This window comes from Nicotiana sylvestris, chromosome 12 (assembly GCF_000393655.2).
Source record: "Nicotiana sylvestris chromosome 12, ASM39365v2, whole genome shotgun sequence".
NCBI lineage: Eukaryota > Viridiplantae > Streptophyta > Magnoliopsida > Solanales > Solanaceae > Nicotiana > Nicotiana sylvestris.
Window position 1 is genome coordinate 86,334,374 of NC_091068.1, and position 72,089 is coordinate 86,406,462.

The 72,089-nt window shown below is 41.6% G+C and overlaps 3 protein-coding genes across 3 annotated transcripts; 2 read left to right on the plus strand and 1 right to left on the minus strand.

The window, feature by feature from the left end:
* The first annotated feature begins 25,863 nt into the window (after window positions 1-25,863).
* Window positions 25,864-27,785, plus strand: LOC104227175 (zeatin O-glucosyltransferase-like). The gene has a single exon (XM_009779351.2). The coding sequence runs from the start codon at window positions 26,074-26,076 to the stop codon at window positions 27,526-27,528; it is 1,455 nt and encodes a 484-aa protein (XP_009777653.1). The 5' UTR covers window positions 25,864-26,073; the 3' UTR covers window positions 27,529-27,785.
* Window positions 27,786-30,104: 2,319 nt separating this feature from the next.
* On the plus strand, window positions 30,105-31,125 carry LOC138883316 (uncharacterized). Its single transcript, XM_070163997.1, has 3 exons — window positions 30,105-30,269; window positions 30,343-30,606; window positions 30,691-31,125. The coding sequence occupies exons 1-3, from the start codon at window positions 30,105-30,107 to the stop codon at window positions 31,123-31,125; spliced, it is 864 nt and encodes a 287-aa protein (XP_070020098.1).
* A 4,474-nt stretch (window positions 31,126-35,599) lies between these two features.
* LOC138883317 (uncharacterized) lies at window positions 35,600-36,439 on the minus strand. Its single transcript, XM_070163998.1, has one exon. It carries the CDS (start codon window positions 36,437-36,439, stop codon window positions 35,600-35,602), a length of 840 nt encoding a protein of 279 aa, XP_070020099.1.
* Between the last annotated feature and the right edge of the window lie 35,650 nt (window positions 36,440-72,089).

A 72,089-nucleotide genomic window follows, 5' to 3' on the forward strand; every position in this document is an offset into this window, starting at 1 on the left:
CTCGATGCCTTGAACACCACTCCTGTCTCAATTAGAGCTTTACCCCTCGATTCTACCACCAATCCACTCGAATCTAGTCACAAGTTACTTAATTACATCAATAAGTGCTAAATGAATCAACCCCAATGCATGAAAATGAGTTTTCTAAAGTTTTACCCAAAAGTTAAAAATCACCCTCGGGCCCACGTGGTCGAAACCCGAGGTTCGGACCAAAACCCGATTACCCATTCCCCCAAGAATCCAAATATATATTTTGTTTTAAAACCGGACCTCAAATTGAGGTCCAAATCCCCAATTTTAGAAAAACCTAGGTTCTACCCAAAACACCCAATTTCCCCCATGAAAAGCTTTGATTTGAAGTTCAAATCATGTTAAAAGATGTCAAGGAGTGAAGAAAATGAGTTAGAAATCACTTACCTACATTTTGGAGAAGAAAGGTTATTTGAAAAATCGCCTCTTATGTTTTTGGGGTTTTGAAAAGTGAAAAATAATTGAAATTCCCGTTTATTTATACCCCTCTCAGACCCCCTGTGTGGACCGCATCAAATGGACCGCGGCCGCACAAGCCTCCCTGAAGACCTGCAGTTCATCACCCTGTGCGGACCGCATAAAGGCGATTGCGGCCGCACAGCCTCCACCGCGGACCGCACAAAGGCGACCGCGGCCGCGCTGGCCCCTCCGCAGTCGCACGCGATTTCTCGCGGACCGCACTAGCGGGTTCAAAGACCTGCAACTTCCTGAACCTGCAACATCTGACTTTCTAAGCCTAAGGCATCCCGGAACCTAGTTGAAACTCACCCGAACCCTCGAAACTCCAACCCAAGTATACACACAACCTCAAAAACATCTACGGACATATTTGTGTAATTAAATCACCAAAATAACATCATGAACATCGAATTAAACCTCAAGATCAATGAAATTTCTCAAAACTCTTTTAAACATCAAATTTCCCAATTAAGGTTCGGATCACGTCAAACGACATTCGTTTTTAACCAAATTTCACAGGAATGACTAAAGTCATATATATAAGACCTGTACCGGGCGCCAAAACCAAAATACGGGCCCGATATCATTGCTTTCTAATCAGTTTTCATTTCAAATTTCCTTAAAGAAATTTCTGAAAACAATTTCACTTAAAAAATTTATTTCTCGTGCTTGGGACCTCGGAGTTCAATTTCGGGCATACGCCCAAGTCCCATATTTTCCTACGGACCCTCCAGGATTGTCAAATCACGGGTCCGGGTCTGTTTACCCAAAATGTTGACCAAAGTCAAATTAGCTCATTCTATAATCAAAACTTATCGTTTTTCACAGATTAACATATTTAAGCTTTCCGGCTACGCGCTCGGACTGCGCACCCAAATCGAGGTGAATCTAAATGAGGTTTTCAAGGCCTCGTAGACACAGAAATCAACTGAAAGCAAGTGAAGACCATTATCCACCTTTAAAACAACCTTTCATCCTCAAACGGATAGAAAAAGGAAGTACCTGAGTCGGGGAAAAGATGAGGATAACGGCTACGCATATTGGACTCGGACTCCCAGGTCGATGCCTCAGGAGGCTGACCTCACCACTGAACACGAACAGAAGGAAAACTCTTCGACCTCAACTGTCGAACTTGCTGTTCTAGAATAGCTTCTGGCTCCTCCTCATAAGACAAGTCCTTGTCCAACTGGACAGTACTGAAATCTAACACGTGGGATGGATCGCCGTGATATTTCCGAAGCATAGACACATGAAACACTGGATGCACGGCTGATAAGCTCGGCGGAAACGCAAGTCTATAAGCCACCTCTCCCACTCGATCAAGAATGTCAAACGGGCCAATGAACCTAGGGCTAATCTTGGCCTTCTTCCCAAATCTCATCACGCCCTTTATAGGCGACACTCGGAGCAATACCCGCTTAGCAACCATAAAAGCCACATCTCGAACCTTGCGATCTGCATAACTCTTCTGCCTAGATTGAGCTGTACAAAGCCTATCCTGAATGATCTTGACCTAGTCCAAGGCCTCCTGAACCATGTCCGTACCCAACAACCGAGCCTCCCCAGGCTCAAACCATCCAACCGGAGATCGACATCGCCTACCATACAAAGCCTCATAAGGAGCTATCTGGATACTCGATTGGTAGCTGTTGTTTTAGGCAAACTCTGTCAAAGGCAAAAACTGATCCTACGAACCTCCAAAGTCAATAACACAAGCTCGGAGCATATCCTCCAATATCTGAAAAGTCCACTCAGATTGCCCGTTCGTCTGAGGATAAAATGATGTACTCAACTCAACCTGGGTGCCCAACTCTCGCTGAATTGCTTTCCAAAAGCGCGAGGTAAACTACATACCTCGGTCCGAAATGATAGATACCGGCACACCATGAAGACAAACAATCTCCCGAATATAAATCTCAGCTAACCTCTCGGATGAAAATGAGACTGCCACAGGAATGAAATGCACTGACTTGGTGAGCCTATTAACAATGACCCAAACTACGTCGAACTTCTTCCGAGTCTACGGGAGTCCAACAACAAAGTCCATAGTAATAAGCTCCCACTTCCACTCTGGAATCTCAATCCTCTGAAATAGTCCACCAGGCCTCTGATGCTCGTACTTAACCTGTTAACAATTCAGACATCGAGCCACATATGCAACGATATCCTTCTTCATTCTATGCCACCAATAATGCTTCCACAAATCCTGATACATCTTCGTGGTGCCCGGAAGAATAGAGTATCGGGAGCTATGGGCCTCCTCTAAAATCAACTCTCGAAGACCATCCACATTAGGCACACAGACTCGACCCTGTAATCTCAAAACTCCATCGTCACCTAAGGTAACCTCCTTAGCACCTCCACACTGCACCGTGTCTCTAAGGACGCACAAATGGGGATCATCATACTGCCGATCACGGATACACTCCAATAAAGAAGAACGAGCGACTGTGCAAGCTAATACCCGACTAGGCTCAGAAATATCCAATCTCACAAATCGATTGGCCAAAGCCTGAACATCCAACGTAAGCAGCCTCTCACCGACCAGAATATAAGCAAGACTGCCCATGCTGGCTGAATTTCTACTTAGAGCATCGGCCACCACATTGGCCTTTCCCGGGTGATATAAGATGGTGATTTCATAATCCTTCAACAACTCCAACCACCTTCTTTGCCTCAAATTCAACTCCTTTTGCTTGAACAAATACTGTAGACTCTTATGATCCGTGAACACCTCACACGCCACGCCATACAAATAGTGCCTCCAAATCTTCAATGCGTGAACAATGACTGCCAACTCAAAATCATGAACCGGATAGTTCTTCTCGTGAATCTTCAACTGCCTTGAAGCGTAGGCAATGACCTTGCCATCCTGCATCAACACTGTGCCAAGCCCAATACGGGAAGCATCACAATAAACTATGTAAAGCCCTAAACCTGTGGGCATAACTAACACTGGTGCGGTAGTCAGAGTTGTCTTGAGCTTCTGAAATCTCGCCTCACACTCGTCCGACCATCTAAACTGGGCACCCTTCTAGGTCAACCTGGTTATTAAGGCTGCAATATATGAGAACACCTCCATGAACCGATGGTAGTAGCCTGCCAATCCCAAGAAACTCTGAATCTCTGAAGCTGATGCTGGTCTAGGCCAGTTCTTGACTGCCTCAAATCTTCTTCGGATCAACCTGAATACCCTCTCCTGATACGACATGACCCAGGAATGAAACTGAACTCAACCAGAACTCACACTTCGAGAACGTAGCATATAACTGACTATCCTTCAGAGTCTGAAGAAACACCCTGAGATGCTACTCGTGCTCCTCCTGGCTGCGGGAATATATCAAGACATCATCAATGAAGACTATCACGAACGAGTCCAAATAAGGCCTGAACACTCGATTCATCAAATCCATAAAAGTTGCTGGGGAATTTGTCAACCCGAATGACATAACCAAGAACTCATAATGCCCGTACCGAGTGCGGAAAGCTGTCTTAAGGACATCAGATGCCCTAATCCTCAACTGATGGTATCCAGATCTCAAGTCAATCTTTGAAAATACCTTGGCACCCTGAAGCTGATCGAACAAATCATCAATCCTCGGCAGTGGATACTTATTCTTGATGATGACTTTGGTCAACTACCAGTAATCAATGCACATTCTCATCGAACTATCCTTTTTCTTAACAAACAAAACTGGCGCACCCCAAGGCGAAATGCTGGGTCTAATGAAACCCTTCTCAAGCAAGTCCTACAACTGCTCCTTCAACTCTTTCAACTCTAGTGGGGCAATGGGATACGACGGAATGGAAATGGGCTGAGTGCCCGGAGCCAAATCAATGCAAAAGGCAATATCCCTGTCGGGCGGCATACCCGGAAGGTCTGAAAGGAATACCTTAGGAAACTCATGAACAACCGGCATAGAATCAATAGATGAAACTTCCGCACTAGAATCACAAACATAAGCTAAATAGGCCAAGCACCCCTTCTCGACCATACGTCAAGCCTTCACATAAGAAATAACACTACGGGTAGAATGACCAGGAGTTCCTCTCCACTCTAAACGAGGCATACCCGGTAAATCTAAGGTCACAGTCTAAGCACGACAATCCAAGATAGCATGGTAAGGTGATAACCAGTCCATCCCCAATATAACATCGAAGTCGACCATGTCTAGAAGCAACAAATCCACACGAGTCTCAAGACACCCAATCACAACTACACAAGAGCGATGGACTCGATCTACCACAATAGAATCACCCACCGGTGTAGACACATAAACAGGAATACTCAACGAATCACTAGACATGACCAGATACGATACAAAATAAGATGACACATACGAGTATGTAGACCCTGGATCAAATAACACTAAAGCATCTCTATCACAAACCAGAATTGTACCTGTAATAACTACATCTAAAGCCTCAGCCTCGGGCCTGGCTGGGAGACAATAACATCGGGGCTGGGCCCCACGACCCTGAACTACCTCTCTAGGACGGCCTGCAGCTGGCTGGCCTCTACCTCTGGCGGCCTAAGCTCCACCTCTAGGACCTCTACCTCCACCTCTAGCACCTCTACCCCCACCTCTAGCTGGCTGGGCGAGCTGTGGAACATCTGGTGCCTGAACTATAGCACGAAAACCCTGATACGGAGAACTACTCGAAGCTCGAGGGCAATACCTAGCAATGTGCCTCATGTCGCCACAAGTAAAACAAGGCCTCGGCTGCTAGGGCTGAAGACCCTAAAAACTCTGAAGCGGTGGTGCACTGATAGGTGCTGGTGGTGCACTGAAGGACTGCTGATCAGAATACTGCATCGGAGGACCACGACCACCTAAAGCACCGTGAGAAACCTGAAGAGCTGACTGAAAGGGCCTAGGAGGATGGCCTCTACCATATGAATCTCTACCTCCAGACGAGGTACTACTGAATTTGCCTGAATTGCGGGGCCTCTTATCCGACCCATGACTCCCTCCCTACGACAGAACCATCTCAACTCTGCGGACCACATTGGTCGTTTCCTGAAAAGTGATCTATCTCCCAGCCTCCTTGGCCATCTGAAGACGAATCGGCTAAATAAGACCGTCGATAAACCTCCTCACCCTCTCTCTCTTGGTAGTAACTATGACAAGAGCATTGTGAGCCAAGTCGATGAACCTGGTCTCATACTAGGTAACCGTCATGGAACCCTACTGGAGGCGCTCAAACTGCCTCCGATAGGCCTCTCTCTGAGTAACGGGGAGAAACGTCTCCAGAAACAACACTGTAAAATGCTTCCAAGTCAAAGATGACGATCCGGCTGGCCTAGCTAAGCAATAATCCCTCCACCAAGTCCTGCCAGCTATATAGGAAATCTTGGGGATCCTCATAAGAAGCACCGCTGAAAGTAGTAACGAAGAGCTTGGTGAACCTATCCAGCCTCCCCAAAGCATCGGCAGACATCGCCATTCCATCGCCAGTCTGAGCTGCGACACTCGGCTGAACTGCTCCAACTTGCTAAACCATTGAAGTCTGAATCTGGGGAGCTACCTGCTCCGGAGTGCGTGTAGCAGGAGTCTTAGCCCCTCCTCCAGCCTGAGAGACGACTGGTGCTACAGGAAGCAAGCCTGCCCGGGTGACACTCTCCATGAGGCCCACTAATCGGACCAAAGCATCCTGAAATACTAGGGTAGCAATAAACTCCTCTAGGACCTGAGCAGGGCCCACAGGAACTGCTGGGGCCAGAACCTCATCCTCAAAATCAGCATGAGGCTCTGCCACTAGTGCTGCTGCTCGGGGATAAACTCTGCCCCAACATCGGCCTCGGCCTTGCCCTTTGCCCCTAGTGGAAGCTGATGCTGCGGGCTCAGGCTGCTGAGCGGTAGATGAGGAAGCGTGTGTTCTCACCATCTGCGAAAGAACGGAGTAGGAATTCAATCAGTATTGGGAAACAGAACTGCACGATAAGAAAGAACAAATGTGAAGTTTCCTAACTCTGTTGCCTCTGGGGATAAATACACACATCTCTGTACCGATCCCTCAGACTCTACTAAGTTTGTCTGTGAACTGTGAGACCCATGTAACCTAGAGCTCTGATACCAATTTGTCACGACCCGGATTTCCCACCCTCGGGAGTCGTGATGGCGCCTACTAATGAGAGCTAGGCAAGCCAACCCTTAACTATCTAATTCCTTACCAAATTACTTCCTTTTTACAATTACGAGCAATAACATAAAAACAACAGAACTTTAAACAAATAAGCGGAAGATAACCATGAAATGTCTGAAGGCTACGTCTATTACAACTCTTAAAACCTCAAATACCCCAAAACCTGGTGTCATAGTGTCACAGACTATCTACGAGTTTCTACATACAAGGTCTGAACAAATGCAACATACTGTTTCTGAACAAAGGAAATGAAATAGGACGTAGAGATAGAGGGAGACGTCAGGGCCTGCGGACGCCTACAGGTCTACCTTAGGTCTCCGAGTGGACTGAAAGAAGCCCTCCAACTACTGTCCGAAAGCTGCTCCGGGATCTGCACACAGTGTAGAGTGTAGTATCAGCACCACTGACCCCATGTGCTGGTAAGTGCCTGGCCTAACCCCGACGACGTAGTGACGAGGCTAGGACCAAACTCCAGATAAACCTGTGCAGTTACATAACATATGGCGGAAAGTAACAAGTAATAAGAAATTAAAGCTAGGGAAGGGAAACATGCTTCGGGGGTAGCTGACAAAACAAAATAACAAGGAAGCTATCAATATAACTTCTAACACAGATAAAGAGAAGCAAAGACAGCTTTCACTTTCAGTTTGCATCTTGTTGCAGGCATGCAACCCGATCCCATTTCTCATATCTTGTGGTAGGCATACCACCCGCTCCCATTTCATTATATCTTGTGGCAGGCGTACCACCCGCTCCCATTTTATAATATCTTGTGGTAGGCGTACCACCCGCTCCCATTTTATCATATCTTGTGGTAGGAGTACCACCCGCTCCCATTTCATCATATCTTGTGGTAGGCGTACCACCCGCTCCTATTTCATTATCTTGTGCTAGGCGTACCACCCGCTCCCATTTCACCATATCTTGTGGTAGGCGTACCACCAGCTCCTATTTTATCATATCTTGTGGTTAGCGTACCACCCACTCCCATTTCATTATCTTGTGGTAGGCGTACCACCCGCTCCCATTTCATTATCTTGTGGTAGGCATACCACCTGCTCCCTTTTACATTTCATCACACAATCACAAGAAATCTCGGCAAGGGAACATAAGTGATATAATAACTTCCCGGCAAGGGAACAAAAGCAATATAAAAATTTCCCGACAAGGGAACAACAATATCAAAATAGTCATCCCGGCAAGGGAGAATCAGCTATAACCAATCTCACTTAGCTGGTACTCAGTTCAATTAATGAAAATGCACAATCATAGAAGATTATTAATTAAAGCATACAAAGTGTCATTCAAGAACACAACAACTTTCAATTTAAGACCCACGGTCATGCCTGACACCAACGTATAGATACTCGTCACCATGCCTATACGTCGTACTCAACAAGAAGCAAGTAGCAAGTATGACTCAAATCCTAATCCCTCAAGCTAGGGTTAGACCAAACACTTACCTCGATGCCTTGATCACCACTCAAGTCTCAATTATAGCTTTACCCCTCGATTCCACCACCAATCCGCTCGAATCTAGTCACAAGTTACTTAATTACATCAATAAGTGCTAAATGAATCAACCACAATGCATGAAAATGAGTTAGAAATCAATTATCAACGTTTTGGAGAAGAAAGGTTGTTTGAAAATCGCCTCTTATGTTTATGGGGTTTCAAAAGTAAAAAATAACTAAAATTCCTGTTTATTTATACCCATCTCACACCCCCTGTGCGGACCGCACAAATGGACCGCGGCCGCATAGGCCTCCCTGAAGACCTACATATCAGCGCCTTGTGTGGACCGCACAAAGGCAACTGCGGCTGCACAGCCTCCACCGCGGACCGCACAAAGGCGCCCGCGCCCGCGCTGGCCCCTCAGCGGTCACACGCAATTTCTCGCGGATCGCAATAGCGGGTTCAGGGACCTGTAACTTCCTAAACCTGCAACATCTGACTTTTTAAGCCTAAGGCATACCGGAACCTACTCGAAACTCACCCGAGCCCTCGAAACTCCAACCCAAGTATACACACAACCTCAAAAACATCCTACAGACATATTCGTGTAATCAAATCACCAAAATAACATCATGAACATCGAATTAAACCTCAAGATCAATGAAATTTCTCAAAACTCTTTTAAATATCAAATTTCCCAATTAAGGTTCGGATCGCGTCAAACGACGTCTGTTTTTAACCAAATTTCACAGGAATGACTCAAGTCATATATAAGACCTGTATCGGGCGCCAAAACAAAATACGGGCTCGATACCATTTCTTTATAATCAGTTTTCATTTCAAATTTCTTTAAACAAAATTCTGAAAACAATTTCATTTTAAAAATTCATTTTTCGAGATTGGGACCTCGGAATTTGATTTCGGGCATACGCCCAAGTCCCATATTTTCCTACGGACCCTCCGGGACCGTCAAATCATGGGTCCGGGTCCGTTTACCCAAAACGTTGTCCGAAGTCAAATTAGCTCATTCTATAATCAAAACTTATCATTTTTCACAGATTATCATATTTAAGCTTTCCGGCTACGCGCCCGGACTGCGCACGTAAATTGAGGTAACTCTAAATGAGGTTTTCAAGGCCTCAGAGACACAGAAATCAACTGAAAGTAACCCTTCGTGCTTTAACACTCTCTCACCAAAACAATACACGACATCACCCTTCGTGCTTTAACATTCTTCCTTACTCAAACAACAATCACAAATAATAGGGCAAGGGAATAAATGAAATTACAATAAGAATCTCGACAAGGGAAAAATAGTTCAACAATCAAGTCCCGGCAAGGGAATAACATCAAAAGAAGAATCAACATCCCGGCTAGGGAGATAACATCAAAAACAACAAATTGCCAGCAAGAGAGATAATATAATGATTCTCTTCTCTTTTTCACTTTTACTTCTCAACTCACTTCACAACTTGATCCATTGCTCTAAAAGGTTCAATTTCCACTTATACTTTCACATTTCTTTGTACCACTTGAGCTAACGCTCCTCAATGTTCAAATGTCACAATACTTCCACAAACTTTACCCAACAATAGAAATCATCATCAAAGCATGAATAAAACAACGAAGTCATAATAATCATAATGTAAAACTCATGGGCATGCTTGACACCAATGTATAGATACTTGTCACCATGCCTATACGTCGTACTCAACAAATACCACATAGCAAATAGGACACGAATCTTAATCCCTCAAGCTAAGGTTAGACCAAACACTTACCTCGATGCCACGAGCACAATTCAAATCTCTACTATCGCTTTACCTCTTGATTCCACCACCAATTTGCTCGTATCTAATCACAAGTTACTTAATTATATCAATAAATGCTAAAGGAATCAATTCTAATGCATGAAAATGAGTTTTCTAAAGTTTTACCCAAAAAGTCAAAAAATGCCCCCGGGCCCACATGGTAAAAACCCGAGGTTCGAACCAAAACCTAATTACACATTCCCCCACGAATCCAAATAGATAATTTGTTTTGAAATCGGACCTCAAATCGAGGTCCAAATCCCCAATTTTTGAAAAAACTAGGTTCTACCCAAAACACCCAATTTCCCCCATGAAAATCATTGATTTTGAGTTGAAATCATATGAAAAGATATTAATGATTGAAGAAAATGAGTTAAAATTAACTTAAAATCGATTTGGAAGAAGAGTTGTCTTTGAAAAATTGCCCAAGATTGTTTTGGTTTTGAAAGAGTTTGAAAAATAAAAGATTTTCGGCTAAGTAATAAAATTGCAGGTTACAGGTATAGGAATTGCGACCGACCTCTGATATCTTCGCATTTGTGAAGGGGTCTTCGCATTTGCAAAGTGGGAAATGCGAAGGATGCGTCGCATTTGCGACGACTGGCTAAAAGGGAGAGTATCGCATTCGCGATGGAATCCTCGCAATTGCCAGGTAGGCTGGCCTGGGCTTCTTTCGCATTTGCGACATGCCCCTCGCATTTGCCAGCCAGGCTTCGCAAATGCAAAGCCTGCAGGCCTACAATGCAACAGCTGAAAGTCTGCAATTCCTCAAGTCCAAAATCCCCCCCTTGGCTTATCCAAAACTCACCCGAGCCCCCGGGGCTCCAAACCAAACATGCCCACCAACCTAAAAACATCATGTGGACTCGCTCGTGCATTCAAATCACTAAAATAACATTAACAACTATGAATTTAGCATCAAAATCATGAAATTTTCATAAGAACTTCAAATTTCCAATTTTCTCAAAAACAATCTTATTCACGTCGTTTCAAGTCCGTTTTTTACCGAATTTCACAGACTTATCTTAATAAACATATAAGACCTGTATCGGGCGCCGAAACCAAAATACGGGCCCGATACCATCGAGTTTTAAACTCATTTCATTTCCAAAACTCAGAAATATTTTTAGAAAATAATTTTCTTTAAAAATTCGTTTCTCGGGCTTGGGACCTCGGAATTCGATTCCGAGCATAAGCTGAAGTCCCATATTTTCCTACGGACCCTAGGGGACCGTCAAATCACGGGTCTGGGTCCGTTTACCCAAAATATTGACCGAAGTCAACTTAAATCCATTTTAAAGGCAAATTTTATCATTTTTAACAGATTTTCACATAATAGTTTTCTGGCTACGCGCCCGGACTGTGCATGAAAAATCGAGGTGATACTGAAAGAGGTTTTTAAGGCCTCGGAATGTAGAATTTACTTTTAACACAAGTGATGACCTTTTGGGTCGTCACATCCTCCACCTCTAAAACAATCATTCGTCCTCGAACAGACAGAAGAAGGAAGTACCTGAGTCGGGGAAAAGATGGGGTAACGGCTTTGCATATCGGACTAGGACTCCCAGGTTGATGCCTCAGCGGGCTGACCTTTCCACTGAACACGAACAGAAGGAAAACTCTTTGATCTCAACTGACAAACCTGCCGGTCTAGAATAGCTACCAGCTCTCCTCATAAGAGAAGTCCTTGTCCAACTGGACAATGCTGAAATCGAACACGTGGGATGGATCGTCGTGATATTTCCGAAGCATGGACACGCAAAACACTGGATGCACGACTGATAAGCTCGGCGGCAACGCAAGTCTTTAAGCCACCTCTCCTACTTGACCAAGAATCTCAAACAGGCCAATGAACCTAGGGCTAAGCTTGCCCTTCTTCCCAAATCTCATCACGCCCTTCATAGGCAACACTCGAAGCAATACCCGCTCACCGACCATGAAAGCCAAATCTCAAACCTTGCGGTCGACATAGCTCTTTTGCCTGGACTGAGTTGTACGAAGCCTATCCTGAATAATCCTAACCTTGTCTAAGGCATCCTGAACCAGATCTGTACCCAACAACCGAGCCACTCCCGGCTCAAACTATCCAACTGGCGACCGACACTGCCTACCATACAAAGCCTCATAAGGAGACATCCAGATACTCGACTGGCAGCTGTTGTTGTAGGAAAACTATACTAAAGGAAAAAATTGATCCCACGAGCCTCCAAAGTCAATGACACAGGCTAGGAGCATATCCTCCAAAATCTGAATGGTCTTCTCGGACTGCCCGTCCATCTGAGGATGAAACATTGTGCTCAACTCAACCCATGTGCCTATTCTTGCTGAACTGCTCTCCAAAAATAGGAGGTAAACTGCATACCTCGATCCGAAATGATAGACTCAGGCACACCATGAAAACGAATAATCTCTTGAATATAGATCTCAGCTAACCTCTCGGAAGAATAGGAGACTGCCACAAGAATGAAATGTGCTGACTTGGTCAGCCTATCAACAATAACCCACACTGCATCGAACTTCATCTGAGTCTGTGGGAGTACAAAAATGAAGTCCATAGTGATCCACTCCCACTTCTACTTGGGAAGCTCAATCCTCTGAAATAAACCACCAGGCCTCTGATGCTCGTACTTAACCTGCTGACAGTTCAAACACCGAGCCACATATGCGATGATATCCTTCTTCATTCTTCTCCACTAATAATGTTGCCTTAAATCCTGATACATCTTCACGGCGCCTGGATGAATAGAGTACCGGGAACTATGGGCCTCCTCTAAAATCAACTCTCGAAGCCCATCCACATTAGGCACACAAATTCGACCCTAAAATCTCAAAACCCCATCATCACCTAAAGTAACCAGCTTGGCACCTCCGTGATATATCGTGTCTCTAAGGACACACAAATGGGGATCATCATACTGCCGATCACGGATACGCTCAAATAAAGAGGAACGAGCGACCGTGCAAGCTAACACACGACTGGGTTCAGAAACATCCAACCTCACGAACTGATTGGCCAAAGCCTGAACATCCAAAGCAAGCAGTCTCTCACCGACCGGAATATAAGCAAGACTGACCATACTGGCTGACTTCCTAATCAAGGCATCGGCCACCACATTAGCCTTTTCCGAATGATATAAGATGGTGATATCATAATCCTTTAATAGCTCCAACCACCTTCTCTGCCTCAAATTTAGCTCCTTCTGCTTGAACAAATACTGCAGACTCTTGCGATCCGTGAATACCTCACATGCCACGCCATATAGATAATACCTCCAAATCTTCAATGCGTGAACGATGGATGCTAAATCCAAATCATGAACCGGATATTTCTTCTCATGAATCTTCAACTGCCATGAAGCATAAGCAATGACCTTGCCATCCTGCATTAACATCACACCAAGTCCAATACGAGATGCATCACAATAAACTGTATAAGGCCCTGAACCTGTGGGCAAAACCAACACAGGTGCCATAGTCAGAGCTATCTTGAGCTTTTGAAAGCTCGCCTCACACTCGTCCGACCATCTGAACTGGGCACCCTTCTGGGTCAACCTGGTCATCGGGGCTGCGATAGATGAAAACCCCTCCACAAACCGACGATAGTAGCCTGCCAATCCCAAAAAAACTCCAGATCTCTGTAGCTGATACTGGTCTAGGCCAGTTCTTGACTGCCTCAATCTTCTTCGGATCAACTTGAATACCCTCTACTGATACAACATGACCTAGCAATGCAACTGAACTTAGCCAAAACTCACACTTCGAAAACTTGTCATACAATTGACTATCCCTCAAAGTCTGAAGAACCACTCTAAGATGTTGCTAGTGTTCCTCCCGGCTACGGGAATAGATCAAAATATCATCAACGAAGACTATCACGAACGAATCCAAGTAAGGCCTGAACACTCGGTTCATCAAATCCATAAAAGTCGCTGGGGCATTTGTCAACCCAAATGACATCACCAAGAACTCATAATGCCTATACCGAGTGTGGAAAGTTGTCTTAGGGACATCGGATGCCCTAATCCTCAACTGATGGTAGCCAGATCTCAAGTCAATCTTCGAAAATACCTTGGCACCCTGAAGCTGATCAAACAAATCATTAATTCTCGGCAATGGGTACTTATTCTTCATTGTAATCTTGTTCAACTGCCGATAATCAATACACATTCTCATCGATCAGTCCTTCTTCTTAACAAACAACACTGACGCACCCCAAGGCGAAACACTAGGTCTAATAAAACCCTTTTCAAGCAAGTCTTGCAACTGCTCCTTCAACTCTTTCAACTCAGGCAGGGCCATACGGTACGGTGGGATAGAAATGGGCTGGGTTCTCGGAGCCAAATCAATGCAAAAGTCAATATCTCTGTCGGGTGGCATACCCGGCATGTCTGAAGGGAATACCTCAGGAAACTCACGAACAACGGGCACAGAACCAATAGAAGAGACCTCAGCACTAGAATCACGAACATAGGCCAAATAGGCCAAACACCCCTTCCCGACCATACGCCGAGCCTTCATGTAAGAAATAACAATGCGGGTGTAATGACCAGAAGTCCCTCTCCACTCTAAACAAGGCAAACCTGGCAATGCTAAGGTCACAGTCTTGGCATGACAGTCCAAGATATCGTGGTAAGGTGATAACCAATCCATCCCCAATATGACATCAAAATAAACTACGTCCAGAAGAAGCAAATCTACACGAGTCTCAAGACTCCCAATCACAACTATACATGAACGATGGACTCGATCTACCACAATAGAATCACCCACCAGTGTAGACGCATAAACAGGAGCACTCAAAGAATCACTAGGCATGACCAGATACGGTGCAAAATAAGATGACACATAGGAGTACGTAGATCTCGGATCAAATAAAACTAAAGCATCTCTACTATAAACCATAACAGTACCTGTGATAACTGCATCGAACGCCTCAACCTCGGGCCTGCTGGAAGAGCTTAACATCGGGGCTAGGCCCCACCACCCTGAACTACGTCTCTGGGACAGCCTACTATTGGCTGGCCTCCACCTCTAGCGGCCTAAGCTCCACCTCTAATACCTCTACCTCCACCTTTAGCACCTCTACCCCCACTTCTAGCTGGCTGGGCGGGCTGTGGGACACTCGGTGCCTGAACCATGGTATGGGAACCCTGATGCTGAGAGCTACTTGGTGCTTGAGGGCAAAACCTAGCAATGTGACCCATATCACCACAAGTGTAACAAGCCCTCGGCTGTTGAGACTACTGACCCTGACGACCTAAATGAACACCCCAAAAACTCTGAAGCGGCGGTGCATTGACATAAACTGGTGGTGCACTGTAGGACTGCTGATCAAAATACTGCATATGGGGACTATGGCCACCTGAAGCACCGTGAGAAACCTGAAGTGCTGACTGAAAAGGCCTAGGAGGATGGCCTCTACCATAAGAATCCCTACCTCCAGACGAGGTACCACTGAATCGGCCTGAATGACGAGGCCTCTTGTCAGACCCCTGACCACCTCCCTGCGATAGAACCATATCAACTCTCCAAGCCACATTGGCCACTTCCTGGAAAGAAATCTCACTCCCCGTCTCCTTGGCCATCTGATGTCGAATAGGTTGGATAAGTCCCTCAATGAACCTCCCCACCCTCTCTTTCTCGGTGGGAAGTATGATAAGAGCATGACGGGCCAAGTTGATAAATCTGGTCTCACGCTGAGTAACAGTCATAGAACCCTGCTGGAGACGCTCAAACTACCTCCGATAGGCCTCTCTCTAAGTAATAGGGAGAAACTTCTCCAGAAATAGTTGAGTAAACTGCTCCCAAGTCAAAGCTGGTGATCCGGCTGGTCTAGCCAAGCAATAATCTCTCCACCAAGTCTTGGCGGATCCAGATAAGCAAAAAGTAGCAAAATCGACCCCATTGGTCTCCATGATCCCCATGTTCCTGAGAACCTCATGATAGCTGTCTAGATAATCCTGGGGATCCTCAGAAGATGCACCACTGAAAGTAGTAGTGAAGAGCTTGGTGAACCTGTCCAACCTCCACAAAGCATCGGCAGACATAGCTGCTCCATCACCGGTCTGGGCTACCACACCCGGCTAAACCGCTGGAGTCTGGAACTGGGGAGCTACCTGCTCTGGAGTGCGAGTAGCAAGAGTCTGGGCTCCTCCTCCAGCCTGAGAAACGGTTGGTGCTACAGGAAGCAAGCCTGCTTGGGTGACACTCTCCGTAAGGCCCACTAGGCGGACCAGAATATCCTGGAGTACGGGGGTACAATAAACCCCTCTAGGACCTGAGCTAGACCCACCGGAACTGTCTAGGTCAGAACCTCATCATCAAAGTCAACCCGAGGCTCCGCTGCTGGTGCTGCTACTCTAGGCTAAGCTCTGGCCCTACCTTGGCCTCTAGCACGGCCCCGGCCTCGCCCTTTGCCCCTCCTAGGAGCTGCTGTTGGGGGCTCGGGTTGTTGGTCAGTGGATGAGAAAGCTCGTGTTCTCGCCATCTGCGAAAGAACATAGTGGAAATTCAATTAGCATTGAGAAACCAAACCGCACGACAGGAAAGAATAAATGTGAAGTTTTTCCTAACTGTGTAGCCTCTGAGGGATAAATAAAGACGTCTCTGTACCGATCCCTCAGACTCTACTAAGATTGTCTGTAAACTATGAGATCCATGTAACCTAGAGCTCTGATACCAACTTGTCACGACCCGGATTTCCCACCCTCGGGAGTCGTGATGGCGCCTACTAATGTGAGCTAGGCAAGCCGGCAATTGAACAATTTACCTTTTAACCCATTTTATATTCTTTAACAATTATGAAGCAATAACATTTAAACAGCAGAAATTACCATAAGCGGAAGGAAAGCAATAAACTATCTGAGCATGAATCCAATGCAATTATTTAAACCTCTACTACCCAGAACTTGTGTCACAATACCACAGACGATCTAAGAATGCTACATACAAAGTCTGAAAATAAACAACACACTATTTCTGAATTAAGGAAATGAAACAGGAATAAAGGGATAGCGAGAGATGCCAGGGCCTGCGGAAGCCTGCAGGTCTACTTTGGATCTCCATGTGGACTGAAGGCAGCCACCCAATCTGCGGTCTGAATGTTGCTGCTCCGGGATGTGTACATAGTGCAGAGTGTAGTATCAGCACAACCGACTCCATGTGCTGGTAAGTACCTAGCCTAACCTCGGCGAAGTAGTGACGAGGCTAGGACCAGACTACCAAATAAATCTGTGAAATTCAACTATATACAGCGGAAAAGAAGAACAGTAATATACAGTCAAGTATGGGAGGGGTAACATGTTGCGGGGGAGCTATCAATTTAGAATAGAAAGACAACAGGTAATTGAAAGAAACAACATATTCAGATATCAGCAAAAAATCAGAAATCAATAAGTGTATGGCATCACCCTTTGTGCTTTTACTCTCGTCCTCACCAAAGTAATCAAGTAATGAAAATGTGCACGGCATCACCCTTCGTGCTTTTACTCTCATCCTCACCAAACAATCAATATAATCGGCACGGAATGGTATATCGTGCGGTACAGCATCACCCTTCGTGCTTTACACTCTTTCCTCACAAATCATACACGGCATCACCCTTCGTGCTTTAACACTCTCTCACCAAAACAATACACGGCATCACCCTTCGTGCTTTAACACTCTTCCTCGCTCAAACAATAATCACAAATAATAAGGCAAGGGAATAAATGAAATTACAATAAGAATCCCAGGAAGGGAACAATAGTTCAACAATCAAGTCCCGGCAAGGGAATAACATCAAAAATAACAAATTCCCGGCAAGGGAGATAATATAATGATTTTCTTCTCTTTTTCACTTTTACTTCTCAGCTCACTTCACAACTTGAGTCATTGCTCTACAAGGTTCAATTTCCACAAGGGAGATAATATAATGATTTTCTTCTCTTTTTCACATTTACTTCTCAGCTCACTTCACAACTTGAGCCATTGCTCTACAAGGTTCAATTTCCACTTATACTTTCACATTTCATTGTACAACTTGAGTCAACGCTCCTCAATCTTCAAATGTTACAATACTTCCACAAACTTTACCCAACAATAGAAATCATCATCAAAGCATGAATAAAACAACGAAGTCATAATAATCACAATGTAAGACTCACGGACATGCTTGACACCAATGTATAGATATTTGTCACCATGCCTATACGTCGTACTTGACAAATACCACATAGCAAATAGGACTCGACTCCTAATCCCTCAAGCTAAGGTTAGACTAGACACTTACCTCGATGCCACGAGCACAATTCAAATCTCTATTATCGTTTTACCTCTTGATTCCACCACCAATTTGCTCGTATCTAGTCACAAGTTACTTAATTACATCAATAAATGCTAAAGGAATCAATTCTAATGCATGAAAATGAGTTTTCTAAAGTTTTACCTAGAAGTCAAAAATTGCCCCCCGGCCCACATGGTCAAAACCCGAGGTTCGAACTAAAACCCGATTACCCATTCCCCCACGAATCCAAATAGATAATTTGTTTTGAAATCGGACCTCAAATCGAGGTCCAAATCCCCAATTTATAAAAAACCTAGGTTCTACCTAAAACACCCAATTTTCCCCATGAAAATCATTGATTTTGAATTGAAATCATGTGAAAAGATGTTAATGATTGAAAAAAAATGAGTTAAAATTGACTTACAATCGATTTGGAAGAAGAGTTGTCTTTGAAAAATCGCCCAAGAGTGTTTTGGTTTTGAAAAAGTTTGAAAAATAAAAGATTTTCGGCTAAGCTATAAAATTGCAGGTTGCAGGTATGGGAATTGCGACCAGGGTTCGCAATTGCGACCAGGGTTCACAATTGCGAACCCTAACCTCTGTTATCTTCGCATTTGCAAAGGGGTCTTCGCATTTGCGAAGTGGGAAATGCGAAGGATGCGTCGCATTTGCGACGACTAGCTAAAAGGGAGAGTATCGCATTTGCGATAGAATCCTCGCAATTGCGAGGTAGGATGGCCGGGGCTTCTTTCGCATTTGCGACATGCACCTCGCATTTGCGAGCCAGGCTTCGCAAATGCGAAGCCTGCAGGCCTACAATGCAACAGCTGAAAGTCTGCAATTCCTCAAGTCCAAAATCCACCCTGTGGCCTATCCAAAACTCACCCGAGCCCCCGAGGCTCCAAACCAAACATGTCCACCAACCTAAAAACACCATACGGACTCGCTCGTGCATTCAAATCACTAAAATAACATTAACAACTAAGAATTTAGCATCAAAATCATGAAATTTTCTTAAGAACTTCAAATTTCCAATTTTCTCAAAAATGATCCGATTCACGTCGTTTCAAGTCCGTTTCTTACCGAATTTTACAGACTTATCTTAAATCATATATAAGACCTGTACCGGGTGCCAGAACCAAAATACGGGCCCAATACCATCAAGTTTTAAACTCATTTCATTTCCAAAACTCAGAAATATTTTCAGAAAATAATTTTCTTTAAAAATTCGTTTCTCGGGCTTTGGACCTCGGAATTCGATTCCGGGCATAAGCCGAAGTCCCATATTTTCCTACGGACCCTAGGGGACCGTCAAATCACGGGTCTGGGTCCGTTTACCCAAAATATTGACCGAAGTCAACTTAAATCCATTTTAAAGGCAAAATTTATCATTTTTCACAGATTTTCACATAATAGTTTTTTGGCTACGTGTCTGGACTGCACACGCAAATCGAGGTGATGCTGAAAGAGGGTTTTAAGGCCTCAGAACGCAGAATTTACTTTTAACACAAGTGATGACCTTTTGGGTCGTCACAATATATATATATATATATATATATATATATATATATATATATATAAAAAAATAGCAAAAGTTCCTAACATGACTGCATATGATCATTAACTGAATTAAGTATGATAATATGACAAAAAAAAGATAAATTTTATTTTTAATTTAAATTCGAATTTTAGAACTTTATCTATAAATTCAAAATTATATTTTAATTCAAATTCCGTGTGTGTGTATATATATATATATATATGTATGTATTTAACTAAAATAGTCAAATATAGAATAAAGTTACCATATATTATTGACATTTATTAGCTTGACACTTGGCTTAACCATAATGTCAATTATATATGGTAACTTTTATTTCGCTTTGTGAATTCTTTTTTGTTATTTAGATAAACATAGACGTGTACCCTATATATTACATTTATTTTAAAATAAATTCGTTTTATTCAAATCTAGCTATAGTGTTTCAAAGAGCTATACTTATAGGATTTTAAATGTGAAAGAGTTTTATAGTTATATGGAGTAGTTTTTTTTTTTTTTTGCTAGAGGCAACGTAGTATTTAAATAATCAAAAAAATAACAAAAGTTCCTAACATCATTGCATATGATAACATGATTAAAAAAAAAGATAAATTTTAATTTAAATTCGAATTTTAGAACTTTATCTATAAATTCAAAATTATCTTTTAATTCAAATTCTGTATATATATATATATAAATTATTTGTATTTATATATAAATTATATAAATTATTTGTATTTAACTATAATAATCAAATATAGAATAAAGTTATCATATACTATTGACATTTATTAGTTTGTCATTTGGCTTAACCATAATGTTAATTATATATGATAATTTTCTTGCTTTAATATATATATAGATATATTGATATAGATGCTTGGATTACTCTTCTATAGGATTTTTCGTTTTGATTATTTCTTTTCTCCTCTGCTTAATATTTTGCTCAAATCTGAATTAATGAACAATAGAAAAGACTGAAAGTTGGCACTGATGCAATTTAACGTGGATATTCATAGCTACTTTTGTTATTTGAGGTACTTTAATTAGTATTCTAGTCAATTCTTGACTTTTTCATATAACGTCCTTGTGGTTATGATCTTTTTCACTTGATATGCTAAATCAATCAATTTTTTTAGTTATGGTCCCATGATAATATAATATTAGACTGATTTCATCAGTAATGATCTAACCAATCAAATCTGTGAATCGTGAGCAAACCAATTCAATAATGTCTAGTTTGATTTAATAGGAAAGAAGACGTTGGTTTTACTCTTCCCGTAGTGGTCTTTATTTTTAATCGTTTCATGGTAACTAGTTATGCGCATTCAGTATCTGCATCAAATTAAAAAAATTAGATTTTAATACATACTACTTAATCATATTTAAGTAATATGCATACAAAACCAAATGACCAAGGGCGTATCTTAGGTCTTAGGATATGTGTTCACGTGAATCCATGCCTCTCCCTAAACCATATATAACAATGTTATATTTCTTCAAATTTACTTAAATATATGTGCGTGCACACATGCTCAAGGACTTCCATAGTACAATAATTATTGGGTGCATCTCTGCAAGTGAAACTGACGGTTCAAATGTCACTTCAAATGGTCTTGTTTTCGATACGAAGTATAGATGTATATGTCAGATCAGTAAAATTTCAAAAATAATGTAATTTTGAACCTATAATTTTAGAAGTATAGTGGGTTTAAGGTAAGAGACTAAAATAAAACCAATCAAATGTATATTCTAGATCCACCTCTTTAGAATAGTACATTCATCCTCTTGAAATCCTAGATCTGCCTTTGCGAATGACATGTATCTAACAATTCTGTCACGACCCCAATTTCCCTCTGAAGGATGTCGTGATGGCACCTAGTCTTAGGGATTAGGTAAGCCTAATACTTACTGAATTAATAGCAAACATAACCAACAACTATTAAATATGAAACGGGAATTTTTTCTATACAAGCCAATAATCCGAAAACCGGTAGTACAAGTCATAAGCTCTACTGAGTTTACTAGGACAAATCTTCTAATTTCAACTATTCCGAAATAGCAATAAATAGTACAAGTACAATATCAGAAGGTGACTCTGAAGCCTGCGAAAACGACGACATGTATACCTTGAGTCTCCACAGCAAAACCCGAACAGCTAGCTAGTGATCAACCAACTCCGAAGTACCTGAATCTGCACAAAAATATGCAGAAAGCGTAGCATGAGTACACCACAGTGATACCAAGTAAGTAACAAGACTAACCTCGGTAGAATAGTGACGAGGAACAGTCAAAACACCTACTAGACATGATAACTTGTACAAGTATAAATGTGAAACTAACATGGGACAATATCAATATAAAACTAAGCATGATAATAATAACAAAACATTTCGTGTAATAGAAAACTAAGAGCAACAATTAGCAACATGGAACAAAGAGGTAATAACGCTATGAAGTGAGATGAATACAATTTAAGTCCAGTGAAACCAAGTAAGAAAACAGGCAACAACTCAATAAGAGCAACCGCTTCCACAAAAAATTTGTTCAAGGATTTTCCCGAGGTGCTTCACCTCATAGTCACATTTCACGGGTCTCAATTCGTGAACCTTAATCTCTTGGCATCTTGTACCCACATTACAACTTGCAACTGCACGAACAACTCACCTGCCAAGGGAGTGACAATATCTCATATCCGCACGAATAACTCACGTGCCATAAGGATAACTCTTCCACAGAAGGCAAGTAAACGAGAGTACATGTAAATGGTCCTAACACCGGGATTCATCTTCTTAAACCGATATGGGTTTAATTATGTGTATCCTTGTGCAAATGTTCTATCCCAACTCAAATTAAAAGTAAGAGTGGAAACAACGAAGGGCTCATAGGAAATAACACCACAAAATGTAAAATGTATAACTTACACAAGAAGTGGGCACACCACACCACAAATATCATCAATAACAATGCCCTCAGGCCATCACAAGTCGTCACAAATCATATCCCGACATAGCCCACCTTGTCTCACCACATGCGCAGTAAAGTAAATGCCTGCCTTGTCTCGCAGCACGTGCATAATAATATTCTCACCTTGTCTCACCAAATGTGCAAACCTACATATATAGTCCGCCATGTCACGCCGCATGTGCAAATATCAATAATAGCAATAGCACGGACAACTCACGTGCGAACACTCTGAAAATCCTCTCAACAATATCGCGTGTGCCAAAAACATAACAACACAATATAAGGTCTTTCACCACATGAGCCCATATGCCACAACTTTTCCTCAAAGCAATTTCAGTATCACAACCACGCATAGCCCTCAGCTCAACAACACTGAGTACATCAACAACAACAAAAATAATAACACGAGAGTACGCAAGTAACTCAACATAAGAACTACAAAACACAAAGAAACGGACGAACGAGCTCACAATGGAAGACACCATAGGTAATAATGGTTTCAACAAGAATAGCTCAGCAAGGGGAGATATAATGTGTAACAATAATTCCACTTAAGTACAACTTGACGATAAGAGAGATAGCATAAATCAAAGGTTCCAAAAATAGATAACTCAATAAGGAACAGGATAACAAGACTTTAATTAAGGTTAAGTAATTATAGAAGAGATAATAATAACTTCAATTAAGATTAAGCATTTACAGAAAAAGACATCAATAACTTCAATTAAGGTTAAGCATTTACGGAGAAGACATCAATAACTTCAACTAAGAATAATCAATTACGGAAAAGACATAGATAACTTTAATTAAGGATGAGCAATTACGGAAAAGACAACATGGCAATAAAATGGGCGACAACTTCAATTAAGGCACATAAGAATTTATTCGCAACAAGGGTAGAACATGAATCGATCAACTCCAAATAAGACACGTAAGTATAAATTTAGTAAATGGAGGATTTAACCTGATAAGACAACTTCCTTTTTAATAGACATAAGAACCTAAGAACTTAAAACGGTCAAATTTCCAAAAATAAGCCCGAGCACATACTCTTCACCTCGCGTACACGGTCTTCATATGACACAATTAGCACAAATAACTCAATTCCTAAGGAATAGTTCCCCCACAAAAAATTATGCAAGATACTTACCTCAAAGAAGCTAGACCGATAGTGGCGAAGCTAGGAAATTCAATAAGGGTATTCAAATTTTGAACACCTTTTGCCAGTGGGCTATGCAAGGGTGTTCAAAGTCTATTTTTAATCAATAACAAGTAATATTTTACCTTATATGTAGTATAAATTTTTGGCGAAGGGTGGTCAGTTGACCACCCTTCAACCAAAGTAGCTTCGCCCCTGATACTCTAAAATGACATTCTCGTGTGAAATAACCTCCGAGCGGTTCAAATCTATCCAAAATAACTTAACATCATAAATAAAAATCATAGGAAATAATTTATGATAGTAAAGCTTCGATTTTGAAAGAGAAATAAAAAGTTAACCCCGGGCCCGTGCCTCGGAACCTAACCAAAATTATTAAATCCGAATACTCATTCGATAACGAATCTAACCATATCAAAATTACTCAAATCTGGCCTCAAATTACCTTTCAAATCTCCAAAGTTTAGTCTAAGAAGTTTTCACAATTTCTCTCCAAATTTCAAACTTAAATCACTAATTAAATGATGAAAATAACAACGGATTCATGAAATATAATAAGATTCAGGTAAAGAACACTCACCCCAATGAATTCCTTGAAGACCCCACGAAAAATCACCCAAAGCCGACGTCTACAACTCCAAAAATGAATAAATCTTCAAACCCTCAACACTTAAACATTTTGCCCAGCCATTTTTGCATTTGTGGACAAAATTGCGCATATGCGCTCTCGCTTTTGCAATCCATACACTCGCACATGCGGTCTACACTTAGTAGCCTAGACTTTGCACCTGCGAGCCTCTCATTGCATCTGCGATGCCGCAGAAGCGGATGACCTACTAAAGCCTCAAACTCGCATCTGCGATCACTCTTCCGCTGATGCAATCTCGCACTTGGAGTCCCCCACCCGCAGAAGCGGATCAACAGGACATGCACCAACATCACACCGTCAACTTTCCGATTTCAACAAAGTCAACTCCCGATCAAACCTCTCAACCTTCCAAACCGTAAACTTTCCAATTTTCGCCAAAATGCATCAAATCAACCTACGGACCTCCAAATCCAAATTCGGATACGTCCAAAATCGCCATACGAAGCTATTGGAATCATCAAAACACCATTCCGGGGTCGTCTACACAAAAGTTAAATTTCGATCAACTCTTACCGCTTAAGCTTCTAGAACAAGAATCATTCTTCCAAATTTATCCCGAATCATTCGAAAACCGAACTCGACTACACATGCAAGTCATAACACATAATACGAAGTTGCTTGAGACCTTAAACCGTAGAACAGGACGCTAACAGATTCGGAGTCATCACATGGGAATAAACTTCTACCATTATTTCATTGGATTCCAGATTGCGAATGATAAAATTAAACATGATTCCTTCATTAAAAATAATTTAGCTGCCTATTCGCCTATCTATAGTGTTATATAGTTTCATCCTCATTCACATGCGTGACCATCTAGCAAAACACCAAGTCGACATGCATTTCGATTATTGAATATTCCAACACGGATAGTTGGGGTTGGGCCATGTGATTAATATTTGTTTTCATTTTTCCGTCTTTTAATTTGCTAAATGTGATTTCATGACAACTTCATTTAATTTGAGACTTATGTTTAAGAAAAGTAAACTGCAAAAAATAAAATAATATATATACATACATACATATATATATATATATATATATATATATATATATATATATATATGTATGTATGTATGTATATATATATATATATATATATATGTATGTATGTATGTATGTATGTATGTATATAGAAGACACAGTAAAAATTCAAATGTCATACTCGAAACAGAAATTCTTTTACTTTTCTTTTTCCGGATACTTTATAGGGCAATTTGAGAAGGTTAAGTAAACAGCATTAACCAGTAAACGGATAAAATTTGATGTCGTAACACTATGATTTAAATTACAATCTCACCACGACTAAACGATCTCTTAGGACAAGAAAAATTGCACTTTTAATAGAAAAACTCTTGCCTTTGCAATTTGCAAATCATACATTTTAAGTCGACATAATAGACAATGAAATTCCAAGAACTTTACATGTGTTGAATTAGAAGGAACAAGTATCACACATAGAAAATGACCTTTCCTCAATTTACTTCGTCAAAAGGAAACAAATTTTTCTGAACAAATTAGATTCAGCCTGAGATTTAAGTCCGACGACTCCACCCCTATGAAACCCAAACTTTCCAATTTATCACTATAAATATGAAGCTTCTCTACCCCCAACCAGAAAAACTCAATGCAATATTTCTTTCCAACCCAATGGCCCCTAGTTGCAACCATAGCCAAAATGGTCAATTTTTGCCACAAGAAGTAGTAGTTGTGGTGGTTCCTTTTCCAGCACAAGGTCACTTGAATCAACTTCTTCATCTCTCTCGTCTCATTTCATCTTATAATATACCAACCCATTATATTACCACTAAAATTCATAGCCATCAAGTCAATTTAAGAGCTCACGGTTTTAACCCTTTATCAACAAACAATATTCATTTCCATGAATTTTCAACCCCAGTTTTTAACTCTCCCTCGAATTCCTCAATCAAATTCCCTTCACATCTTACACCTTCTTCCCAAATTTCCTCTAATCTTCGCAAACCTGTTGCCAAGATATTACACTCTCTATCACATAAAAATCGAAGAATTATTATTATTCATGATTCATTAATGGGGTCTGTGGTTCAAGATTTTCGGACCATTCCAAATGCAGAAGCTTACACTTTCCACAGTGTTTCAGCCTTCACTTTGTTTTTGTACGTATGGGAAAGTATAGGGAGGCCTTTTGGTATTGATATGATAAAAGAACTTCCTTCAAATGAAGGTTGTTTTAGTCCTGAGTTTGAGAAGTTTATGAAATCTGAACATGAGTATAGTAAGTTTAATTCTGGTAAGATTTATAACACCTCACAAGCTATAGAGCATACTTTTCTTGATTTGCTGTCTAAGGAACAAATTAGTAAAGGCAAAAAGCAGTGGGCTCTTGGCCCATTTAATCCTGTTGTTATCCAAGAGACCCACCAACAACGACACAAGTCATTGGTTTGGTTGGACAAACAAGTACCAAAGTCGGTGATTTTTGTGTCATTTGGAACCACTTCTTCATTTTCTGATGAACAAATCAAGGAAATAGCAATTGGCTTAGAGAAAAGTCAGCAAAAGTTCATTTGGGTATTGAGAGATGCAGATAAAGAGAATGTTTTCTCTAAAGATTTTATTAAAAAAATTGAATTGCCAAAAGGGTTTGAAGAGAGAGCGAAAGAAAAAGGAATAATTGTAAGAGATTGGGCACCGCAGCTAGAAATATTAGCACATTCTTCGACAGGAGGTTTTTTAAGTCATTGTGGATGGAATTCGTGCATAGAAAGTATTTCTATGGGAGTTCCAATAGTAGCATGGCCGATGCATTCGGATCAACCGAGGAACACAGTGTTGATAACGAAAATACTAAAAGTTGGGATTGTTGTAAAGGATTGGGCTCGAAGAGATGATTTAATTGTGTCCACTAAGATTGAAATGGCAGTGAGAATTTTGATGGCATCGGAAGAAGGAGAGGAGATGAGGAAGAGGGCAGAAGAGTTGGGTTTTGGTGTCAAGAAGGCTGTGGGTGAAGGTGGTGTCACTCGCAAAGAGTTTGATTCTTTCATCGCGCATATTACCAGATGAGTTTGATCATAATATTTCGTAATAGTAAAAGTTGTCGTCATGTAATCAAGGGATCACGAGTTCAAGTCACGAAAATAACTTCGTATAAAAATATAAAAGTAAGACTGCAGACAATAGATCAAATGTGACTCGACAAGCTACTCTTTTGTTTGATACTATGGAGCAATATATGTTTTAAATTGTCATCTTGAGCAATTTATGCATTGATTTAATTTGTAAAACATATACAATGGGTAATCTATCATTTGATCATATAAGCATGGGTACGTAGTGTTTAACAAAAAATTGGGATTTCGGTCAAAGCTTATTTGAGAAGAACTCGGGTTACTGATAATCGAATAGAAATAAGAATAATTGACAAATAATAACTGAATATAATGCAGAGTAAATCAATGTATTTCAATAGTATTTCGTATCCTTACAAATGACCAGTCTTCTCCTTTTATAGCTACCTCTAGGTAATACGTTTTGTTTCTATCATAATTCAGTCATTATTGACAATTAATGGCATTTAGTGTAACGTTACAATTGGTAATCATATTTGATTCAATACTGATTCTCTAACGTTTTTCGTATTTAATGCCTAACAATACGTATCTATACATTTTTTGCTATCAGATTCATTCTCTTCGATCATAAAGAAGTTCGAGCATTTATCTTTCTTGTTTTCCCTTAATATCTGCATGTGCCTAATGAAGCTCGTGCCTCTTTGATTATTCTTATCCAGCTATTATCCTTTGACCGGTCCACGTGTCATGACGTGTCATCTTACAATAAATTCCATATATGAACTTAATTTTTCCTAATACAGATAGTCCATCCACTTGCCATTTATTCATCAATAGAATATTTGGAAAGTGGATCTCATTTAAAGCGGGAATATTTTCCGCCATTAACTCTTCTCTGGAACTATCGCTTCATCTGTCACTTTCATTTAATGCCCATAACACGTGGCGTCTCCTGGTTGATTCTGCAATCTTTCAGCGTCTTTTAAGACTTTTTTAGGCTTCACCAATTATGAAACGACAGTTCTCATTATGACGTTTCCATCATTGCGCCTTTTCCTTTGATGGTTACTTCTGACTATAAATATAACTTTTTACCTTTGTCTTTTTCACAAAAGGTTTAGAGTATTCAATTTTATTTTTCTTCTTCCTCATACTACTATGTCTTCTTCAAACTCTAACCCTCGGAGAGTCCCCATCGTTGACAACTTTCCTCTTGCTCCTGTTAGAAGTAGGAGAGGAGGAAGACTTCGTAGTTTAGGGTTTTCATCTTCTCGAGGTCCTTCTATTCCTTCGACGAGATCTACTCCACCTTCTAGAACCAGAGGTTCTCTTTCTCAAAGATCTTCATCTAGGAGTAAAGAACCCACTGAACCTCTTCGTGAACCTTTTGTGGATGAAATTGTTCTTGCTGGATTATCTTTTTACAATGATAGAGAGTCCATCAGAAACCAAATGTCTTCCTTAGATCATGCTGACATTTACCCGACTCAGATCACTGAAGGCCTGATTTTTGTAGTTCGTAGAGATTGCCATTGGAGTCATGACTTCCCCATTATAATCCCCAATGCCAACCAAAGAATCACTTCTTATTTAATTGGGTTTTCTTTTGTTTATACATACCCTTTCACGTTGAATTTTAAACATGCTATTGACCCTGTTATCATCGAATTCTATCGCTTTTTCAATATTTGCTTAGGATAAATTGGCCCCATCGTGTGGAGGGTTGTTGCTTGCTTGAGTCATTTGGCCAACATGGTTGGCATGCCTTTTACGTTCTTTCATTTGATCCATCTCTATTATCCCAAACTTTTTCGTCAAGGAATCTTTACTTTAGTAGCGAGAAGTAAAAGAGTTCTGGTTTGTCAAGAAGATGATAAGGATCGTGGCTGGTATGCCAGATTTGTTGCTGCCCCCACTGTTGGTTTAGTGGGTGACGAGAATGTTCCCTTTCTTGAGAAGTAGAATTTTGCACGTGAGTTTTCTTTTTTATAACTTTCTCATACCTCTTTCCCAATTTTGATGGTCGTCATTTTAATTTCCTCTTCTTTTTCAGCAACCATGGGAGTTGTTGATGAAATTCCCAATTTTCGTGGTTAGGTAGGAAAGCTGTTAAGTGTTGCCCCGATGGAAGGTAGATCCTGGAAAAACCTTTCTCATCGGTTTGGTTGGAAAGTGAAAATTCACGGTAAGTGCTTTTTATATCTTTTGTATTTTTGTTCACTTCTTTACTTAGAAATTATTTTGACCCTTATTTTCGTCAGGGTTTCCCATTCGAGGCATAACTGTTGAGGATGTCGTAGCTTCCAAAATTTCTTTGTAAAGGGCCCAAGAAATAATTTTGGGTTCTTCATCGAAAAGGAAAGCTTCTTCTGGTCAAGACTCTAAAAAAGAGGAAGAACAAGATGGGGGTTCTTTGGTAAAAAGACCACGGGCTAGAAGACGCATTATTTCAGATGATGAATCATCTCCCTCTTGTTTTGTTCCTCTAACCGAGCCTGTTGAGGCTACCTTGGTGATTTCCGATGATGATCCCCCCCGCCCCCCGGCTGCTCAAGTGGAAGTGGAGTTATGAAACAAGTTATCATCGAGGTTCCTGCCGATGGTAATCTTTTGAGAAAATCAGGTGGGGCTGATGTATGGTTGAAACCCCTAATTGGTCCAATCGAGAGAGCCAAGTTTGAGAGCCACAACTCTTTGACTTGGATGAACGACATAATGCAGTCATCATTAAAGGTATTCCTTTTAATGATTTACTATTCCTTTCTTCCATTATGGTTCTTACCCTTTCTCTATATATTTTTTTTAGATCAACCTCATTGGTACAGAAATGATGAAGAGGGTTTCCCACATGGAGCAATTAATGCATAAGTATCAAATTGATGCGGATAACCGGAGAGAACAATATGAAAGCCTTCAAATTGACATGGAAGTGTTAGAAGAAAGCAAGTGCACCTTAGAGCAGCAGTTGAGGGTTTTAACTTCAGAGTTGGCGGTTGAAAAAGCTTCCTCAAACCAATCTGGTAAAGACAAGAATCTTCTCGAAACATCTTTTTCCGAGCAACTCTCCAAGGCTAGTGAAGAGATCAGAGAGTTGAAGGCTCTCTTAAGTGAGAAATAAGTGTATACCAGTGAACTTGTGCAAACTCTGACTCAGACTCAAAAAGACCTCCGGGAGTGTTCTGATAAGGTTTGTTCCTTAGAAAGTTCACGTGCTTCTCTTCAAACTTCTTATGATTCTGCCTTGGCTGAGAATGAGAAGCTTAAAAGTGAAATTGCTGAATGGGAGAAAGATTACGAGATTCTTGAGGATAAGACTGCAATTGAAGTGAGTTGGACATTTTTAAATACTCGCAATGATACCCTTGTGGAAGTTAGCCAAAAGAACTTTAACTTGGAAGCTGAGTTAGCTAAAATAAGAGAAACTATTGAAAAGACTCATCAAGGCCAAGACTTTCCCTCTCCCGTGGTTGAAACTTCTGAACATATTGAAGATGATATGGGTACGGTGAGTGTTCCAACTCCTTCAAGTCAACTTGAGTCTACTGCTGCTGGTGACCCTACTTTGGTTCCTTCTTCAACTCCTCAGTGACAAGTTTATAATATATGATTCCCTTTTTTTTTTGGTGGAATGTGGTTATAACCCTTGGTCCCATTTGAGGGTTTGTTGAAAACATCAAGTCCCCATATCTTTTTCGGGGCATTTTGTATAAGTGACTCATAGTTTATGACTAAGTTCATACTTAGTCTAAACTTTTCAATATTAAGAAGTTTTCTATTTTAACTTAGTTATTTTGAACTTCTGTTTTGCTCATTCTTGCCTTTATATTTAAGGACTTATTGAATAATCTGCACTTTTATTTCATAAAATGCTTTCTTAACTTCATGAATATTTAAATTAATCATGAATTTTATAAAAGAGGGCCCTTTTTATATTCGACACTTAATGAAGAAGACGTCTTAACTTCATAATGGTGTAAATGTATGATAAAAGAAATAGGAATACACATGTTTCTTTAAATAACTTTGATAAAGTTTTCATTTGAACTTTGTCAAGTTTTAAATAACATCTTTACATGTATTTAAATAACTTCTATAACTTTCTTGTAACTGTTTTCTTTACAACATATTTGAAAAAAGAAAACAAAACACAAGGTTTTTATTTATAACCCGTTTCTGTACATTGCCTTTAACCTAACTATGATAAGGTTTTCTTTGGCTTTATGTTATTGGCTCATAACTTTGCTCTGCACTTGACTCATTCAATGAGTAAACTTCTCGGGCTTTGACTTGAACTTTGATTATTCCTCAATCTTCTTTGCCTTCTTTATACATATGCCTATATATATATATATATATATATATATATATATATATATATTATATAGTCCCGCAAGTGTTTAAGCTTTGAAGTATGAAGTCTGGAGCACTTGATTACTCCTCTTATTTTGTCCTTTTCGTTAAAAGGAATAAAACATACGGGACTCGGAGGTACGATTATAGATGAAGACTGCTTAACCCGTCTTAATTTCTATCAGAATAGTTGTAACCCTAGACCGGGAATTTATTCTCTTCCATGTGCCTCGCAGGTCCTAATTCATCATTTAGTACAGGTTAGCTTTTTTCTTATCATCTAAAATTGTTAATAAAATTTTAACAATTCAAAAATAAAATTTTAAAATGAGGATACCTGACCGTGAGTACTCCTTAGAAATAGTATCTCTTCAGGTAAGCGGCATTCCAATGTGAAGGTAATATCTTGTCATCCATTGTTTCCAGCTCGTATGCTCCTTTTCCTGCGATACCATGAATCTTCTAAGGTCCTTCCCAAGTTGGACTTAATTTTCCCGCGTTAGCCGCTCTTGTGGACTGAAAAACCTTCTTGAGTACGAAGTCCCCAGTCTTGAAATATCTTAGGCGAGCTTTCCGATTATAATATCGTTCCATGACTTGTTTTTGTGCTGCCATCCTTATTAACGCAGCTTTCCTTTTTCCTTCAAGTAGATCAAGGTTTAGTTGCATTTCTTCTTCATTGGATTCGTTAGTCGCTTGTGTATATCTCGTGCTAGGTTCCCCTATCTCCACTGGGATCAATGCTTCAGCTCCGTACACCAGTGAAAATGGTGTTTCACCCGTGCTTGTTTTTGATGTTGTGCAGTATGCCCATAAAAACACTAGGTAGCAATTCTGGCCAATTACTTTTGGATTCTTCCAACCGTTTCTTCAAATTTTTTATAATGACTTTATTCGTCAATTCAACTTGTCCATTACCCACAGGATGGTAAGGTGTTGAAGTAATCCTTTTAATCTGCCAACTTTGAAAAAATTCTGTGATTTAAGTGCCTATAAATTGCGGGCCATTATCACATACAATTTCCTTTGGTACACCGAATCGACATATGATATTTCGCCAAATGAAATCTCTGACCTCCTTTTCTCGTACCTGTTTAAAAGCACCTGCTTCTACCCATTTAGTAAAGTAATCAGTAAGTACTAGCAGGAATTTTACATTGCCTTTTGCTTGTGGTAGTGGACCTACAAAGTCCATCCCCCATTTCATAAAAGGCCACGGTACAACAACCAGATGTAGCAACTCCGCAGGTCTATGCATGTTGTTACCGTATCTTTGGCACTTATCACATTTAGCCACGAAATTTTCTACTTCTTCTTCCATTTTGGGCCAATAATAGCCTGCTCTAATCGTGGTTTCTACTAATGATCTTCCTCCTGCGTGATTTCCATAATGCTCATCGTGTATTTCTCTCATTACATATTCTATTTGAGAAGGCCCGAGGCATTTTGCTAAGGGACCATCGAACATCTTACGATAAATATTGCCTTTCTTTAAACAGTACCGAGCACCCTTTTACGAAGCGCGTGAGCCTTTTTCTTATCTTCAGGGACGGTTCCATACTGCAAAAAAGCGACAATCTCATTCCTCCAATCACAGGTTGAGTTATTGAAATTTACCTCATTTTTGTCATGATCGAGTAATGAATAAAACAAATGAATTACAGAAGCATTTTCGTTATTCATCACGTCTGCCGCAGATGCGAGATTAGCTAAGGTGTCTGCCTCGACATTTTCCTCTCTTGGTATCTGCACAACTTTCCAAGTTTGAAATTGCCTAACCAAATCTCGTACCTTCTCTAAGTACTGTTGCATTCACGTTTCTCTAGTTGTATAAGTCCCCAGCATTTGATTAACTACAAGCTACGAATCGCTTTTGATTACAATTTGATCAATGCCAAGTTCACGTGCCAGTTTTAAACCTGCAATCACAGCTTCATACTCTGCCTCATTGTTAGTTATAGGATGACATTTTATGGTTTGTCCAATGGTTTCACCCGTAGGTAGCACCAAAACAATTCCTAAACCTGCCCCCTTCACATTAGATGAGCCATCAGTAAATAAGGTTCAAATTCCCGGATTAGACCATTGAACACTCTTAGTTCCTTTTCAGCTTCTAGTTGTATCCCATGGCTAAAATCAGCCAAAAAAACTGCTAACACCTGAGATTTTATCGCGATTCTAGGTTGATATGTGATGTCGTATTCACTCAATTCTATGGACCACTTGGCTAACCTACCTGATAACTCATGTTTGTGTAATATATTACGCAATGGATAAGCAGTTACTATGGAAATAGGGTGGCATTGAAAATAAGGCCTTAGTTTTCTAGATGTCATGACTAGTGCAAGTGCAAGCTTTTCTAACTGAGGATATCGCATCTCCGCATCTAATAATGATTTGCTAATATAATAAATTGGAGGATGTTTACCTTGGTCTTCACGAACTAAAACAGCACTCACCGCTACTTCTGAAATAGCTAGATAGATAAGTAACCTTTCCCCATCCTTTGGTTTTGCTAGCAACGGTGGATTTGACAGGTATGCCTTCAGGTTTTTGAGCGCTTGTTGACACTCCTCGGACCATTCGAACTAGTCTTTCTTTTTAAGAGCCAAAAGAATTTTAAACATTTTTCTGATGACTTGGAAATAAATCTTCCCAAGGCTGCAATTCTTCCCGTTAGTCTTTGCACCTCTTTCTTATTTGTAAGTATGTCAGGAATTTCTTCAATGGCTTTAATCTGCGTGGAATTTACTTCAATACCACGGTTAGAAACAAGAAAACCCAAAAACATACCTGATGACACGCCGAATGCACATTTCTGGGGATTTAGCTTCATATTTAATTTTCGTAAGATCTGAAATGTATCAGACAAGTGTGATATATGATCCCCTGATTGTTGAGATTTAACAAGCATATCATCTATGTAGACTTCCATAGTTTTTCCTAAATGTTCTTGGAACATTTTGGTCACCAATCTTTGATACGTGGCACCAGCGGTTTTGAGACCAAAGGGCATTACTTTATAACAGTAAGTCCCCCTGTCTGTTATAAATGAAGTTTTTTCTTCATCTAGGGGATCCATTTTGATTTGATTATACCCTGAATACGCATCTAAAAAACTTAACAATTCATGTCATGCAGTAGTATCAATTAGTTGATCTATATGTGATAGTGGAAAAGAATTTTTAGGACAAACTTTGTTAAGGTCGGTGTAATCTACACAAACTCGCCATTTTCCATTCTTTTTTTGTACTACTAAAGTATTGGCTAACCAATTAGGATACTTTACCTCGTGGATAGACCCAATATTTAATAGTTTTTGAACCTCATCTTGAATCACCTGATTTTTGAAAGTCCCCTGCTTTCTCTTCTTTGTTTGACAGGTGGATACGTGGGTCTTCATTTAACTTGTGAGTCATTACTTCCGGGGGTATTCCTATCATATCAGAATGGGACCAGGCAAAACAATCCACATTAGTTTTTAAAAATTCAATCAACTTACCTTTCATGTCGTGGCTTAAGTTGGCCCCAATGTAGACTTTCCTTTAGGGCCATTGTGCAAATAACTCTACAGCCTCTAGTTCTTCAACCGTTGTTTTGATATTTTCATTTTCTTCTGGTTCTTGAATGGAATCGGGCCTTGAGTCCACATCTGTTCACCCTTGTTCAGTTGAGGCTTGTGTCGTGGTATCCTGAACTGGATTCTGTATTTGCTACTTTTCTTCATTTTTCATACTTGAATCTGCTACAGAGTTGATGCTACGGGATGTTTGTTGATCCCCACAGATTTGACGTATTCCCCATGGTGATGGAAATTTAATAACTTGATGTAAGGTAAACGGAACAACATCCATCTCGTGGATCCACGGTCTCCCGAGAATCATATTGTAAGCCATTTCCATCTCTACCACCTGAAACTTCGTATCTTTGACAACCCCTTCTACGAATGTTGTAAGTGTTACCTCCCCTTTTGTCACAACGCTTGAATTGTCGAATCCAGACAAAGTATGTGCCTTAGGTACTAGCTTATTTTCACCTTGCATCTCGTTTAGTACTCTTAGCAAAATAATGTTCACGAAACTACCTGGATCAATCAAAACTCGTTTCACATTAGTATCATGTGCAAGTAGAGATATTACCAGCGTATTGTTGTATGGAGTTAGCACGCCATCTGCATCATCAAATGTAATACTTTCTTCCTCCAAAATATGTCGGACCCACTTCCCGTGGGTAATTGTAACTTTGGAAACTTTATTGGCTGTTGTATATGTCATGCCATTGATTTCTTCGCCCCCGCTTATAACATTAACGGTTCTTTTGGGAGAAGGAGGTTTAGGGGGATCCTGCCTATTTTTCATGTAAGCTTGCTTACCTTTTTCACTAAATAATTTGGTGAGATACCCTTGCTTTAATAGGTGGTCGACTTCTCCTTGTAGCAATCTACAATCTGCTGTTTTGTGACCATGATCGTTGTGGAATTCGCACCAGTGATCAGGATTACATCTGTTTGGATTTGATCTCATTTCTTTTGGCCATCGCACCTTATCACCCATGCTTCTTAATACGGCTACTAACTCTGAAGTGCTGACATTAAAATTGTAACCGCCAAATCTTACCTTGAAGTTCCTATCATTATCTCGCGTCTCTCGGTGTTTCGATCATTTCCAAACCTCAATGATGAACCCGACTCTCTATTCCTCGATCTATGATCATACCTTGAATTATCCTGCTTTGATCGTGAGTCTTTTTCTACTGGGCCCATATATGGTTCGTATCTATTTTTAGCGGACCCTTTTTCGGTTTCTGTACGTCTCGAACTTACCTTCTCCTCTTTCTAAGATCGGGAGATAGTGTCTTCTTTTATACTTAGCTTCGTGTTGTATCTGTTGTAAACATCATTCCAGGTTGTTTCTAGAAATTCATGCAAACTTTCCTTGAGTCGTCTCGTGGCTTCTGAGCTTTTCTCATTCAAATTACTGGCAAAAGTCATAGCTGCCCAGTTATCAGATACGCGTGGTAACGTCATTCTTTCAAGCTGGAACCTATCCACGAACTCTCTAAGCAGTTCTGAATCTCCTTGCTTGATTTTGAAAATATCTTCCATTCTTTTTTCAACTTTTTGAGCTCCCGAATGTGCTTTGATAAATTAATCTGCAAGCTCAGCAAAAGAATTTATAGAATTTTCGGGTAAGAGAGAATAAAATTTAAATGCTCCTTTGGTGAGTGTTTCACTGAATTCTTTGACCAATACTGATTCAATTTCTTGTTTGGTTAAATCGTTGCCTTTCACACCAGTTGTTAATGTAGTCACATGGTCTCGTGGATCAGTTGTGCCATCATACTTTTGTGATATCAGGCATCTTGAACTTCTTCGAGATTGGCATAGGAGAAGCACTAGACTTCCATGGTTATTGTGAGTATTTATCCATGTCTATTCCTTTGATCACAGGCGGTACTCCAGGTATTTGCTCTATGCGATCGTTTTGCTCCTTGAGCTGCTTCTGCAAGGTTAGAACTAAATTTTGTACATCAGAATTAACTATGTTACCTGGTTCGCCATCACGAGACTCGCTAGGAGTTCTACCAGTGCCAGAATTAACGAGCCCAGAACGTGGGTTTCCAAAGTATTATGATTCGGAGTTGGTGTTGGTGGCGCAACTGGTAACTGGCTGGTAAAAGTCCGGAGAGCATTACTAACTTGCTAAGCAATTAGATTCTTCAGAGAATCATCGAGTGTTTGTTCGTTCGCAACTCCAACATTTTGATTCGCCTCAAATCTGTTTTGGTTTGCAACCACGTTATTTGTTTCAGAGCCATCTGGAGTTCCCTCTTGTGACTATCGTTGTGAATCACGTGGTGAGGGAAGTGAGGTCCTGTCATTTGCATCATTCTCCTGATGTTGAGGATCTTGGGGTGGTAAATTATGTTGGTTATTGTCGTTGACATTCGACATGACCAGTTTTTTGATGAAGGATTTGACTAAGAAAGTAAATGATTATCAGATTCCCGGTAACGGAACCAATTTGTTTAACTAAAAACTGGGATTTTGGTCAAAGCTTATTTTAGAAGAACTCGGGTTACTGATAATCGAATAGAAATAAGAATAATTGACAAATAATAACTAAATATCAATGTATTTCAATAGTATTTCGTATCCTTACAAATGACCAGTTTTCTCCTTTTATAGCTACCTCTAGGTAATACGTTTTGTTTCTGTCATAATTGAGCTATTATTGACAATTAATGGCATTTAATGTAACGTTACAATTGGTAATCATATTTGAGTCAATACTTCTTCTCTAACGTTTTCCGTATTTAATGCCTAACAATACGTAACTATACCTTTTTGCTATCATATTCATTCTCTTCGATCATAAAGAAGTTCGATTTATCTTTCTCGTTTTCCCTGAATATCTGCCCGTGCCTGATGAAACTCGTGCTGCTTTGATTATTCTTTGTCAGCTATCATCCTTTGACCGGTCCATGTGTCATGATGTGTCATCTTACAATAAATTCCATATATGAACTTAATTTTTCCTAATACACGTAGACAATCCCACTATCACTAGGAATTATACCTGTTAATCGGATCGGGCTGACCCGTTTTTAACCCGCTTCAACTCGGTTCAGCCCGGTTTAGCCCGGTACTGTAGCATATAGGGCGGGCTGGGACGGATTGGTAGGGGGATCGGGTTTTGGATGAACACGTTCAGCTCAACGGTGCACCGAACTCGCGTAGCCCGTGACCCGTTAACGGGGTGTTAACGGGCTGCAGCCCGTTATGAGCCCGGGTGACATGGAAGAACTTACAAAAATGATGCAAAATATGTGATGTACGATTTCTTATTTTTTATAGTTGTTGTAAACTTTTAATTTGCAAGTTCAAAAATCAAAAAATCAAAAAAGAACTTGCAAATTAATTTGAAGTATTAAGAATATAAAATGAAAGCCTTCGGAGTTTGTTCCTTACATATTGCCTATTGATCTTATTAAATAATTTTCTGTAGACACTTACTTTCTAATTTCAATTTTATAATTTTAAAATACAAATTTCAAATTTAAAACTTTAAACTTCAAAGTTTAATCCTAAGCCTTAAAAGTTTGCAAATACTTAAGTATCAATAACATTGAATAAGAAAAATAAAATTTAATTAAGAAAAATGTACATTAGCCCAGCCCACCCGAACCCGATTATCCCGAACCCGAACGGGCCCTAAAAAACCCGAAATTTCCCAACCCGCCACCAGCTCATTACCCCAGCCCGCTAAACAGCCCGCCCGCTAACCGAACGAGCTGGTTTTTTTCCCCTTCAGCCCGTCACAGCCCGCCCGATAAACAGGTTTGCTAGGAATACAAGGTTAACTATTTACCTATTATATGAGAATATGAAACTCCATTATTACAAATGAGTGAAAATCATTTTCCTACATATGCCAATTTAAGGGTGTGTTTGGTATAACGGATAATGTTTTCCATAGAAAATATTTTCTAAAAAATATTTCCTTGGAAATCAAGTAGTATCTTATTCATTTTCTGGTGTTTGATACGCAAATTAAGGAAAATAACTTCTCAAGAGTATTATAAATAATTTAGATACAATAAACATGAAGCCATAAACTTTCGAACAAACAACCTTCTGAACCCACAAATTTCATAAACTTTTGAACCGCTAAACTTTCGAAACCGCGAACTTCATAATTTCTAAACCTGTAAACTTCCAAACACGTAAACCTCCGAGCTCATAACTTTGAAACTTGTAAAATTTCGAAACTGTAAACCGAAAGATGAAAAAACTAAAACTGTAAAAATATTAAAAAAATTATTTTTTCGAGAAAAAGTAGAAAAAAAAACTTTTTGAAAAATGAAAAAATGAAAAATGAAAAAATAGAAATTTGAAATTACAAAAAAAAAAAAAGTAAAAAAAAAATTAATTTTTTCTGGGGGGAGGGGGGAGGGGGAGGGAGGTAGGGTGGGTGGTGACGAAAAAAACTAAATTTGAAAAGAAACAAAAAACGTTTTTGGAGAGAGGGGATGGGGTGGGGTAGGCTGCGTGGCGTGGCGTGGGGTGGGTTGGTGAGGGTGGGGAATATGGTGGGGAAGGTTGAGAAGGAGTTTTGGAAAATATTTTCCCTTCTCTTGATAAGGAAAACATTTTGAGTTCATAAGGAAAATGTTTTTCAAAACATGTAAGCTAACCAAACATGGGAAAATTGGAAAATATTTTTCGAAAAATATTTTCCTACATGCCAAACACACCCTAAGTCGCAAATTCTTAAGCAAAGCCAGAGACCAGAGCTTATAAAAATTACATTATCATTCACAACTATATTTGAGTCTCTATACATAAATAAAGTATTAGATACCTAGACAAAGATATGTTTTCATCAGATGCAATACGCAGATTTGCATGTGGCGAGATCCGAACTCACGGATCATTTGTCAGTGGCTTAATTGTTGTAATAATGTAATTTATTGTAATATATAACTTAAATTATAGTACTTCTATTTATTTTAAGTGACATCATTTTATTTATTAGCCCATTATATTCCAAAGACAATAATTGATTTTTATATTTTATGTAACATTAAACCTTTTATTTTATTCTAAATAATATACTTTTATATTCATACAAATATCACGATAGGTTTAAAATTACAAGTTCCAAAATTATACTAATCGTGTTAAAAAAAATTATGCTATCAAATATATAACTTAAGCTATAGTAATCTCTTTATTTATGTGGCACTAGGTTTTTATTATTTCATTAAAAAAAGAATTGTATCTTTTTATTTTCAACTGAATTTTTCTTAATTTTTTTATTTTTACCCATAATGGCCCTCTTTAATTTGATAATTATAAAAATAACATGAAATATTTAAAAATCACAAATTCCAAAAATTTTAATTTTGGGTTTTTTTAAGAAGAATACCTAAAAACTCTTAAGTTTGGCACGAATAATTAATTGCATCTTTAAACTATTTATAGTTTTAATTTTATAGTTTTAATTAGCCCCCTAAAGTATGCTATTTGACAATTGTTGTTCTCTTGGATGTTGATGTGATAAAGAGCGTGGATACACTCTCTTATCGTATGAGCAAATCACTTTTCTTGGTATTTGATAGCGTTACACCCTAAGCATTTGTTTATCATATAAAGAAATTTAATTGGGTCTTGGATCGAATATATGTTTTTGGTTAAAATAAGTTAGATGTAATATTCTCTATTTTTTGGCTTAAAAAAGAAAGCGCCACATCATTAAAAAGAGTTTGAATGTATCACTTTCTCGCTTGAATGATCTTTTGAGTAAAATAACCAAAAAGAAAAAAAAGAAGAAGATATGTTGAGTCAAAGAACAATGATAACTAGCTTTTCTGATTTAAACAAAAAAGTAACTTATTCATCTACCTTCATTAGTTCAATGATTGTTTAAGTAATGAATCGCGCGGGAGTGTGGCATGTAGGGCAATAATGTTTATAATGATTAGACCCCTACCTTTGGAAGAGTCAAATTGTCACGAGGGCAGCTTTTATAAGGTTTCGGATACACTTACCAAATTTGGTTTTGACACCTAAAATAGAATCGTTACATTTCTAATTATCAGATCATGAAAAGATCATCAATTTAAATTTGATACCATAAATAGAATCCATATGCTCATTACCTGCCCCTTTTCTGTTTCGCCGATCCTCATTGGAGCGAGGTAAGTGTCGTGATTAACATTGGTCTTATTTATTTATTTGCTACGTATTTGATTGTTAGGTACAACCTATAGCTGATGTGACAAGTGCATATGCGTTGTTGTCGAGTCATAGCATTCGAGTGAGTCTTATTCTTGTATTTGTTGCTTTCCTTGATCATATTAATCATTCTTAAACTAGATAATCGTTGTGTTGATCAATCTTATTATGTGTACGGATTTTGGTATTGATTGAGTATTGGCCCAAAGTTGAGGCTGGTATTGTGGAACCGAATGTTGACGTAAGACTTGTTCTTGATGTTTATATCTCCCTTTTTGTTGATGCTCATTGTTTAGGTGAGGAAGAGTGTCAATGCACGAAGGGTAAAGTCGTGTCTTGCTATTGTGAGTGTTAATGCACGAAGGGTGATGTCGTGATATGATTTTGTGAGTGTTAATGCACGAAGGGTGATTGTTTACCGTGAAAATGGTAATAACAATTGAATTTGTAAATGAGACTCTAAAAATACGTGATCTATTTTTATGCTAGTTGCTAGAGCAGTTGATGCTAAGCGTATGAGGTTTAATGACGCAATACAAGTTAAAACGGGGCAATAAACAAACCGATGGGCCTGCTGCCCGGGCTTCGGACTAATCGATGAAAGGCCTCGAGGTCGATACCCGGCTTAAGCTCGAGCTATCGGGGGTAACCGGGAAGGGGATAACAATTAAGATATAATTAAAGAAGGCTCTTTATGGCCAATATCAAGCAATAAATTAAGAACAAGTATGAAAGCAATAAATGAAAAGAGTAGCCTCGGGCGAGTGAGTTAGAGAGAAAAGAGAGAGAAATGTTATTGATCTTCTGAAGAATAGTTGAAGTGCCCCTTACAGAGTGTTAATGATTCTCCTTTCACAAGAGGGAGGGGGGATCCAAACTTAGTACAAGATACGTTGAGTGATAAAGGAAGTGGGATGTGACAGCTAACTAGCTTCATGACGTATACGTAGACTAACGTTAGGCTGCCCAGGTAGACTTAATCGGCTCCGGATGCATTCTTCGGAAGACTCCCATGCTCGTCGGGGTCTCGGCCAACATTATTTCCAGGCCGGGTGTCGACAGATCTTGAGGGAAGTATTCCGCTCGAGGTCTCGAGTCTCCGAGGCGATCTCCTGAAGCACTTTGTTAACGAGAAATAGGTCCCCCCGATTTCACCGTATACAGATAGTCTCCGCGTTTCTCAGAGAGAAGCGATAAGAAATGATTTTGACATCCCACTCTATAGGCTCCCATAATGACATTGTGCTGATGACGCAACCCCTCGTGAGTGCCGAAACGTTTCACCGTTTCTCTTTTTCAAGGTCGTTCGACGTGTCGTGATTCCTCATTCTTCGGGGTCATAATGTTGCCATTGATTCTGCTCCCATGAACGCATTGAATGCGCCTATCGTTAAGTTTTTCGAGGGCGATAATGGCATCGTCGGTTATCTTGCCCTTCTTCTCTATAAATGGGGCGCCTTGTGATCAATTTTTCATCCAAGCTTCCTCCGATATCCATCCTTTCCTCCTTTCTTGCTATCTTTATTCTTTGTTGTTTCGCCATGTTTGAGGCTCATGGCCTCAAGATTTTACGACGACATCATGCGTGCTACAGCCTGTCACCCGGACCTTCTCTGGTTGGATGGAGTTGTGCTGCCTCGATGTTTTTGTTATTGTTGTTATTATTGTTATTGTTGTTATTGTTGGTGTTGGTGCTATCTCCGTGAGCCCGGGGCGATGAAGCAGAGGACCGATTTCCTCCGACCCGAAGAAGTATTTGGATTATATACTACTGCTCAAGAGGGGGCTCGGATTATACACCGCTGCTCACCCTCCTTCCTCGGCTTGGCGTATTACACCCCATTTGGATTCCTTGGGGTATGGCGGCACTTTCTTCTGGCTATCGCCTCCCAGGCCAGGGCAACGTCTCAAGAAGTGGCTTTATAATAGCAGTACTGGCGTAGTTCATACTAGCCAGATTTTTCACCCACCCACTTCTTGTCTCCTTTCGGCTTCTCCTTCGTCACTTTGCTCTTCTCCATCGGTTTCCTCTTCTATGTCCTCCCTTTTGAAGATGCCATTCCGGGAGGGTCGAGATGAGATTCCCGGGGGGATTGGGCTTAGAAGATTTTGTCTTTGAGGTCGCGCGACTGAGGAGATGATGCCGAAGATGTCGCTATTGAGGACGCACCTTTGGGAATAGGCTAGATTCTTAGACTTTGTTGTATGCACACCCTTCTGCTTCTTTGTTTCTGTGTAAGGATCCCCTTGCGGGCTTTTGTAATCATATGTGAGGACTCCCCGAGGGCCATTGTAAGAAAACATTATGAATACAAAGATATTTTCTTGACTCCTGCCTTTGATACTTGCCGTATTTCTTTTATGTTCGCGGAGGCGCCGAATGCATGATCCTGTGTGTTGTTGCTAATACTGATCCCGGATGCGAATATTTCTTCCAGCCTTCGGTTGATGGAAACTGCTTCGCACGGGGTCTTTTGTGGTTCCTTGGATCTAACCCGAATAAGGCCGATAAACTCGGGCCACCGGGACCCTGACTTTGTGCGAAAATGAGAATAATGTCTTGGGCTTCGGGGTCGTGACTCACCAGTTGTGTTCCGTAATAACCTTTGAGAAGAAATTTTCTCGGGGACCCGTGGGCGGAGGCTGCTTTGTGATTTCTTGAAAGCAGTCTTCGAGCGAAGTCTTGCTCGCTCTAGGACTATCTTGAAGCATGTTTTAGTCTGAGTAGTCTTACGGTGCTGTAGATAGATTCTGAAAAGGGGGTTTGTCCGACCTTGGACGTCACTCGGAGCCAGGTCTGTACGGGCGATGTTCAAAGAAAAAATGCTCATCTCTTCATAGCCTGGTTCCTTTTGATGGAGATCCTCGAAGTCATGTGCCACCCTTGTGTTGGCGAAGGCGTTGGCGGCTCTCCGGAGTGCAGCCTTACTTTGGTGGAGGTCCTCGACGTCGGGTACCGCCTCGAGGCCGGAGAGAAGGCTATCGGTTGCCATTCCCGATTGGTTTTGAAGTAGGCGAATCGTCGCCGCATTTCCCACATATAATATGAGGTTGTTGCCGCCTTCTCAGGGGTTTCCCCGTCCTATGCAGTTGCCATTTTCTTTCTGGGCCATGTTTCCGGTATTGACACGTCTGTCCATCTTTTTGCCTCTTAGCTCTTCAACTTTGCAATTGCTACGATGGCTATGTTGGGGTTAATCTGATAGGGAGGGGAGAACTCCCCCCCGGTCCTCGGGATCATCGAGGTCTGCTGACTTCATGGTGCTGGTTGATTAAGCCCTTTGTTGTTGTTGTCGAGGATAATAGAGACCAGGCATGGACGATTCGCTTCACCCGGGTGCTGACTGCTGGTATTATACCTTAGGAACCCGCATTATTTATTGGAGAATAGAGCTATACTCTTATGTGGCTCTCCCCGTGCTTTACCAGTTCTGCCTATGGCGAGAGCGGATTTAGTAGTTGTGTCTTTCTCCTTTCCTGCTACAACTTCATGGGCGCCAGGCGAAGTTCTCGATTTGCACGACTGGGTCTGGAGGATGGAGATCCATTCGACTTGCGACGAGCGTAGGTGGCGAGCTGTGTCCCGGGGCAGATGGGAAGCGAAATACCAAAGTATGCGCGTACGCTGCTTTTACCTTAGCCTTCGTATATTTGAGATGACATTTTTCTCTTTTTATGTATTGACCTTGCCGTCGTATGTATCAGAAGGTCCCCAGTGGCGAGGTTGTGGTCCTCCGGAGAGGGGGAGTAGTTCCTGACTTTCGAGCCAAGGGACGATGGTGATAAACGGGATATGCACTCGTAGTGCGAAGGAGCTTTTAGTAGGTCTAAACGGGTTCGCATTTTCGAGGAGAAAACATCGTCTGAGCCTGTTGTTCCTGAAGTCTCCGATTTCGAAGCGGTAGTTCCCCCGAGTGATCATGCTTCGACTGGGGTTAGTTCTTTTAGGATCAAGGGGACTGGACCAACAAAAGTGTGCTCGGCCTTCGAAGAAGTCCGCCGGCATCACTTCGTGGTGAGTTTTGGCATAGGCCTTTCGCATCTCGTGTCTTCCCTTCCTTATTGAGTTTTTCTTCTGTAGGCCTTTGACAGGCTTAGGCCTGAGTTGCTCCATCATGGGGCTAGGCTTCGGAAAGTTCTGGTCGAGGGTAGGTCCCTCAGGATCCTCTGCGAGGATAAGGAAGTTGAGTTGATGCACTGGCAATATGAGGCATACTGGAGCTCGAGTTACGAGAGCTATTCGATGGAACAGGTAACTTTTCATGGTATGTGTTTCACCTTTTAACCTTTTAGGTTAACTTCTTACCTATCTCAGTTGCTGAAAAAGGTAGAGGCTCTGGAGCACCTCAGGGGTGAAGCTGACCGAGTTAGGAACGATTGTGGCGAGCTAGGAGCTCAGATTCAGGCCCAAGCATCAGAAAAGAAGGGTGCCTTGGCTAAAGTTCCTATCTTCGAAGTCCAACTCCGCTTGGCTCGTGATAATGCTTCAGTTCAAGCGGATATGATCATGAAGGTCGAGTCCGAACATTTGAAAGTCAGGGCTGAGATCGTTGATGCTCGGGCTGAAGCAGCATTAAGCCGGACTAAGGCTGATCAGGAGATGGCGATTCATTTGAAGAACGCTACTGATGCCCAAGTCGAGTTGAAGAGGGACCTCGATCGTGAAAAGAGGGTCGAGAAATATGTTCATTGCAGATCCTGAAGATAAGTACTTGAAGAGATCGGCGCCGGGGGTTTTGTTCCCCTAGGAGAGCTGGCTAGAGCTAGGGCGGATAAGCGTGATGCTCGGTCACTTCTTGCCGATGCTGTGGAGAGTGAAGATGGGGCTGGCAGGCCGTAGCCTTATGAAGGGGAGCGTAGATTTTGCCATTTTATACGTGATATTTGCAGTGCGCGTTTGTAGATGGAGAACGTACCTTTTGCGTATGAAAATAAGAGAAAACCTGAAGCTTTATCTCTTATGTATCCCTTTCTGCTCTGCTTTTGACCAGGCGGGCTGGTTTCAGAGTTTGGCGAGAATCCTTAGATTCGTAATACGTTTTTGGAGCTCATCAGGCATGCCCGGAGGCTCTTTCATGCTCGGTTAATGCGGCTTCTAACGCAAGCTGGCGTTAGAACTCTTATGTTTTGCTCAACTGTTTTGGGTTTAGTCTCCGAGTTAGGTTTTGACTCGAGCCTACTTGACCTTCAATCTTTTGTGCCTGCATGGGCGGATGACAATGGCTCTTATGCCTTGCCCTTGGGCATTTGTATTTTAACCATTTTGGGTTTAGTCTCTGAGTTGGGTTGCGACTCGATCTTAATTGACCCTCAAGTTATTTTTTGTGCCTGCATGGGCGGATGATAATGACTCTTACTCCTTGGGTCGAAGCGACCTTTTAGGTATATGGCCTTGAGGGTCGTGAAGCTGGCGACGGTGGCTCTTACACTGTGCCCTTAGGCATGTATAGTTAACTATTTTGGATCCGGTCTCCGAATCGGGTTACGACTCGAGCTCATTTTAATCCTCAAGTTTTCAATTTTTAAGCTGGCGACAGTGGCTTTTACGCTTTTGGTCATTGCGACCTTTTAGTGTGTGGCCCTGACGCTCGTTTGGCTGGTGACAATGGCTCTTACGCTTTCGCTCGTGGGCATATGTAGGCTTTGTTTTCCTCTTGATAATGTCTTTTTGAAATGATTTTTCCTGACCTGTCATCGGTTCGGGAAGAACCTCGATTTCAAGTTGTTAGCGGCGATGTTTGAGCGCCTCGGAAGGTTTAGCTCGTAGGCTGAGTAGCTCGAAGCCTTGTGATTTGGAGCTAACATGGTCGAATCTCATTTGCCTGTTGAGGGTAGCCTGTTTTAACTGGTTCTTTTTGAAGTAGATTCGAAGTAATGGACTGCGATTTTTTTAGCGACGGTCTGACGTCCCCGAGTCGCGTTAATTTGGCTGGTGCAGCCGTTTTGACTGTAGTCATATGTGTTTGGTCGGAGCTGTTTTTGTTCCCGAGTGATAGTTTAGGCGTCTACATCGAGGGTATTCCCTTTCGGGAGTCTTACAAATGCGACACATATCCCAAACTTCAGGGATTAAATTTTATGCCTGTAGTAAGGTCTTACAAAATTTTCATGCCTGTTGAGGTCTTACAGTTTTTTGATGCCTGTTGAGGTCTTACAGTTTTTTCATGCATGTTGAGGTCTTACAGTTTTTCATGCCTGTTGAGGTCTTATAGGTTTTTCATGCCTGTTGAGGTCTTACAATTTTCTGTTGTTAGGTAAAATAGATCTGGCTAGACCTAGTTTGCCCGTTCGGGTCTTACGGCCTTGGATTTTTTAGTGAATGGTGATTGACAATAGTCTCCGAGTCATCGAGTTTTCTTAGAATCGAAAGTCATTACTCGTGAGCTCGAAATTGCCTCGTTGATGCCTTACGAGCACGGAGTTCTGACCCTGAGGCCATTTGGGTATCAAATTGTTGACGCTAATTCTCTCAGTATTTTGGGACGTACTGGATGGAGGGATCCTTGCCGTGGGTATGCTGAATTTTCTTTGGAGCACGAGATGCCTTTGGAGAAAGAAATTCTTTGATTGCTTAATGTAAATACATGTTATTTCGTTGCCGTGAGCTCAGCCTGCGCGGGCACGGCTCTTTTGACCGTTTGGCGTGGTACATTGTTTCCTATTGGAACTTAGTATATCGTTCCACGACCCTTCCGAGCGGATGGCGTCTTCAAGGGGGTACCTTTCAGCGTTCGGGGTTGATTACAAGAGACGTTTTGAGCATTTGTTGAGTTTCCCTTAGGCAGCTTGCAGATGTTGCCTCGATAAAAACCTTGCGGGTAAAACCCATCTTTTGGGACAAAAACTCGGTCGAAGGAAAAAAGTACAACGGGTGTGTTTTAGAACCTTAAGGTCTTCGAGCAGGGTTAGTGTTCTGACCACTCCGATTGAGTGCCTGCATAAGGGTTAGCCCTAAATTCAAAACAAAAAGGGAGATGGTCGTACCTTGAAGTGAGACATACAGGCGACGCCTTGGGATTGATTTGCTACAATCATGAGGGCTGATTTGTTTCAATTGCTCAAGGTGAAGATGCGGTATGGTTCTTTACTTAGTTATGTCAAGTTCGATCGGAGAAGAGGTTCGATTCGCCCTTTGGTTTACTCGGGGGCGGAGGTACGAAGGTTGGTACCACATCGTGTATTGCGAACATTTCCCTTGCCGCTTGCTGTTCCCCGTAGACGGGTTTAATTTCGTCTTTTGTTGGAAATTTTATCATCTGGTGAAGGGTGGACGGTACTGCTCTCATGCAGTGTATCCACAACCGCCCGAATAAGGCGTTATACCTCATGTATCCTTCGATGACATGGAATTTGGCATTTTGGGTCGTGCCGACCACGGTGACCGGAAGGATGATTTCTCCTTTCATTGTTTCGCTTGCCATGTTGAATTCGTTGAGGACTAGAGTGGCGGGCACGATTTTGTTGAGCAATCCGAGCTGCTCTATCACCCTCGACCTGACAATATTAACCGAGTTACCTGGATCCACGAGTATATATTTTATTTAAAAAGAATTTACAAGGAAGAAGATTACCAGTGCATCATTGTAGGGTTGATACAAGGTCTCGGTGTCCTCTTCTTTGAATGTGAGGGCGTCCTCGGGAATATATCCCCGAGTTTGCTTTTCTCTGGTGATGGATATTTTCGTTCATCTCATTATGGGTTCCTGTGGGGTATCGGCGCCCCCCATGATCATGTGGATGACATGTTTCGGCTCGTTTGCCTCGTTCTTCTTGGTTGCCTCCCTTTCCCGGAACTGATATTTAGCTCGATCGCTAGGGAATTCCCAGAGATGTCCCTTGTTAAGAAGTCGAGCTACCTCTTCTCATAGCTGATGAAAATCCTTGGTCATGTGGCCGTGCGTGTTGTGAAATTCACATACCAAGTTGTAATCCTTTGCGAAGGATCCAATTGTATAGGTTTGGGCCACTTGGCGTCTTTGATTTTACTGATAGCGAACACGATATCTGACGCATCGACATTGAAGTTGTATTCTGACAAATGGGGCGCACCCGTTTTCACTATGTTCCGATCGAACCTGGCTCTGTTGATGAGCCCTCGAGGATCCTGTCCTCGATCCACTCTACGATTATTGCGAGGTAGGTTGCGCCTCGGGGTGTTCCTCCTATCTTCGAGGTATGGCTGATACCTTTCTTTGTTTAATTTTAGTTCCTTTGCCATGAGCCTGATTGGGTACACTGAGCCCGAAGAGGGTCCCATCTGGTCATCCTCGGCCCTAATCTTTGATTGGTACCGGTTGTGGACGTCTGACCAGGTCACAGCTTGGTACTCGATAAGGTTTTGTTTTATCTGTTTCGAAGCCACCGAGCTTCGTTTGTTCAGACCTTGAGTAAAGGCCTGCACTGCCCAGTCATCGGAGACTGGCGGTAGCTCCATCCGCTCCATCTGAAAGCGAGACACGAACTCCTGTAGCATCTCTTTCTCCCTTTGCTTGATTTTGGAAACGTCAGACTTCCTCATCGCTACTTTGATGGCACCGGTATGTGCCTTACGAAGGAGTATGCTATCATTCCGAATGAATCTATGGATTTAGGATCCAAGTTGTGATACCACATCATGGCGCCCTTGAGAGTGTTTCCCCGAATTTTTCAACAATACGGACTCGATCTCGTCATTCTTTATATCGTTGCCCTTTACCGCACAGGTGTAAGCTGTAACGTGCTCATTAGGGTCAGTGGTCCCATTGTACTTAGGGAGTTCCAGCATTCTAAACTTCTTTGGAATGGGTTTCGGCGCCGCTTACTCAGGGAACGGCCTTTGTATGAACTTCTTCGAATTCATGCCCTTGAGGACCGGGGGCGCACCCGGGATCTGGTCGACCCTAGAGTTGTAGGTCTTGACCGTCCTGTCATTAGCTGTTATCATTTTCTCGCCCGAATCGATTTGGTGAGATCCTCAAGCATTATTACTATGGTCGGGTCGGCTATCGACCCGTTATTGATCAATCTCTTGGGTACCTATTCGGCTGGGGGAGCTGTTTCCGGCGCAGCTGCGCTGGGAGTCTTCGGATGGCTTTGTAACTGAGTGATAGCCAACTATTGTGCCTGCAACATTTCAAAAATAACATGAAGACTAACTTCCTTTTCTTCCCGGGCTGGGGTTTTTTGGACTTCCTGTTGGTCGTCATGCCGTATGCTCCTGTCGGTGTATGAGGTTTTGTTGACCTACTGTGTGTCCTGTGAATCCGCGTCTGCTAAAATCGGTCCAGGCACATTATTGGGATTCTGTGGCGGTGCACCGATCACAGGAACAGCCACACCATTTTTCCTATGGTTTTCGAGGTTGTCGTTCTCGATTCTATTTACTGAGCCATACATTTTGTCCTGAAATCAAAAGATCTTTGACAAGAAAAAGTGTGAAAGATAACTTGCATTTTTGTAATGAAACCAACAAGAAAATAATCAGTATTATTTTTAGCCCCAGGGTGGGCGCCAAACTATTTACCGTAAAAATGGTAATAACAATTGAATTTATAAATGGGACTCTAAAAATATGTGATATATTTTTATGCTAGTTGCTAGAGCAGTTGATGCTAAGCGTATGAGGTTTAATGACGAAATACAAGTTAAAACGGGGCAATAAACAAACTGATGGGCTTGTTGCCCGGGCTTTGGACTGATCGATAAAAGGCCTCGAGGTCGATACCCGGCTCAAGCTCGAGCTATCGGGGGTAACTGGGAAGGGGATAACAGTTAAGATATAATTAAAGATGGCTCTTTATGGCCAATATCAAGCAATAAATGAAGAACAAGTATGAAAGCAATAAATGGAAAGAGTAGCCTCGGGCGAGTGAGTTAGAGAGAAAAGAGAGAAATTTTATTGATCTTCTGAAGAATAGTTGAAGTGCCCCTTACAGAGTGTTAATGATTCCCCTTTTATAGGGGGGGGGTCCAAACTTAGTACAAGATACGTTGAGTGATAAAGGAAGTGGGATGGGACAACTAACTAGCTTCATGACGTATACGTAGACCAACATTAGGCTACCCAGGTAGACTTAATCGACTCTAGATGCATTCTTCAGAAGCCTCACATGCTCATCGGGATCTTGGACAACATTATTCCCAGGCCAGGTGTCGACAAATCTTGAGGGAAGTATTCGGCTCGAGGTCTTGAGTCTCCGAGACGATCTCCTAAAGCACTTTGCTAATGAGAAAAAGGTCCCCCTGATTTCACCGTACACAGTGATGTCATGCCATTCTATTGATTCATTTGGTGATGTTGAGAGTAAAAGCACGAAGGGTAATGCTGTGCATTTTCCTTTACTGTATTTACTTGTTCCTATCTGTTCAAGATCCATTGATTAATCTCTGTCGTGATTCCTTTTCTTGTGATCCCCTCATCATGTCCCCTCCTTAATGTTACTTGTCTCGTTCTTTCATTGTTGTTAGTAGTACATATACTATTAAATTGCACAGTTTCTATTTGTGTGTGACTTGTCCTAGCCTCATCACTATTTCACCTAGGTTAGGCTCAACACTTACCAGTACATAGGGTCGGTTGTACTGATACTAGACTGCACTTCTATGTAGATTTTGGTACTGGCCCTAGCTGATTGTGAGGTTAGCTACTGGATTCATCCTACAGGATATCCAAGGTAAGATCTGCCGGCATTCGTAGACTCTGGAATCCCCTTCTAGACATTTCCTTTTACTGTTTCTTTCATTTCGAAAATAGTTGTATTTCTTTCAGACAATTACTTGTAGTAAAATCTTAGAAGTTCTTGAATTATGACTCCAGATCTGGGTTGTAGAATATATATATTGAGGATGTTATGAATTTTCGCTTTTATTTTAACTCGTTATAGTTTAATTACTATTAATTATTGAAATGTATAAGAATTGGCTCAATGAATATCAAATGTTATCTTTCCAAGTGAAATGTTAGGCGTCATCACGGTCCCAAGGGTGGAAATTCTGGGTCATGACAAGTTGGTATCAGAGCGCTAGGTTGCCTAGGTCTCACAATTCACAAGCAGGCTTAGTAGAGTCTTGAGGATCGGTACGGATACGTTTGTACTTAACTTCCAGATGATATGAAGTTTAGGAACAAATATCACTTCTATTCTTCTCTATCGTGCGATTTTGTTCTCTCATTGCTAATCGAACTCTCCTATTCTTGTTCTCTCATAGATGGCGAGAACACGTACCATATCTTCAGTTGAGCAGCAGCTAGAGCCCCCAATGGCAGCTCCTATGAGGGCAAAGGTCAAGCCAAGGTCGTTCCAAAGGCCGAGGCAGGGCTCAGCCTAGAACTCGAGCAGCAACACCAGCGGTGGAGCCTCAAGTAGATTTGATGGAGAGGCTCCAGCCCAGACTATTCCAGTAGGACCAGCTCAGGTCCCAGAGGGGTTCATCGCCACCTCGGTACTTCAAGATGCTTCGGTCCATTTAGTGGGCCTCATGGAGAGTGTGGAACAGGCCGGCACATTTCCTGTAGCACCAGCCATCTCTCAGGCATGGGGAAGAGCTTAGACTCCCGCTACATACACTCTGAAGCAGATGTCTCCCTAGTTTCAGACTCCAGCAGCCTCGCCCATTGGGGTAGTTCAGCCTGATGTTGTGGCATAGACTGGTGATCCCCCAGACTATTTGGATAGTTGTCATGAGATGTTACGGAACATGGGCATAGTATAGACCCATGGGGTTGATTTTGTTGCATTCCAGTTGTCAGGTTCCACAAAGAAATGGTAGAGGGATTATATGTTGACCACACCAGCTGGGTCGCCTGCTCTCACTTGGAACCAGTTCTCTTAGTTATTTCTTAAGAAGTTCCTTCCTGTCACATTAAGAGAGGACTATCGGAGGCAGTTCGAGAATCTTCAGCAGGGCTCTATGTCTATCACTCAGTACGAGTTTCGATTTGTGGATTTGGCCTGTCATGCTATTCTTCTGCTTCCTACCAAGAGAGAGAGGGTTAGGAGGTTTATTGAGGGACTTGCTCAGCCTATCAGATTGTAGATGGCTAAGGGGACTGGGAGTGAGATTTCTTTTCATACGGATGCCAATATTTCCAGGAGAGTCGAGATGGTACTATCTCGGGGAAGTGGTCAGGGATTTGACAAGAGACCTCATCATTCTGGTGGATTTAGTGGTGCCTCATCTAGAGGCAGGGGTACTTTTGGTAGAGGCCATCTTCCCAAACCATTTCATTCAGCACTCTAGGCTTCTTACGGTGCTTCAGGTAGTTGTGGTCGTCATATGCATTATTTCGATCAACTAGCCTATAGTGCACCACCAACTCCTATTAGTGCACCTCCGCTCTAGAGTTTTCAGGGCGTTTACTCAGGCCGACAGGGTCAATTTCAGGGTCAGCAGTCATAGCAGCAGAGGTCTTGTTATACTTGTGGTGATCCGACGTACATTGCTAGGTTTTGCCTAAGAGCATCGAGCAGTTCTCAGCATCATGGTTCTCGTTCCATGGTTCCGACACCAGGTGCTTCACCACCCGCTTAGCCAACTAGAGGTAGGGATCAAATAGCTAGAGGTGGAGGTCGGGGCATTAGAGGTGGAGTTCAAGCCGCTAGAGGTGGAGTCCAGCCAGACAGGGCCCGTGCTCGAGAGGTAGTTCAGAGTGGTGGGCCTAGACCTAATGCTATGCTTTTCCAACCAAACCTGATGCTGAGTCCTCTGACATGATTACCACAGGTACGGTTTTAGTTTGCAGTAAAGATGCCTCAATACAATTTAATCCTGGTTCTACTTATTCCTATGTGTCAACGTATTTTGCTTCTTATTTGGTTGTGCCTCATGATTATTTGAGTGTCGTTGTGTATGTGTCCATCCCTGTGGGAGATTCTATCATTGTAAATCGTGTTTATCATTCATGTGTGGTTACTATTGGGAGTCTTGAGACTCGTGTATATCTCCTACTTCTCGATATGGTCAATTTTGATGTCATTTTGGGTATGGATTGACTGTCACATTATCATGCTATATTGGACTATCATACTAAGGCGGTGACCTTAGACTTGTTGGGGTTGCCTTCATTGGAGTGGAGAGGGACTCTAGGCCATCCTACCAGCAGGGCTATCTCTTATGTGAAGGCTCGGCATATGGTCGAGAAGGGGTGTCTAACTTATTTGGCTTATGTTCACGATTATAGTGTGGAGGTTCCTTCCATGGATTCAGTACCAGTTGTTCGTGAGTTTCCAGATGTGTTTCCTGCAGACCTGTTGGGGATTCCCCCCGATAAATATATCAACTTCTATATCGATTTGGCCCTAGGCACTCAACCCATTTCCATTCCGCTATACTGTATGGCCCTGCCAGAGTTGAAGGAATTGATGGAGCAGTTGCAAGATCTGCTTGATAAGGGCTTTATTAGACCTAGTGTCTCGCCATAGGGTGCGCCCATGTTGTTTGTGAAGAATAAAGATGGATCAATGAGGATATGCATACATTATCGTTAGTTGAACAAAGTCACCATCAAGAACAAGTATCCATGACCGAGGATTGATGGCTTATTTAATCAGCTTTAGGGTGCCATGGTGTTTTCAAAGATTGATTTGAGGTTGTGCTACCATCAGTTGAGGATTTAGACATCCGATGTCCCTAAGAAATTTTTCAGACTCGGCATGGGCATTATGAGTTTGTAGTGATGTCATTTGGGCTGACAAATGCGCCAACAGCATTTATGGATTTGATGAACCGGGTGTTCAAGTCCTATTTGGACTCCTTTCTGATTGTGTTTATTGATGATATCTTGATCTACCCCTGCAGTTAGGAGGAATATGAGCTGCACCTTTGGATCGTTCTTCAAACTCTGAAAGACAGCCAGTTATATACTAAGTTTTCAAAATGCGAATTTTGGTCGAGCTCAGTCGCTTTTTGGATCACGTTGTGTCAGATGAGGGTATTCAGGTGGAACCTAAGAAGATCGAGGTAGTCAAGAACTGGACTAGACCTACATCAACTATAGAGATTTGGATTTTCTTGGGATTGGCGGGTTATTACTATCGGTTTGTGGAGGGGTACTCATCCATAGCAGCCTCGTTGACCAGGTTAACCCAGAAAGGTGCCCCGTTCAAATGGTCAGACGAGTGTGAGGCGAGCTTTTAGTAGATCAAGAATGCTTTAACTATGGCGCCAGTGTTAGTGTTGCCCATAGGTTCAGGGCATTATACAGTATATTATGACGCATCTCGTATTGGACTTGGTACGGTATTGATGCAAGATGGCAGGGTGATTGGATATGTGTCACGGCAGCTGAAGGTTCATGAGAAGAATTATCTTATCCATGACTTAGAGCTGGCAGCCATTGTTTATGCACTGAAGATTTGGAGGCACTATCTTTATGGCGTGTCGTGTGAGGTATTCATGGATCATCGGAGTTTTCAGTACTTGTTCAAACAAAATGAACTCAATTTGAGGCATAGGAAGTGGTTGGAGCTATTGAAAGACTATGATATCACCATCTTGTATCATCCCGGGAAGGCCAACGTGGTGGCCGATGCTTTGAGTAGAAAATCAGTGAATATGGGCAGCCTTGGCATACATTCCAGTCGGTGAGAGACCGCTTGCATAAGATGTTCAGGCCTTGGTCAATCAGTTCGTGAGGTTAGATATTTCACAGCCCAGTCGTGTTCTAGCTTATACAGTCGCTCGATCTTCATTATTTGAGCGCATCAGGGAGTGGCAATATGATGACCCTCATTTGCTTGTCCTTAAGGACACAGTGCGGCATGGTGATGCCAAGCAGGTTACGTTTGAAGATGATGGAGTTTTGAGGATGCAAGTTCGTGTTTGTGTGCCTAATGTGGATGGACTTCGTGAGTAAATTCTAGAGGAGGCCCACAGTTCCCGGTATTCTATCTATCTAGGCGCCGCCAAGATGTATCAGGTTTTGCAGCAGCATTATTTGTGGAGGAGAATGAATAAAGACATAGTGGCATATGTGGCTCGGTGTCTAAATTGTCAACAAGTAAAGTACGAGCATTAGAGACCTGGTGGTTTGCTTCAAAAGATAGAGATTCCTGAGTGGAAGTGGGAGTGTATCACTATGGATTTCGTTGTTGGACTCCCACGGATTCAAAGGAAATCCGATGCAGTTTAGGTCATTGTGGATAGACTGACCAAATCAACATAATTTTTTGGCGGTTACCTATTCTTCAGAGCAGTTGATAGAGATTTATATTCGCGAGATTATTCGTCTTCACGGTGTGCCCATGTCTATCATTTTTAATCTAGGTATGCCATTTACCTCGCATTTTTGGAGGGCAATACAGCATGAGTTGGGCACGCAGGTTGAGCTGAGTAGAACAATTCATCGTCAAATGGATGGACAGTCCGAGTGCACTATTCAGATATTGGAAGATATACTTCGTGCTTGTGTTATAAACTTCGGAGGTTCGTAGGACCAGTTCTTGCCACTAATGGAGTTTGCCTACAACAACATCTATCAATCAAGCATCCAGATGGCTCCTTATGAGGCATTATATGGTAGATGGTGTCGATCGCTAGTTGGATGGTTCTAGGCGTGGGAGGCTGAGCTATTGGGTACAGATTTGGTACAGGATGCCTTGGATAAGGTTAAGATCATTCAAGATAGACTTTGCACAGCTTAGTCCAGCCAGAAGAGTTATGCCGACTGCAAGGTCCGTGATGTTGCATTCATGGTCGGGGAGAGAGTGTTGCTCCTTGTGTCACCTATGAAGGGTGTAATGAGGTTTGGAAAGAAGGTCAAGTTGAGCCCTAGATACATCGGACCTTTTGAGATTCTTGAGCGTGTGAGAAAGGTAGCTTACAGACTTGCATTGCCACCTGGTTTATCAGCGATCCATCCAGTATTCCATGTGTCCTTGCTTCGGAAGTATCACGGCGATCCATCCCACGTGTTAGATTTCAGCACTGTCCAGTTGGACAAGGATTTTACCTACGAGGAGGAGCCATTGACTACTCTAGCCTGGCAGGTTCGTCAGTTGAGATCAAAGAGTTATCCTTCAGTTCGAGTGTAGTGGAGAGGTCAGCCCGTCGAGGGAACTACTTAGGAGTCCGAGTTGGATATGCAGAGTAGATATCCCCACCTTTTCACCAGCTCAGGTACTTTTCTATGTCCGTTTGAGGACGAATTGTTGTTTTAGAGGTGGAGAATGTGATGACCCGAAAGGTCATCTTATGTTTTAGAACTCAATTCTGTGCTTTTAAGCCTTAAAAATCTCATTTTTATCATCATCGATTTGCGTGTGCATTCCGAACATGTTTCCGGAAAGCTTTTATGTTAAAAGTTGATAAAATAAGATTTTTTGCCTAAAATTTCATTTGAGTTGACTTCGATCAATATTTTTGGTAAACGGATTCGGACTTGTATTTTGACGGTTTTGGTGGGTCCGTATTGTGATTTGGGACTTGGGCGTATGTCCGGAATGGAAATCGAAAGTCCCTAGCCCGAGATATTAAACTTTGTCGAAATTTAAAAGTTAAAGGCTTAATGAAATAGAAATGTTTGATTAAGGTTTGCCTTTTTGGATATCGGGACTGTATTTTAGTTCTGGAACCTGATATCGGTCTAATACCATATTTATGACTTGTCCGTGAAACTTGGTGAGGAACGGAGTTGGTTTGACGTGATTCAGACGTCCAGTTGAGAAGTTAGAAGTTTCAAAATTCTATTGGAAATTCCATTTGATTTTGTGCTAAATTCGCAGTTCTAGGTGTTATTTTCGTGAGTTGATCATGCGAGCAAGTTCGTATGATGTTTTAGACTTGTGTGCACTTTTGATTTGGAGCCTCGAGGGCTCAGGTGAGTTTCGGATAGGCTATAGAGTGAAAATAGGGATGGGGTTCAAGTTGCTGGTGTAGGCCTCTCATCTCGCAAATGCGAGATCAGGTATCGCATTTGCGACCTCTGCAGGTTCCGCATTTATGAGCTATTTCTTGCATTTGCGAGAAGTAGCTGGGCCATGCAGTCTTCGCAATTATGAAGCATTCTTCGAATTTGCGAAGTAAAGCTGGGAAGTGCAGTGATCGCAAATATGATCCTATAGTCGTAGTTTTGAAGGTCCATATTCGTATTTGCAAAGAAATCTTCGCATTTGTGAAGGCAGCAGAGGTGTGAAGGACTTCACATTTGCGATGGTCCTTTCGCATTTGCGGGATTCGCATTTGCGAAGCCTAGGTTGCATTTGCGACATCTGCAACTGTGTAAAAATGACTTAGACGGGATTTAGAAAATTGGGGATTTAGACCTCAAATTGATGTCAGATTTCAAATCCAATTACATATTCGGCCTTGGGGGTAAATGGGTAATCAGGTTTTGGTCCGAATTTCGGGTTTGGACCAAGCGGGCACGGGTGTTGATTTTTGTTGACCTTTTCAAAATTGCCTAAATTAAATTCTTTGCAATCATGGGTTGTTCCTAAGGCTTTATTTGAATCGTTTGGTTGGTGATTTGCTAGATTCTACTGGTTCGGAGGCTCGTTTGAGAGGAAATGCCGTGGTTGAGCTTTGAGTTGGCCGTTGGAGCGAGGTATGTATCGTGGTTAACCTACGCTTGAGGGATTAGGTCTTATTTTCCTATTTGCTACATGTTTAAATGTTGGGTACAACGTATAGGTGAGGTGATGAGTGCCTATGCGTTGTTGTCGAGTGATAGCATGCGAGTGAGTCTTATTCTTGTATTTGTTGCTTTCCTTGATCATACTAATTATGCTTAAACAAGGTAATTGTTGTGTTGATCAATCTTATCATGTGTACGAATTTTGGTATTGATTGAGTATTGGCCCAAAGTTAAGGTTGGTATTGTGGAACCGAATGTTCACGTAAGACTTGTTCTTGATATTTCTATCTCCCTTTTTGTTGATGCTTATTATTTTGTGAGGAAGAGTGTTAATGAACGATAGGTGATGTTGTGCCATGCTATTATGAGTGTTAATGCACGAAGGGTGATGTCGTGTCATGATTTGTGAGTGTAAATGCACGAAGGGTGGTGTCGTGCCATATTGTAAGTGTTAGTGCATGAAGGTGATGCCTTGTCATTTATATTGATTCATATAGTGGGGTTGAGAGTAAAAGCACGAAGGATGATGCAGTGTATTTTCCTTTACTGTGTTTACTTGTTCCTTTCTATTCAAGGTACATCGGTTGATGTAGTTCTTATTACTGTTATGATTCCTTATGTTGTGATCCCCTCAGCATGTCCCCTCCCTGATATCACTTTTCTCGTTCTTTCATTGATGTTAGTAGCACATATATTGTTAAATTGCACATGTTCTATTTGTAGGTGTCTTGTCCTAGCTTCGTCACTACTTTGTCGAGGTTAGGCTTGATACTTACCAGCACATAAGGTTAGTTGTACTGATACTACACTGCACTTATGCGCAGATTTTAGTACTGGCCCGAGTTGATTGTGAGGTTAGCTTCTAGATTCATCATACAGGAGATCCAAGGTAGATCTGTCGGCGTTCGTAGACCCTGGAGTCCCCTTCTAGACATTTCATTTTGCTATTTCTTTCATTTCGAAAACAGTTGTATTTCTTTCAGATAATTACTTGTAGTGAAATCTTAGAAGTTTGTGAATTGTAACTCCATATATGGGTATATATATATATATATATATATATATATATATATATATATATATATATATATATATATATATATATTGAGGCTGTTACAAATTTCCACTTTCATTTTAACTCGTTATAGTTTAATTACTGTTAATGATTGAAATGTCTAATAATTGGCTTGATGAATCTCTAACGTTAGCTTGCCTTACAAGTGAAAGGTTAGGTTCCATCACGGTCCCAAGGGTGGAAATTCTGGGTCATGACAAGTTGGTATCAGAGCGTTGGGTTGCCTAGGTCTCACAATTCAGGAGCAGGCTTAGTAGAGTCTGGAGGATCGGTACGGAGACGTTATTACTTATCTTCCAAAGGATATAACATTTAGGAAAAAATATCACTTCTACTCTTCTCTGTCATGCGACTTAGTTCTCTCATTACTAATCGAACTCTCCTACTCTTGTTCTCTCACAGAAGGCGAGAACACGTACCACATCTTCAGCTGAGTAGCAGCAAGCGCCCCTAGTGGCAGCTCCTACGAGGGGCAGTGGTCAAGGCCGAGGTCATTCCAGAGGCAGAGACAGGGGCAGGGCTCAGCGCAGAGTTCGAGCAGCAGCACCAACGGCGAAGCCTCAAGTAGAATTTGATGGGGAAGCTCCAGCCCAAACCGTTCCAGTAGGACCAGCTTAGGTCCCAGAGGGTTTATCGCCACCTCAATACTTCCGGATTCTTTGGTCCGTTTAGTGGGCCTCATTAAGAGTGTAGCACAGGCCGGCACATTTCCTGTAGCACCAGCCGTCTCTGAAGCTGGGGGAAGAGCACAGACTCTCGCTACTTACACTCCGGAGCAGATGGCTCCCTAGTTTCAGACTCCAGCAACCCCGCCCGTTGGGGTAGTTTAGCCGGGTGTTGCGGCATAGACCGGTGATGGATCAACTATGTCTTCTGAATCTTTATGGTGATTGGATAGGTTTACCAAGCTTTTCTCAATTCACTTCAACGGTGCATCTTTAGAGGATCTCCAAGACTATCTAGACAGTTGTCATGTGGTGTTATGGAACATCGGCATAGTGCAGACCCATGGGGTTGATTTCGTTGCATTCCAGGTGTCAAGTTCCGCCAAGAAATGGTAGAGGGATTATATGTTGACCAGACCAGCTGGGTTGCCTACTCACACTTGGGACCAGTTCTCTTAGTTATTTCTCAAGAAATTCCTTCCTTACACATTAAGAGAGGACTATCGGAGGTTGTTTGAGCGTCTTCAGCAGGGCTCTATGTCTATCACTCACTACAAGACCCGATTTGTGAATTTGGTCTATCATGCTATTCTTTTGCTTCCTACCAAGAGAGAGAGAGAGAGAGAGAGAGAGGATTAGGAGGTTTATTGATGGACTTGCTCAGCCTATCAGATTGCAGATGGCTAAAGAGACTGAGAGTGAGATTTCTTTTTAGACGGCTGCCAATGTTGTCAGGCGAGTCGAGATGGTACTAGCTCGGGGAAGTGGTCAGGAATTTGACAAGAGACCTCGTCATTCTGGTAGATTTAGTGGTGCCTCGTCTGGAGGCAGGGGTACTTTTGGTAGAGTCCATCCTCTCAAACCATTTCATCAGCACTCTCGGCTTTTCATGGTGCTTCAGGTGGCCGTGTCCCTCATATGCATTATTCCGATCAGCTAGCCTACAGTGCACCACTAGCTCCTATTAGTGAACCTCCGCTCCAGAGTTTTTAGGGTAGTTACTCAGGCTGACAGGGTCAGTTTTAGGGTTAGCAGTCACAGCAGTAGAGGTCTTGTTATACTTGTGGTGATCCGACGCATATTGCTAGGTTTTTCCCTCGAGCATCGAGCAGTTCTCAACATTAGGGTTCTCGTGCCATGGTTCCGATACCAGGTGCTTCACCGCCTGCTCAGCCAGTAAAAGGTAGGGGTCAGACAACTAGAGGTGGAGTTCGGGGCATTAGAGGTGGAGTTCAGGCCGCTAGAGGTAGAATCCAGTCAGATAGGGCCAGTCCTAGAGAGGTAGTTCAGAGTGGTGGGGCCCAGCCCCGATGCAATGCTTTTCCATCTAGGCCTGAGGCTGAGTCATCTGACGTGGTTATCACAGGTACGGTTTCAGTTTGCATTAGAGATGCCTCAGTACTATTTGATCCTGGTTCTACTTATTCCTACGTGTCAACCTATTTTGCTTCCTATTTGGTTGTGCCTCGTGATTCTTTGAGTGTCCCTGTGTATGTGTCCACCCCTATGGGATATGCTATCATTGTAAATCGTTTTTATCATTCGTGTGTGGTTATCATTGGGAGTCTTGAGACTCGTGTAGATCTCCTACTTCTCGATATGGTTAATTTTGATGTCATTTTGGGTATGGATTGGCTATCACCTTATCATGCTATATTGGATTGTCATGCCAAGACAGTGACCTTAGCCTTGCTGGGGTCGCCTCTATTAGAGTGTAAAGGGACTCCAAACCATCCTACCAGCAGGGTTATCTCTTATGTGAAGGCTCGACATATAGTCGAGAAGGGGTGTCTAGCTTACTTGGCTTTTGTCTGCAATTCCAGTACGAAGGTTCCATCCATGGATTCAGTACCAGTTGTTCATGAGTTTCCAGAGGTGTTTCCTGCAGACCTGTCGAGGATGCCACCCGACAAAGATATCAACTTATGTATCGATTTGGTCCCAGGCACTCAGCCCATTTCCATTCCGCCATACAGTATGGCCTCGCCAGAGTTGAAGGAATTGAAGGAGCAATTGCAAGATTTGCTTCACAAAGGCTTTATTAGACCTAGTGTCTGGCCCTGGGGTGCGCCCATGTTGTTTGTGAAGAAAAAAGATGGATCAATGAGGATATGCATAGATTGTCGGCAGTTGAACAAAGACACCATCAAGAACAAGTATCCATTACTAAGGATTGATGGCTTATTTGATCAACTTTAGGGTGTCAAGGTGTTTTCGAAGATTGATTTGAGGTCTGGCTACCATCAGTTGAGGATTAGGACATTTGATGTCCCTAAGACAGCTTTTCAAACTTGGTATGGGCATTTTGAGTTTCTAGTGATGTCATTTGTGCTGACAAATGCGCCAGCAACATTTATGGATTTGATGAACCGAGTGTTCAAGCCCTATTTGGACTCCTTTGTGATTGTTTTTATTGATGATATCTTGATCTACTCCTACAGTCAAGAGGAATATGAGGAGCACTTTCGGATCATTCTTCAAACTCTAAAAGATAGCCAGTTATATGCTAAGTTTTCAAAATAAGAGTTTTTAATTAGCTCAGTCACTTTCTTGGGGTACGTTGTGTCAGATGAGGGTATTCAGGTGGATCCTAAGAAGATTGAGGTAGTCAAAAACTGTCGTAGACCCACTTTAGCTATAGAGATTTGGAGTTTCTTGGGATTGGCGGGCTATTACCGTCAGTTTGTGGAGGGGTTCTCAACTATAGCAACCTAGTTGACCAGGTTGACCCAGAAGGGTGCCCCGTTCAGATGGTCAGACGAGTGTGAGGCAAGCTTTTAGAATCTCAAGACTGCTTTGACTACGGCGTCGCTGTTGGTGTTGCCTACAGGTTCAGGGCCTTATACAGTATATTGTGATGTATCTCGTATTCGACTGGGTACGGTCTTGATGCAAGATGGCAGGGTGATTGCATATGCATCGCGGTAGCTGAAACTTCACGAGAAGAATTACCCTGTCCGTGACTTAGAGCTGGCAGACATTGTTCATGCGCTAAAGATTTGGAGGCATTATCTTTATGGCGTGTCGTGTGAGGTATTCACGGATCATCGGAGTTTTCAGTACTTGTTCAATCAAAAGGAACTCAATTTGAGGCATAGGAGGTGGTTGCTACTGAAAGACTATGATATCACCATCTTGTATCATCTCGGGAAAGCCAACGTGGTGGCCGATGCTTCGATTAGAAAATCAATGAGTATGGGCAGCCTTGGCGTAAAATCTAGTCGGTGAGAGTCCGCTTGCATTAGATGTTCAGGCCTTGGCCAATCAGTTCGTGAGGTTAGATATTTCTTAGCCCAGTCATGTTCTAGCTTGTACGGTCGCTCGGTCTTCATTATTTGAGCGCATGAGGAAGTGGCAGTATGATGAACCTCATTTTCTTATCCTTAGGGACACAGCGCAGCATGGTGATGCCAAGCAGGTTACAGTTGGAGATGATGGAGTTTTGAGGATGCAAGGTCATGTTTGTATGCCTAATGTGGATGGAATTCGTGAGTTGATTCTAGACGAGGCCCACAGTTCTCGGTATTCTATCTATCCGGACGCTGCCAAGATGTATCAGGACTTGTGGCAGCATTATTAGTTGAGGAGAATAAATAAAGACATAGTGGTATATGTGGTAGGTGTCTAAATTGTCAGCAAGTAAAGTACGAGCATCAGAGACCTGGTGGTTTGCTTCAAAAGATAAAGATTCCTGAGTGGAAGTGGGAGCGTATCACTATCTATTTCGTTGTTGGACTCCCACGGACTTAGAGGAAGTTCGATGTAGTTTTGGGTCATTATGGATAGATTGACCAAATCAGCGTATTTTATTCCGGTGGTAGTTGCCTATTCTTCAAAGTGGTTGGCAGAAATTTATTTCTGCAAGATTATTTATCTTCACGGCGTGCCCATTACTATCATTTCTGATCTAGGTATGCAGTTCACCTCGCATTTTTGGAGGGTAGTACAGCGTGAGTTGAGAATGCAGTTTGATCTGGGTAGAGTATTTCATCCTCATATGGACGGACAGTCCGAGCGCACTATTCAGATATTGGAGGATATGTGTAATGCTTGTGTTATAGACTTTGGAGGTTCATGGGACCAGTTCTTGACGCTAGCGAAGTTTACCTACAACAACAACTATCAGTCGAGCATCCAGATGGCTCCCTATGAGGCATTATATGTTAGACGATGTCGATCGCTGGTTGGATGGTTCGAGGCATGGGAGGCTCGATTAATGGGTATAGATTCGGTGTAGGATGCCTTGGATAAGGTTAAGATCATTTAGGATAGACTTCGCACAGCTCAGTCCAGGCATAAGAGTTATGCTGATAGCAAGGTCAGTGATGTTGCATGCATGGTCGGGGAGAGAGTGTTGCTTCGTGTGTCACCCATGAAGGGTGTAATGAGGTTTGGAAATAAGGGCAAGTTGAGCCCTAGATACATCGGACCTTTTAAGATTCTTGAGCAGGTGGGAGAGGTGGCTTACAGACTTGCATTGCCACCTGGTCTATCAGCAGTCCATCCAATATTCCATGTGTCCATGCTTCAGAAGTATCACGACGATCCATCCCATATGTTAGATTTCAGCACTATCCAGTTGGACAAGGATTTGACCTATGAGGAGAAGTCGGTGGCAATTCTAGCCCAGCAAGTTTGTTAGTTGATATTGAAGAGTTATCCTCAGGTCGAGTGCAGTGTAGAGGTCAGCCCGTCGAGGCAGCTACTTGGGAGTTCGAGTCGGACATGCAGAGTAGATATCCCCACCTTTTCACTAGCTCAAGTACTTTTCTATGTCCGTTCGAGAACGAACGGTTGTTTTAGAGGTAGAGAATGTGATGACCCGAAAGGTTATCTTATGTTTTATAACTCAATTTTGTGCTTTTAAGCCTTAAAAACCTCATTTTTACCCTCCTCAATTTATGTGTGCAGTCCGAGCATGTTTTTGGAAAGCTTTTATGTTAAAGGTTGATAAGAATAAGAATTTTTACCTAAAACTTCATTTCAGTTGACTTTGGTCAACATTTTTGGTTCCTGTGGGTCTGTATCGTGATTTGGGACTTGGGCGTATGCCCAGAATGGAATCGTAAGTCCCTAGCCCGAGATATCGGACTTTGTCGAAATTTAAAAGTTAAAGGCTTGATGAAATAGAAATGTTTGATCAAGGTTTGACTATTCGGATATCGGGTATGTATTTTAGTTCTGGAACTCGGTATAGGTCCAATACTATATTTATGACTTATCCGTGAAATTTGGTGAGGAACGGAGTTGGTTTGACGTGATTCGGATGTCCGGTTGAGAAGTTAGAAGTTTCAAAGTTTTTTCTGAAAATTTCATTTGATTTTGTGCTAAATTCGCAGTTCTATGTGTTATTTTGGCAATTTGATCGCGCGAGCAAGTTCGTATGATATTTTTAGACTTGTATGCACCTTTGGTTTGGATCCCCGAGGGCTCGGGTGAGTTTTGGATAGGGTACAGAGTGCAAATAGGACTTAGAACATTGCTGGGGTTCAAGTTGCTGGTATAGGCCTCTCATGCGAGATCAGGTATCACATTTGCGACCTCTGTAGGTTCCACATTTGCGAGTTATTTCCCGCATTTGCAACAAGTAGCTGGGCCATGCAATCTACGCAATTGCGAAGCATTCTTCGCATTTGCGAAGTAAAGCTGGGAAGTGCAGTGATCGCAACTGTGAACCTACAGTCATAATTTCGAAGGTCCATGTTCGCATTTGCAAAGGCAGCAGAGGTGTGAAGCACTTCACGTTTGCGATGGTCCCTTAGCATTTGCGGGATTCACATTTACGAAGCCCAGGTTGCATTTTCGGCATCTGCAGCTGTGTAAAAATGACTTAGACGGGATTTTTCTCCCACTCTTCAAATTCTCAAAAACCTAAAATACAAGAGGTAATTTTCCAAAGACCATTTCTTCCCCAAAACATTGCTAAGTGATTCTAACTCTTTCTCTTTCAATCTTTCACTTCATTTACAAGATTTCAACTTAAAATCTAAGGTTTTCATGGTGGAATTGGGGATTTTTGGGTAGAAACTAGGGATTTAGAAAATTGGGGATTTAGACCTCAAATTGAGGTCGGATTCCAAAACCAATTACATATCTAGGCTCGTGGGTAAATGGGTAATCGGGTTTTTGTCCGATTTTTGGGTTTGGACCAAGCGGGCCCGGGTGTTGACTTTTGTTGACCTTTTCAAAATGGCCTAAATTGAATTCTTTGCAATCGTGGGTAGTTCCTAAGGCTTTATTTGAATCGTTTGGTTGTTAATTTGCTAGATTCTATTGGTTCGGAGGCTCGTTTGAGAGGAAATGTCGTGGTTGAGCTTTGAGTTTGGCCGTTGGAGCAAGGTAAGTGTCGTGGTTAACCTTGGCTTGAGGGATTAGGTCTTATTTGCCTATTTGCTATGTGTTTGAATGTTGGGTACAACGTATAGGTGAGGTGACGAGTGCATATGCGTTGTTGTCGAGTCATAGCATGTGAGTGAGTCTTATTCTTGTATTTGTTGCTTTCCTTGATTATATTAATCATGCTTAAACTAGATAATTGTTGTGTTGATCAAACTTATCATGTGTACGGATTTTGGTATTGATTGAGTATTGGCCCAAAGTTGAGGTTAGTATTGTGGAACCAAATGTTGATGTTAGACTTGTTCTTGATATTTCTATCTCCTTTGTTGATGCTCATTGTTTTGGTGAGGAAGAGTGTTACTGCACGAAGGGTGATGTTGTGCCATGCTATTGTGAGTGTTAATGTATGAAGGGTGATGTCGTGCCATGATTTGTGAGTGTTAATGCACGAAGGGTGGTGCCTTTCCATATTGTGAGTGTTAATGCACGAAGGGTGATGCCATGCCATTTCTATTGATTCATATGGTGAGGTTGATAGTAAAATCACGAATGATGATGCCGTGTATTTTCCTTTACTGTGTTTACTTGTTCCTATCTGTTCAAGGTCTATTGGTTGATCTAGTTCTTATTACTGTTGTGATTCCTTATTTTATGATCCCCTCAGCATGTCCCCTCCTTGATTTCATTGGTCTTGTTCTTTCATTGTTGTTAGTAGTACATATACTGTTAAATTGCACAGGTTCTATTTTTGGGTGTCTTGTCCTAGCCTCATCGCTACTTCGCCGAGGTTAGGTTCAATACTTACCAATACATGGGGTCGATTATACTGATACTACACTACACTTCTGTGTAGATTTTGGTACTGGCCCGAGCTGATTGTGAGGTTAGCTGCTGGATTCATCCTACATGAGACCTAAGGTAGATCTGCTCGCGTCCGCAGACCCCTGGAGTCCCCTTCTAGACATTTCCTTTTACTGTTTCTTTCATTTCAAAAATATTTGTATTTTTTCCAAACAATTATTTGTAGTGATATCTTAGAAGTTCATGAATTGTGACTGCAGATCTGGGCAGTAGAATATATATATTGAGTCTGTTATGAATTTTCGCTTTCATTTTAACTCGTTATAGTTTAATTACTGTTAATTATTGAAATGTATAAGAATTAGCTTAATGAATCTCTAACGTTGGCTTGCCTATCAAGTGAAATGTTAGGCGCCATCACGGTCCCGAGGGTGGGAATTCCGGGTCATGACATTGGTTAAGAGAAAAGTTCAGAGAGTCTACATTTCAAGACCATTAAAGTGCGGACCACACAATTATTGTGCGACCGTAGAAGAAGAGCTATGCAGCCACAGTTACAATTGTGCGGACCACTGAAGAGCAAGGTGCGGCTGCAGTTACAAATCTGCGGATCGCAAAAAGAGTGCAGTGCAGCTACAGTCTAGAATTATGCGGCCGCAAATTTCCAATCCTATCAAGCTAAAGAAAAATACGGACTACAAATGGAGTTGTGCGGCCGCAGAACCTCTAAAAGGGTATTTTTATTCGAAATTTCCAGCCCTATATAAATAGACAAGTTTCACATTAGTAGGTTAACTTTTGACATCAGCAACTATAGTAGTCGTTTCTCCTTACTTCTTTTAGTAGTTTGTCATCTTTTGAGTTATTTTAACATAGATTTTATGATTTTGAATTTGCAATATGAGTTTAATTAGCATCTCTTCTTCTATTTCTTCTAATTCAAGCATGAGTTGCTAGACTTTTACTAGGGTTGTCACCCAACCCTAGTGTGTAAACTTTATGGGTGTTTGATTTAATGTTTGTTTATGGTTGGGTATTTATTTTTTAGCCTTGTTCATGCTTTAATTTGTGGAATTAATGGTTGCAAACATTTGATCATGCCTATTTGACTTAGTCTCTAGTTGAGAAAGAGAGACTTAGTCTAGGAAAACTTGGCTAATAAGAAATTGATAATCTCAATTAAAGGGTTCAACTTAGAGATAGTAATAACCCGACTTGAGCTTGTATCAACCATTTTGTGCAATACCCATTTGGACTTGAGAAAATTAAATTGGACAAAATCACTCTCCAAACGAGAGATATTGAGGGAGTAGTTGACTGTTGATAGCTATAAATCACCTCGACCAACAAAACAAGCATTAAGGTTTATATCCCATTAGGAAAACACCTAGGTGATGGTCATAGCCCTAGGCCTTTTACAAAACTTGAAAAACAATCATAAACAATTTCCTCATTTCATTTCTTAGCTTTGCAATCTTAGTTTAAATTAGACCTAGAAACAACCCAAATTTGTGAAAGTGTAAAATGAGATAGTTCATACTCATACACTCACAACAAAAAAAATTGGAATTAGCCACGAACTCCGTCGTTAATCTATCTCTAGATCGCTCGTAGCTAGCAGAAGCTATCACTAATCTGTCGCTAAATGAGATTAGCGATGAGTTTTTCTATTTAGCTACACAATTTGTTCGTTGCTAAAATTTAATTTTTTTAGTAGTGACTGCAATCTATACTCCTAAATCCCACGTATAGCTCCCTGTGGAATTCGACCCCCACTCCTTGTTGGGTATTACTATTGTCATGACCCTAATCCGGACCCGGTCGTGATGGCGCCTCTTGTGAAGGCAAGTCCAGACGACACATTCCCACTTCATTTTAAGCAATTAAAATAATAATTATTAAGTCTTTAACATGATAAAATCCCAAAATAAGCAGTGAACAATACAAATTGCGGAAAACAAAACCAACACAGCCCGACATCGGGGTGTCACTAGTCATGAGCATCTATCAATATACTACAAGTCTGAAGCATCTACAAAGCTATTATAGAATCACTAACAAGAGAAAGGAAATGAGACAAAGGGGGAGAAGCATGGGGTTGCGGACGCCGAGCAGCTACCTCGTGAACTCCGAAATCTGTCGGGAACTCTCAACCCTCGCAAGCAGGATCAGCAGCGCCTGAATCTGCACACGGGATGCAGGGAGTAAAGTGAGTACTCCAACTCAGTGAGTAATAATCATAAATAAAGACTGAGAAATATAAAATCATGTAAGGCACATTACAGGCTATAATGAATCAGTAAAAACCAGTAAAAACAGTGAATCAGTGAAGATATGTAAAGTCATTTTAGTTCAGTTTAAACTTCATGAAATTCCATTTTAACAATTAAGCAGGTAAATAACATGCAACTAAGAAAGATAAATACATAAAGGATCGCCCCTCGGGCACAATGTCAACAAAATCCGCCCCTCGGGCAATATCATAGAACAACACCAACCCTTCAGGTTATATCTCACATCACAATGGGTACCCGCACTCACTGGGGGTGTGCAGACTCATGGAGGGGCCCCTTACGGCCCAAGCGCAATATAAAGCCATCTCGTGGCATCATCACTAGGCTCTCGGCCTCAAAATCAAAATCAGTATTTCATCACAACATAGGCCCTCGGCCTTACTCAGTTAGAATCTCACAAGCCACTCGCGCAACAGTAAAACATGATGCTCAACCCAAAATATCATTTAAAACATCAATTAAGTGTTAAAGCAAAGTAAAAATGACTAATTTATGAAAACAGTAGAATATAGCATGATTGAGTTCAAGTATAAAGTAAAAACAATGAGGAAATATCAAAAAAAATCCGCTAAGGGTCCAAATAGTTGGCACGAGGCCCAAATATGGCATTCAGCCCAAAACATGATGATAATAAACAGTTTTCAATCAAATACGCGATGGAACAATCATTCGGGATGGACTAAGTCACAATCCCCAATGGTGCATGACCCCACGCTCGACATCTAGCGTGAGCGTCACCTCAATATAGCACAACGATGTGCAAATCTGGGGTTTCATACCCTCAGGACGACATTTACAATCGTTACTCACCTCAATCCGGTTCAAACTCTAGCCCGCGACGCTTTTGCCCCTCGAATCGGCCTCCACTCGTGTCGAATCTATCCAAAAATCAGAATCACGACGTCAAAACATGCTAAGGGAACGAAGACCAAGCGATAATCAATGTCACAACCCGGATTTCCCACCCTCGGGAGTCGTGATGGCACCTACTCGTAGAAGCTAGGCAAGCCACTAAACATAGAAAATTTCTAACTCTTTCATTTTTAACCCTTTTTAACAATCTGTAATAACAGTTATCCAACATTTAGATATTAACGATAAATGAAATCAAGCGGAATACTTAATCTAATATAATAACCAAGACCAGTACGATAATGACAACACGCATCTCTACCCAGAAACCGATGTCACAATATCACGGACGGACTAAGATTACTACAACAAATGTCTGAAAGAAATACAATCTGTCTTGAAATCTAATGAAAACAGAGTACATAATAAAGTAGAAGAGAACATCGGGCATGCAGATGCTTGCAGGACTACTTCAGGATCTCTGGCTGGACTGAAGGCAGGCTCCCCAGGTGCTACTATCCAAAAGCTGCTCCGGAATTTGAACATAGTGCAGAGTGTAGCATCAGCGCAACCGACCCCATGTGCTGGTAAGTGCCTGGCCTAACCCCGGCGAGGTAGTGATGAGGCTAGGACCAGACTCCAGATAAACCTATGCAGTTATATAATATACAACGGAAAATAAACAGGAATAATCAATTAACCTGGTAGGGGTACATGCTACAGGGGAAATATCGAATCCAGCAGAAACTTAAGAGAAATATGAGAGAACAATTGAAGATTTACAACAAAACCATAATAACACTGTTGCGGTGCGCAACCCGAACCCTATCATTTAACACTGTTGCGACATGCAACCTGATCCATTTATATCACTGTTACGGCATGTA

What these genes read in the sequence shown, in the direction of transcription:
- LOC138883317 (XM_070163998.1), bottom strand. Translation starts at nt 36,439, where the DNA reads ATGGGTGATAAGGTGCGATGGCCAAAAGAAATGAGATCAAATCCAAAC.
- LOC104227175 (XM_009779351.2), top strand. Translation starts at nt 26,074, where the DNA reads ATGAAGCTTCTCTACCCCCAACCAGAAAAACTCAATGCAATATTTCTT.
- LOC138883316 (XM_070163997.1), top strand. Translation starts at nt 30,105, where the DNA reads ATGAAACAAGTTATCATCGAGGTTCCTGCCGATGGTAATCTTTTGAGA. An exon ending in TAATGCAGTCATCATTAAAG is followed by an intron (nt 30,270 to 30,342) that starts GTATTCCTTTTA and finishes TATTTTTTTTAG; the next exon opens with ATCAACCTCATTGGTACAGA. An exon ending in TTTCCGAGCAACTCTCCAAG is followed by an intron (nt 30,607 to 30,690) that starts GCTAGTGAAGAG and finishes ACTCTGACTCAG; the next exon opens with ACTCAAAAAGACCTCCGGGA.